This window comes from Henckelia pumila, chromosome 3, assembly GCF_033568475.1.
Source record: "Henckelia pumila isolate YLH828 chromosome 3, ASM3356847v2, whole genome shotgun sequence".
NCBI lineage: Eukaryota > Viridiplantae > Streptophyta > Magnoliopsida > Lamiales > Gesneriaceae > Henckelia > Henckelia pumila.
In genome coordinates, this window is record NC_133122.1 from 190,072,032 (window position 1) to 190,144,120 (window position 72,089).

A 72,089-nucleotide genomic window follows, 5' to 3' on the forward strand; every position below is an offset into this window, starting at 1 on the left:
TCCGGATAGTCGCCTCAGACAATCCATCGATCAGAGGATGGTATAGTGCAATCACCTCCAATCAAATACTTAGAATCTTTGAAAATCGATGCCACATTCTCTCAAATAACTCTAAAGTCTCTATCTCGACAATAGATTTCAATGATTCTTGTAATCTTGTAACATCAATACCTTCTTAACAACTATCTAATCATATCTGTATTCCATCTAATACAGTATATTCTTGAATCGGTCGGAACTTATCTTCATTCAATTCGCAAACTCTTGACAACTCGAGTAGTTTCAACTAAAATTATTTCGAAAATTCGATTTTACTTCAACTCAAAAATCATAAAACCGTTTCATAGTCCATTCAGTCTCCTCTTTTCTGCTTCTTTTACAGGAAATTTAGATATTGAGACTTCAATTCGGTCGTATCTGTTTCCATTTTCTTTCATCAATACTAAATTCCGAGTATTTCATACATTTTTCAAACAGCTGAATGGATATTTAATCTGTTGTAGTGTGCCTTTTCCAGGATGTGATATCTCATATCTAAATTACCTGACACACTCAAACGAATATTCATTTCAACATCCATTCTTGTTTCTAAATTCTAATTGCTTGATTTAAACTCAATGTTGCTTTAATCTCTCCAAACAAATCTAACGTAGTTTGGATTGCAACAATCCTGATTATTTGAGTATTTTGTCTAGAAACTCAAGTACAAACAAAGTCTTTAATCAGTCGATCAAGCCTTAATATCCAGTTCTGGCAAAATCATACAATCAATTCAAAATTCTTACTGGTACTCTGACTCCAAATTTCTATCAGTTACGAGCCAAAATCATCAAAATATACTGAATTTATATATCAAATGATTAACGACTCTTGAAATTCATAATCAAAGAAACTCACTCAAGTAGAGGTCATCCAAAGATCAAATATTCTGAACGACAAAATTTGCAAAGTGAAAACAACTCACTTGCATCTCGACTTTAAGCGAGTGAATCAAATCAGACTCTAACAAGGAATAAGAGTCAATCAAAATCAATCGAGGTCGAATACAAAACCTCATAATCGATATCAAGAAATTCAAGAGTCATAATTCCATGATATACTAGATTCAGCAAAATCAAAAAGAAGACTCAACTGTAACTGATTTTCGTACTTATCTTATCAAATTTCTAAATTGTTCCCAAATAATCATGATTGATTCAAAACTTATTCAATACCCAAAATAAGCGGAACCTGAATTTGATAATTCTCACAATATTTCAAGTAACACAATCAACTTCCTTTCACTCTGATTTCTATCAAACTCTAATTCAGCTTTTCTGATACAAGTACTGATATCTTCTTTCTTAGTCGTTCATCACGATTAGTTCATAATAACTATTTCAGATAAAGGTTCAACATACCGTTAATGTAACATAATAGATTATGCAACTATATCTGTATGCAATTCACCCAGTTTCATCAATATACATGCAAATTACTCAAAGCTCAATTATACCTGTAGTGTCATCATTTGGTGCATATTGAACCAAAGTATCTGTAGATGCTTGTTGTCGCAGAGTTGGATCTTCATTCAAGTTTCTCCTTGTTCCCCAAGGATTAGGACACACTCTCGAAAAATGTCCCACTTCATAGCAACGATGACATTTTCCTAAAGTTCCTCGACATTCATCGCTAGCATGTTTTCCTTCACAGTGAGTACAATATCCACCGGCATATTCTGCTTTCTGAGCTATACGAAGTTGCTTCAGTCTGCTAGAGCTAGAAGAGCTAGTTTCAAACTTCTTGAACTGTTGCCTCAAATACTTTATCCGCTCTTCACTTCCACTAACACTACCTCCTGCCTCATATCTGCTCTATGATGATAAATGTGACTAAGAGTGCGGTTGTTCGAAATGCTGAGGCACAATTGAAATTTTTTTCTGTCTCATAAAACCGTCTTCAGCTCTTTTAGCCCTGTCAATAGCATCAACCAATCTATTTGGTCGCCCAACATCTATCCAAGCATAAATTTCCGGATTCAGTCCATTGATAAACAAATTCGTTTGGACTTCTTCATCCTGAATTATGTGAGGAACAAATCGGAGCAAATTGGAGAATTTAGAAACATACCCTTCGATCGTCATATTTCCTTGTTGCAAGTTAACAAATTCTCCTGCTCTATCTTCTCTATAAGATCTCGGAAGAAATTGTTGACAAAATTCAGTCTTAAATACCTGCCAAGAAATTACTATACCTCTGTTTTCCAGACATTGCTTCGTCTCAAACCACCAGCTTCTTGCTAAATCTTGCAGTTGGTATACAACAAGCTTGATTCTTCGTTCAACAGAGTATTCTAAAGATTCAAACAATTGATCAAGCTCTTCTAACCAACCTTCACAAGCACTGGTATCTTCTGTACCTTTCAAAGTTGGCGGATTATACGTCTGAAATCGTTCATATAGCACCTCTATCCGTGTGAGTGTAGCATCCATCGATTCTGATAGGTTCCTACAATACTGATCTGTTCAATCGGAGGTAATTCCTTCACTTGCGGAGTACTATTCGGTTCAATCTGGGGAGCTTACATCACCCAAATAACCTGACTTAATTGAAAAGAAAATTCATAAGCAACACAGAGATTATACTATTCAAATCATTAAAAAAAATAATACATATAATCTCATGCTTTGTCATAATACACATGCTTACAATTCTTCATGCTATTCAAAGAAACATGCTTACAAGGAATTCAAAATTCATGTGAATTCACATAATCAGGTAAGCACATAAATATTAAAGCATGTACTCAAATAATTTCTCCAAGTAGTAAATCATACTCATATACATTTTATCAATTTCAGTAAAGAATCAATCAAGCCATACTAAAAAAAAAGCATGCGACTCGACCTACCCCGTTCAACTTCAATCTTATTCCAAGAACTTACGCTCTGATACCACCTGTTGTGAAGACCTCGGGTGCTAATCTCAATTATCGACTTTAAAACAGAATTACACTGATAATTAAACTAATAACTTACAAGCAATCAAATTAAAACTTGAAAGCAAAAGCAATAATTTTTTTTTTTTTAAAATCAAGGCCTCGCTCGATCGGTAAAAGTTCACCGATCGAGCGAGCACAAATTCAGAAACTTTCTGCCCGCAATTCACATGGCCTCGCTCGATCGGTTAAAGTCCACCGATCGAGCGAGAAGGTTTTGTGCAGAAATTCAGAATCTGCTGTTGCTGTCCTATGCAAGATATAAAGAGTTTGAAACATTCAAAGCATCTCAATTCCATACTAAAATGATCTAAAGGCAAGCTACAAAGTATAACATGCATACAAACTCAAACCTTAACTTGTACAAGTTTCTACAATGCAATACATCAAACTCATAAGTTGCATACAAGTATTGAAACTAAACTTCCAACAACTAACTTATACAAGGTTTAACAACATATATACAAACTTCAGGTAGCTCAAAATATCAATTTGACAGCAACTTCTATTCTTAACCCGAGTCTCCACCCTAATATCTCAATATCTCATTTCCATGACAAGTCCGACTCGTATATTCTTCAACCTGATGCAATGCACACATACAAGCAAAACAACAGCCGGATAAACTCCGGTGAGAATAATTCTCAGTATGAAAGACATCTATATAAATCAAATAGAAATAACTCAATCAAGTAATTTACTATTACAATCAACAATTTCCTTATACCTTACTTGCCGGATGTCTTTCAAATAAACTCATTCAATATCATAAAGACTCGAATACGGTTGACGGTTAAAGGATTCAAGTCTTACAGAATCGATAATTTAAAAATTCATATCGTTGGGATCCCGAAAATATAATCAGGCCATAAAAAAAAATCAAGCCTCCCACCTACGCTCCCGCTCGGGGTGGTAAAATCTGATATTCCCTGGACTGTGAACACTATATTGAGAACCGTGGCAAAAGAAATCAAGTCAGATCCCTAGCCTCTCGCATATAAGTTCACCACGTCCAATATTTTCTTTTCGATTCTGTTTTCAAGGTTTCAAAAAAATTGTGGCTCAAATGGTTTACTCTCAACTCTATAATCAATCTACCACAACTCAACACTTCAAAAATAATCTAACCAACAATCTCAAATAAATTATCCATCATATATCTCAACAATGAAATCATGTTGGAAGCAAACAACTCATATATCAATTAACTAAGTCAAGTAATTCATAGAATCATATAAGATTAAGTAGAACACCTAATCATGCATGTATGTGATTTAATAAACTCAAAAACCACCACGTTTTCGAGTTATTCTACCTGTCGAATTAATGTCGAATCATACCTTTAATCTGAACTCAAACCTCTGAAACTCTCGCACTACTTGATCAAACATAAGCTGTCCAGAATTCTGCTCACTCAACCATTGCTAGTCCAAGGTGTTAGTTGACCCAACTTTGAATCAACTTCAATCAATTCGGACTCGTCGACTCGACTTCGATGTCCTTCAAGCTTATTCTGAAATGTCATAAAACATAGCTCAATATTAATTCCTCAAATTCCTTTCTACTCATCAAAGTTCATCAACTTCAAATCTAGTTCCAATAACCGAAAATCCATTCGACGGCATATCAATAAACCAACTATACTAACAATTAAACATCATTCAAACAACATCCTAACTCACATATCATCACTAACTTAACAGCTAAATCTCGAAAATGGCAGCCCCTTATTTTCAAAATTTCATACCAATTCACAATCTTCAATTCGGCGGCGTAACGAATCGAAACTGATATTTCCAAATACAATAATATCATCATATCAATCATCTAAGTCCAACATCATACTTAAAATCATCCTTAAATTTTGAAATATGCAGCTCCCAAAAATCAGAATTATCAAAAATATTCAAAAATTGATAAACATGCCCAAACGACGATCTTTTCGCGATTCAACTTAATTATACTAACGTCGTATATATTAGAACACATTTATACAATCAAATCTTAATTCTAACAATATCTCAAAATTCAAACACGGTAGAATTTAGCCAAACTTATGTCAAAGTGTAGCACTCGAAGCCGTGATCGCAAATATACGATCAATTTGAAATTCTACCGGCCGGATTGATTTATAAGAATTTTGGAAATGAAAGAATCGGCCTTTCTTCTTCTTCCTTAGCTGAATCTCGACTTCCTTTTTGAAATCTGATGGAGTTACACGTTTATATTCATTTAACTTACATGTGTCATCCACTTGCAATAGGGAAATTGCACTTTGGTCCCTGAGAGCTTGGTTATTTGCAAATTGTCCTTAGAACTTTCATTCATCTCTCTCTCGGTCTTGCTACTGCTGAAGGGAAGATATACACATGCAAAGTGTAAAATAAATCTCTTGTTGACAAGTCAAATCCCATTTTTGCAGTTTAGCCCCTGAAACTTCGATATTTGCAGTTCAATCCCTGCTCGAGATTCTTCTTCCAATTAAATCCTTTAATTCTCGGAACATGGAATTTAAATCTTAAATCCCATAAATATTTAATTAGAATATTTATTCTTTTAACTTAAGAATCCCGGAATTTAATTCTCAAAACCCGTAAATTCTCAAATTAAATATTTTCGGCTCGGAAATTAAATCTCTAATTTCCATAAATTCCAAATTGAATATTTTCCAAATACGAAATTTAAATCTCTAATTCCGTAATTAATATTCATATTTTCAGGGCCCTACACCCACCCACCCGCCCTGCCTAATGGTGGGTTGCGATGAATTGAGGGTCGTCCCTCCTTGCTAGCTTGTTTTGACACCTCTAGACACGTGTTTGGTGGGCAGTGATCGGAAGCGTTGATTAAACGATTGGAAGCGACGAAGAGCGTTCGGAAGGTCCGAACTGGCGATCAGAAGATCGTGGTCTATAAATAGGGGCCTAATTTCTCATATTTAATGTGTTTTTGGAGGTATGGCTGAGAGTTCAGTGTATATTTATTAGGGATTTAGTCGTCTTCTCGAGGGTCGGACGATAGCGAGGTGCTACGGGACTTGTAGCAGAGCTAAGCTTGGGTCAGTGTCTTTTACATCACCGGGCTGACGATGGACGTAGGCTTGGATTGTAGACATTTGTTCTGCTACACCAGTAGTTGAGGTACGTAAGTACTGACTGAGATAGCCAGCTGAGTATGCATGTTTAAGTGTTGCATATTTCTGTGTTGCATTATTTATCTGATATTATATGTTTGATATTACTGTTCATGACTTATATGCGACATTGGCATATCATGTTGAGCCTTAATATTCTTTCGAGATAGCTTGTTATTTCTAAGGCCGCTCAGCCCTAGGGTTTCTTTGTACTATCGGGTACTGTGTGGTACCCACTGTATCGACGGAGAAGTGTGTGAGGTTTTACCCAGAACGATGATGGTCCAAGGTCGAAATTCAGTATGTGTGTCACCCATTGTATCTTCGGAGCAGCGTGCGCATACTAAGTGGTGTCTGTGTTCTGAGCATGATGTTCCAGATCTTGATCCTACTGTACCCAAGGATTTCATATTCATGTTTCATGCACCATATCGACTTGTATACTCGTACTTTTTCGTTCTGGGCGTTAGCGCTCACGTCTTTGATTTTATCTCGGACACCCCATTCGATGCGAAAGGTTTGAAGGGGGAGAAGGAGCAAGATCAGCGGTTGATCAGTGACCAGGGCATTGGTAGCAAGGGTCATTTGAGGTTTCTAGTTTAAAACTTTATTTAAGTATTTATTCTTCGATTGAGTTGTATTATTTTTGCTGTTGGGTTTTTCTAGTGTTTTACCGGTTGTATTTTCAGCCGGGTTTATTAGATTGGTTTAAGTTTTCTGCAATTTCTCTGATTACTGTTGTTTAAGTATAAATTGCATGCCTAAAGTATTATTAGTAGGTGATTCCGAAGTGGGTTGCTACAACTTAAATTATAATTCACCCAAGTGTAGGTTGTCTGTAAGTAATATACTCGTGAGTACGTGATCAAATTCACAAATTATAAAATTGTCAAGGCTTCAAAGGTTCATTGTTGGTTTATTTAAGATTGTTTAACAAAAATAAATAAAATAAACTAAAATAAATATAAACATAAAAGAACAATTAAATATTTAAACAAATATATCATACAATATAGTTCCCACTATATTAATATCAGATTAACCGATATTTAATGCATGGTACCCATAATATATATATATATATATATAAATGCATAAATATAAATTGACATAAAAGTATATGTTAGATCAAATCACAATATATTATTTAGAACAACCGGCAGAGCCACACTATTGTCTAAATAAAATATATGTTTTTTTTATGTTAGTTGCGGAAATTAAATTTTAGTTGCAGAAATATAAATGTTAGTTACAAAAAAGTAAATGTTAGTTTCGAAAAAGTAAATGTTAGTTGCGAGAAAGTAAATGTTAGTTCAAATCACAATATATTATTTAGAACAACCAGCAGAGCCACGCTATTGTCTAAATAATATATATGACTTTATTATAAATTGATACATATATTTATAGTATATAATTATTGTAGTATTTATTATATCATATTAGAAAACAAATCAAGGTAACCACATTTAAGGTACCAAGTATTTGATGTAAATAGATAGCAATAAATCATCCAAATTATACCTACAAATAAAGATCAATTAGTAAAACAAAATAAAAATAAAAAAGGGAAGAATATACAAAATATAAACAATCTTACTTGACCAACAATGAAACCTTTTCACTTTGACATAAAAGGATTTAGCTTGCCATGAACATAAGACTTAAGAGTAAGGATAAAAGAAATTTCATACTTAAACTTGGAGAAATATGCACACTCAAACTCTTATTCTTACACACACAATATTTATTTTACCAGTGAGGAATTTCTCTACACTTTTGCACACTTCAAAGCTTATACAACACATCTATTTATAGGTCAAATGAGATCAAGAGTCCAAGGCTCATTAAATATGGAATAGTAAAGTTGGTGGGTGCTTGTCTCCTTGAATGTCAATACCATGACCCAACTTTAATTGACATGTTTGATGTCTTATACCACCGATTCAGCCTTTCCATCCAACATAGAACACGTAGGAAATTTTGTGTAGATGTTTTTGGACATATAATTCACCTCTTTTGGGTAAAAGGTGAAATAATTATGAAATTTTTACTACAAGCTGGTCATAGTAAAAGTAAATCTGTCTCTTTTTTGATTTTTGATAATTTGATCATCTTAATGATGGAATTTCTTGTATTCTACAAAGTAGAAGATGCCTCTTTTGTGATTCTACAGGATTTGAGATTACTCCAATATGACCTCTGTAGCTTGAGTAATTTTATTTTTATCAAACCTGCGCAAACCGTAAAATACAACATTTTTAGTAAAACATTTAAATATAAACACATAACACTTAAAATAATACAACTTCATAATTTTAATGAAACTTTAATTTTAAAACACAACTTTTAACATATAAATAATTAAGAATTTTAAGTTTCATCACACCCCCAAACCGGTTTATTACTAGTCCCTTAGTAATAAAATATCATAAAATCACAAGTTAGATTTTTATTCCTTATTATATACATTCAAATTTGCAAACTTTGAAATTTTAAAACACACTTGTGAGGAGATCATATGTTTATTTATAAATCTTATTATCAATCAATATATTAATATATAATTGGATGACGTATACATATATATTTCACACAATATCAAAATATTAAATATATATATAATTTTTTATATAAATATTTTATAAAAACATTGAGAATAATATAATCAAAATGATAATAGAAATCATTTTCATAACATGTATAATATCAGAAATATTAATGTAAAAGTCTCAACTCCATATTCTCTCGGGTTAAAGTATTTCATATATAGTTGTTTTTCACTCATGAAGTTGAAAGAAAATTATACACTCATTGAAAATGGCTAATATGTAAAGCAGATAATCAAATAACCTGATATTGAAAATAAGATAGGATAATTTACAAAGAATAAACCCATTTTGTTTTTTTGTATTTTTTTCCTTTCTTTCTATTTTTTTTTTTTACTTGGCTGCAAAATTGTTTTTACATAACCAAATACCTCCAATAAACTTTGAAAATGTAACATTTCTTTTTTTCAAAGTTTATTTATTTTTTTATTTTTTATGAGGTAAATCTATTACATTGATAATTATAATAGATATATTAATACTCTACATCATTACAATCAAACTTCAAACAACTTTGCAGCCAATTTTTATTTGCACAATTTTTTTATATTTTTTTTTTCAAAATGGGTTTATTCGAGTAATTAACCATTTCTTAATAATCAATAAAAACTTATAAGTTGTTTTCTCAATTCTCACCTCTCACTCACAAAAATTATGTGAGTATATATTGCACTTTTACAAATTATACATGTTATTATTCATTCAATCAATATCATTTTAACTATATACTCATAAAATTTTTAAAAAATATGTAATTTGAAAACACACAATTATATATTATTTATAACTTATATCCCATCAATTATATATTTTCTATTAAATTGATAAAAAGAAGAATAAATAAACATTTATACAAAAGACTTCATTTTCTTAGTAGTTTGCAATTTAAATATATACGGAATATTAAAATATAATCTATTGTGATAATATGATAAATAAAAAACTAATGCGTGTCAGGAGTTTTTCGCTCCTTACTCTACCATTGAAAAAGAAAATTAAATATTATTATAGCAATATTTTTTTTATTTTTAAAATTTTAATAATTTTTTTAGAGATAAACCGTCCCCCAAACCCGAATATGAAATTGTTTTTAATTTTTTTAAATAAAAATAAAGAGTAAAAGATGAAAGAGATATCACCTGGGATTTATTGAAGACGAGGAACAAACACAAACCATTTTGTGACATGTTGAATCAATGATGACTTCAACATCTTCTTATGAGTTGAGGGTTGGCTTCCCATCCAATTTTCTTATAAATTGGCAAATAGGGTCTTTTTTAGTCAGATTCTCAAGACTATTATCATGACACTGCTTTTGAAATAGTTTTCATAAACGGAGAAGTTGACCTTGTACATCTCCACTAGAATGCGTCTCAAGAGTCAATGAGATGTCATCTAAAGACTCTTTACTAAGCCCATTCTTAATGAAATCAATTTTATCTTCTCTATTGTGGAAACATATCCCAAAGATCTGCACCGTCTGTCACAAGTCCATCTGGAACACTTATGACAAACATCTAACCTTTTTTCCCTCATTTTCTTCGCATAGGTGCTTTTTCCAGGGGCGGAACCAGGATTTGTTTTTAAGGGGGGCTAAATTTTACGTGCAGAAAATTTATAGAACAAAGATTGCAAAAATATCTACTATACATATATATTAAGAAATATTTTAGTCTCTAAATTTATATATCGTTAGTCTTTCCTAAATTTTTTAATGTATCAAATATCAATATCATAATAATGATATAAAAACTAAAATTTATTATGTTAGTGTGATGACCCGAGTTCTAATCTCTCATTAATCTCATTAATCATTATTAAACCATGTTAGACAATAATCAAAGTCTAAACAAGAGAATAATAAAAAAAAAAAAAATTTTTTAATAAGTTGCACTGCGCACGCGCGGGCATCACCCCTCGCGCGCGCGCCGGCCAATGGGACCGAGGTCCCCTGGCTTGGCTCGCGCGCGCGCGAGCAGGAGCTCGCCCGTGCGCCAGCCAAACCAACAGAAAAAAATAATGGCTCAGCTGCTGTCAAAAACGAGATCATGCCTATGATTGATTCAAGATCATGTCCTACCAAAATCTAGACATGATGAAATCAAGCATAACAACTACCATGCATTCTAACATGCTTTTAATGCTAGTAATAAACCATTCCAAGGCTTTACAACATAATCATCATTCTCATAACATGCAATAACATTGTCATATATCCAGATCAAGACACCTTATGTTGATTCAAGGATTTACAACATATTTCCAATCCTATAAACATCAACAAAACCACAACTCAATCATCTACAAGTCTTGGTACAAGTATCTTCTAACATGATCATGTTTAAAACTCAATAAACTTCATGACAGCACCCATAACTCCTAACTCGGATCCTCACGCTATATCGATTTCATCCCTTGTTCTTTAAGTCCGCCTTTGCCCGGTTCCACTTCCTCCTATTGCAATGACACATACAACAAAACAATAGCCGGATAACTCCGGTGAGAAATAGATTTCCCAGTAAAAGCAACTAAACATGCATAATCAATATCACAATCATGATATAGAAATAAATACAATGCATGCTTTCAAAACAAGGTTCTTTTCATCATTCATCAACTGGGATCCCGAGAAGAAGATATCATAGCTAATCCACCGACACACCCTATCGAGGTGGGGCTACTATCTTGCTCCTCTAGACTTTGAAGCCATTATATATGCAGCTCAGACGCTAGGCTCAAACAACCACCCAGGCCATACATATATAATCCCTCAAATCGTCTATTCGAACGTGTCCGTTCATTTCAAACTCAAGAGAATAAGTCATCAAGATGAATGCAACATGTAACATAATCAGGGCATTCATTATATCAAGAACTTATTCAAGTAATCAAAAGAAAGCACATAAGAGCACTTAAACAAACAAGTATGTGAATTGAGGGAACTCGATACAAACCATATCGAGTTGTAATCCCAATCAAATTGTAGTCCACTTTTACCTTTCAAATGTGATGTCTAGGATGTCTTTGAGCTTGTCCAATTCTGTCCAAGATCAATTACCAAACACAACTCAAATTCTGTTCAATATCAACTCAACCTTCCACAAGAACTTCAAAGGAAACTCAACCAACCTTGTGTGTTCTTCTATCGGTTTCGAATTCAACGTTCTCAAGTTCACTTGTCCTGTTTACACACTGAAACAACAACATAATAAGCAAAGAATCATCAGCTAAGAGCTCATCCACTTCTAAGCTGAAGAATGCTATCAAATCACTCCAATTCAAAAGTTCGACGGCATTTCGGTATAACTCGGCGATTCCCGCAAATCTCTATATCATTTCTAACATTCATATCAATTGTTCAACAACTCAACTCAACATATCAGCAAGTATATATCAATCGAAACATATCTGGAAATCATAAGGACATGATATACACATCACTCTTTAACCAAACTTCAAGAACATCAAAGCTAGAAGATCAAAACCATCAAATTCATTCCAACTTCTGATCCCTGTCCATTTCGAATTCTCAAACCAACATGAAAGACAGAAAAACTTACATCAAATCGAAGGTCTTGTCGAGAGGATTCCAAAACATCTTTCGGAATCGAATTCGGATAACCGTAGCTCAAGATATAGCAATTTGAAGAAGAAGAAATGAATTGGAGATTTCTTGGAAAGTTGCTCTCGGTTCTTTCTCCTTCAACTTTGAGAAATCTGATGGAATTTAGTGTTTCACACGTGAGCAAGGTTTAAACATAACAAGTGTCCCACTCAAATCCCCTAATTGCACTTTGACCCCTCAACTCTTCCAAAATAGCAATTCAGTCCTCAATTACTCAATTCATTCAATTTCAATCCTAATCAATTTAAGAATAGTAGAATTTAAATCCAAACTCCAAATATTCCCAAATTAATTATTCTCGCATTAAAATTAAATAATTTCGGGCGTTACAATTCCCCCCCACTAAGACTCGATTTCGTCCTCAAAATCTTAGTAATATCAACAAATCATATCACAGATATCAGATAACAGAAAACTAAAGGAGACTCACATCAAGAAAATAACTCTGGAAATCGTTGTCTCATATCTGATTCAGTCTCCCAAGTCGCTTCTGTAATACCATGACGACTCCACTGAACCTTCACAAGCGGAATAGTCTTCGTACGAAGTTGCTTCTCTTTACGATCAAGAATCTGAATCGGCTTTTCAAAATAACTCAAAGTCTCGTCAAGTTCAGCTTCATCAGATTGAAGTACATGAGATTCATCAGAAAGATACTTTCGAAGCATTGATACATGAAAAACATCATGTATTCCAGATAACGTCGGAGGAAGAGCTAATCGATAGGCGAGATTGCCTATTTTCTCCAAAATCTCATAAGGACCAATATATCGTGGAGACAAATTCCCTTGCTTGCCAAATCTGACTGTACCTCTAAAAGGAGAAATCTTCAGGAATACTCGATCCCCCTGTTCAAAAGACAAAGGTCGACGTCGAATGTTAGCATATTTCGCTTGTCTATCTTGAGCTGTCTTCATTCTTGTCTGAATAAGCTTCACTTGATCAGTCAGATCACGTATCATATCAGGGCCAGTGTCAGGTACTTCTGAAATATCATCCCAGTACAAAGGAGATCGACATTTTCTTCCGTATAAAGCTTCAAAAAGAGCCATTCCAATACTCGATTGATAGCTGTTGTTGTACGAGAATTCACAAAGAGGTAATGAATCTTGCCAACTCGTGCCAAAATCAAGCACTACAGCTCTCAACATGTCCTCCAATGTCTGAATGGTACGCTCAGACTGCCCGTCTGTTTGTGGATGATAAGCTGTGCTCAAACGAAGCTGAGTACCCAAAGCACTCTGTAAGCTATGCCAGAAGTGAGATGTAAATCGAGGATCACGATCTGATACAATAGACTTCGGCACACCATGTAATCTGACAACTTCACGGACATAAATCTCTGCCATCTGATCATGTCTGTACGTCATACGATAAGGTATAAAACTCGCAGACTTCGTCAATCTATCGATAATTACCCAGATAGCATCATAACCTCTAGAAGATCGAGGTAATCTCGTCACGAAATCCATGGAAATATGATCCCATTTCCATTCAGGCACGGATAAACTCTGTAACAAGCCAGGCGGTTTCTTCCTTTCAGCCTTTACTTGTTGGCAGTTCAGACACCGAGATACAAAATCAGTGATATCAGACTTCATTGGTTTCCACCAGTATCGAGTCTTCAGATCATTATACATCTTCCTACCTCCAGGATGAATACTATAACGACTACAATGCGCCTCTGTCAGTAGTTGTTGTCGCACATCAGAAATATCAGGCACTACAAGGCGATTGTGAACATAAAGAAGATCATCTCGAACCCGGTATTCAGATACATGCCCTGATCTGACCTTCTCAATCGAATTCTGTATATTCTGATCAAGTTTTTGAGCATCTCGAATTCTTACCAATAAAGCTGGTTCAGCTTTCATTTGATAGAGTCGAAGAGGTTGATAATTCGTATCAAATACTAACCCAGACAGACAACAGTCTTCAATCAAATTTGATACACCAATCGTCGATAAGGACAAAGAACATACCTTTCGGCTGAGTGCATCTGCTGCCGCATTCGATTTCCCTGGATAGTACTTAATCTCACAATCAAAGTCTTTAAGCAAATCAAGCCACTTCCGCTGTCTCATATTCAATTCTGACTGTGAAAATAGATACTTCAGACTCTTGTGATCAGAATAAATCTCAAACTGCTCCCCGTACAGATAATGTCGCCAAATCTTCAAAGCAAATACAATGGCGGCCAATTCAAGATCATGAATCGGATATCTGGTTTCATGAGGCTTCAACTGTCTTGAGGCATAAGCAATCACATGTCCTCGCTGCATCAAAACACACCCTAATCCTTGATGAGATGCATCACAGTAAACAGTGAAACCACCAGTACCTGAAGGAATTGTCAAGACTGGTGCACTGGTCAGTCGTGTCTTCAACTCAAGAAAACTAGACTCACAAGCTTCAGACCAGATAAAAGGAGCATTTTTCTGAGTTAACTGAGTAATTGGCTTCGCAATACTGGAAAAATCTTTGATAAATCGACGATAATACCCAGCCAATCCCATAAAACTCCGGATCTCAGGAACAGATGTCGGTCTTGACCAACTGATCACTGCTTCTACTTTACTTGGATCCACAGAAATACCATTTCCAGATATAATATGTCCAAGAAAGACAACCTGTTTCAGCCAAAACTCACATTTCGAAAGTTTAGCATACAATTTCTCGGCTCGTAAGGTTTTCAAAACTGTTCTCAGATGTTCAGCATGATCAATCAGATTCTTGGAATATATCAGAATATCATCAATAAAGATAATTACAAAATCATCGAGATACTTCTGAAACACACGGTTCATCAAAGCCATGAATACAGCTGGAGCATTCGTCAAACCAAACGGCATAACTATAAACTCATAATGGCCATACCTGGTTCTGAACGCAGTCTTAGGAATATCAGAATCCCTAACTCTCAGCTGATGGTATCCAGATCTCAGATCAATCTTGGAATACACAGAAGAACCCTGCAACTGATCAAACAAATCATCAATACGAGGCAAAGGGTATTTGTTCTTTACCGTAGCCTTGTTCAGTTGCCGGTAATCAATACACAATCTCATTGAACCGTCTTTCTTTCTAACAAACAGTACTGGAGCTCCCCAAGGAGAAACACTGGGTCGAATGTATCCCTTGGCCAGTAAATCTTCTAACTGTTCCTTCAATTCTTTCAGTTCAACTGGTGCCATTCGATAAGGTGCTTTCGAAATCGGTGCAGTTCCAGGCATCAGTTCAATGTTGAAGTCAATCTCACGATACGGAGGTAATCCTGGAATCTCATCCGGAAAGACGTCCGCAAATTCACTAACCACTGGCAAATCAGCCAGGTTCAGGCTAGGTTTCAACAAATCCACTGCATAAACAAGAAATCCCTCCGCTCCTTTCTGCAAAAGTCGGGTCATATATAATACAGAAATAAGAGGAATCTTAGCACGTGAACCCTTACCATAGAACTTCCATTCTCCAGCCATCTCAGGTCTGAATCTCACTACCTTCTGAAAGCAATCGATGGTAGCTCTGTACTTATTCAGCATATCAATCCCAATAATACAATCAAAATCAGACATACCAAGTACAAAACAATCGATTTCAATATCATTACCCTCATACTGTAGTACACAATTCTTTACTATCTGAATCGAGATAAGACCCCTCCCCAAAGGAGAAGAAACAGATACTACAACTGGTAATGACTCAACAGGCAAAGAATGCAATGCAACAAATTTGGCAGATAGAAACGTATGGGATGCACCGGTATCAAACAACACATAAGCAGAATAACCAGAAATAGAACAGTTACCTGCAATCACATCATCAGGTGCTCCCTGTGCCTGCTCCTCAATCAAAGCAAAGACATGAGCCTGCTGTCTCTGAGGCTGATTGCCTGCCTTACTTCCACCTGGTCGAGTCTGCTGCTGTGTATGTGCTGGCTGGAAAGAATGAACAGAAGAGGCCTGTCTCCCAGGTTGAGCCACTGATCGTGATGACTCTGCACCTCTTGCCTGTCCAGTATTTCTCTGAGGACACACCCTTGCAAAATGACCTGTCTGTTGGCATATATGGCACCTCCCAGATACACCTCGGCACTGATCGGTTGGATGATTTCCACCACAACTGTTGCAGACCACTCCTGACTTCTGCTTCGTACCACTGGAACTCGAAGAACTGCTCCCAGACTTCTTAAACTGTTTTCCTCTTGCTTGCAAAAACCTTTTCTTTCCACTGCTACTACCACCTTCAAATCGAAAAGGTTGTTGTTGCGGAGTTGGAGCTGCAGGTTGTGACTGTCTCAGAGGTTGTGCGGTATACGAAGCTCCTCGCTGCTGTATCAAACCAGCTTCCGCTCCCTTGGCACTGTTCAATGCATCAGCAAAGGTATTCGGTCGCCTTGTATTCACCAGTGTAAAAACATCCGGACTCAGGCCATTGATAAACTGATCAGCCATAGCCTCGTCACTGTCAGCAACATGTGGAGCAAAACGTAGTAATGTAGAGAATTTTGCAACGTAGTCTTCAATATTCAAATTCCCCTGTTTCAGATTTGCAAACTCAGCCCCTTTATCCTTGCGGTAAGACACAGGAAAGAAGCGTTGGTAGAACTCAGTTTTGAAGACATTCCAAGTCAGTGCAGTTCCTCTACGCTCCAAAGCTCTTTTTGTAGTGAACCACCAGCTCTTCGCAACTTCATGCAACTGGTGCCCAATCAATCTAACTCTCCGTTCATCCCCGTAGTCAAGTGAATCAAATAGCATCTCCATATCATCAAGCCATCCCTCGCATTCAACAACATTTTCTGTACCTTTCAAAGTAGGCGGCTTGTAGGATTGGAAACGTTTCAGAAGTGTTTCCATAGGAGTTGCTGTCATATCAATCATATCTCTTGACGTACTTCCCTGTTCATTACTCGGCACTGCAGTAGCTCGAGGCACTATCGGTGTAACAACTGTCGGTGGAGTATGAACTGTCTGTTCTGGCAGAGAAATAGGAACCTGTGGTCGAAGAGGAGGTCGGCCTGGTCTTCGAGACATATCTGATTATCAATATGGTTAGGATACCAAATCATCAAATTATCTCAGTCCTCCTCTGATCATCTTACCTCTGATCAAGACTCGGTTCTGATTCAATCTTAAATAAATAATTATACTCTTCAAATAAAACATGCTTCCAATTAATTCAGATAATCAGGTAGCATGTCATAATTCATTAGGATACATGCCTCTATCAGTTCAGATAGTCCAATAAGCATGCATCTTTAATCATCGTAATCATACTTTCAAATAAAATAAATACAACATCTTGTAATAAAATACTTGAAAGTAAATCATGCTATCATTTAAAACATGTAATTCAATCACGTAATTAACTCATAGCATAAATCATAAATAAGTAAAGCAGATGACTCGATCTACCCCACTCATTGTCTATCTAAGTCCAGAATTTTCTTGCTTTGATACCACCTGTTGTGATGACCCGAGTTTTAATCTCTCATTAATCTCATTAATCATTATTAAACCATGTTAGACAATAATCAAAGTCTAAACAAGAGAATAATAAAAAAAAAAAAAAAATTTTTTAATAAGTTGCACTGCGCACGCGCGGGCATCACCCCTCGCGCGCGCGCCGGCCAATGGGACCGAGGTCCCCTGGCTTGGCTCGCGCGCGCGCGAGCAGGAGCTCGCCCGTGCGCCAGCCAAACCAACAGAAAAAAATAATGGCTCAGCTGCTGTCAAAAACGAGATCATGCCTATGATTGATTCAAGATCATGTCCTACCAAAATCTAGACATGATGAAATCAAGCATAACAACTACCATGCATTCTAACATGCTTTTAATGCTAGTAATAAACCATTCCAAGGCTTTACAACATAATCATCATTCTCATAACATGCAATAACATTGTCATATATCCAGATCAAGACACCTTATGTTGATTCAAGGATTTACAACATATTTCCAATCCTATAAACATCAACAAAACCACAACTCAATCATCTACAAGTCTTGGTACAAGTATCTTCTAACATGATCATGTTTAAAACTCAATAAACTTCATGACAGCACCCATAACTCCTAACTCGGATCCTCACGCTATATCGATTTCATCCCTTGTTCTTTAAGTCCGCCTTTGCCCGGTTCCACTTCCTCCTATTGCAATGACACATACAACAAAACAATAGCCGGATAACTCCGGTGAGAAATAGATTTCCCAGTAAAAGCAACTAAACATGCATAATCAATATCACAATCATGATATAGAAATAAATACAATGCATGCTTTCAAAACAAGGTTCTTTTCATCATTCATCAACTGGGATCCCGAGAAGAAGATATCATAGCTAATCCACCGACACACCCTATCGAGGTGGGGCTACTATCTTGCTCTTCTAGACTTTGAAGCCATTATATATGCAGCTCAGACGCTAGGCTCAAACAACCACCCAGGCCATACATATATAATCCCTCAAATCGTCTATTCGAACGTGTCCGTTCATTTCAAACTCAAGAGAATAAGTCATCAAGATGAATGCAACATGTAACATAATCAGGGCATTCATTATATCAAGAACTTATTCAAGTAATCAAAAGAAAGCACATAAGAGCACTTAAACAAACAAGTATGTGAATTGAGGGAACTCGATACAAACCATATCGAGTTGTAATCCCAATCAAATTGTAGTCCACTTTTACCTTTCAAATGTGATGTCTAGGATGTCTTTGAGCTTGTCCAATTCTGTCCAAGATCAATTACCAAACACAACTCAAATTCTGTTCAATATCAACTCAACCTTCCACAAGAACTTCAAAGGAAACTCAACCAACCTTGTGTGTTCTTCTATCGGTTTCGAATTCAACGTTCTCAAGTTCACTTGTCCTGTTTACACACTGAAACAACAACATAATAAGCAAAGAATCATCAGCTAAGAGCTCATCCACTTCTAAGCTGAAGAATGCTATCAAATCACTCCAATTCAAAAGTTCGACGGCATTTCGGTATAACTCGGCGATTCCCGCAAATCTCTATATCATTTCTAACATTCATATCAATTGTTCAACAACTCAACTCAACATATCAGCAAGTATATATCAATCGAAACATATCTGGAAATCATAAGGACATGATATACACATCACTCTTTAACCAAACTTCAAGAACATCAAAGCTAGAAGATCAAAACCATCAAATTCATTCCAACTTCTGATCCCTGTCCATTTCGAATTCTCAAACCAACATGAAAGACAGAAAAACTTACATCAAATCGAAGGTCTTGTCGAGAGGATTCCAAAACATCTTTCGGAATCGAATTCGGATAACCGTAGCTCAAGATATAGCAATTTGAAGAAGAAGAAATGAATTGGAGATTTCTTGGAAAGTTGCTCTCGGTTCTTTCTCCTTCAACTTTGAGAAATCTGATGGAATTTAGTGTTTCACACGTGAGCAAGGTTTAAACATAACAAGTGTCCCACTCAAATCCCCTAATTGCACTTTGACCCCTCAACTCTTCCAAAATAGAAATTCAGTCCTCAATTACTCAATTCATTCAATTTCAATCCTAATCAATTTAAGAATAGTAGAATTTAAATCCAAACTCCAAATATTCCCAAATTAATTATTCTTGGATTAAAATTAAATAATTCCGGGCGTTACAGTTAGTTTCCTAAAATTAATAGAGAATATTATATTATATTACATTAATTTGTTTAAAAAAAAGATTAAGCACGTGAGGTTTACCAATGAATTTTTTTTGTTATTTTTTAATCAATTATATTGAAATTGTTATTCATTAGATAAGAAAATTACTACTTCACTATCTTGTTGTGCTATAATAATTAAAAATTATTAATTTATTTCTCGTAAAATTTACTATTATAAATTAAAGTTATATTATTATATAATTTACTATTTATCACAATATAATTGCTAGACTTTGAAATTTATAAAACTCAATTTGAAATTGTATTTGGCCCATATCAAACAATGGGAAAGCTTCAAGAAGAAGAAAAATAAAGCATTTCTATATATTTTATCAAATTGGACTCTAAGACACATAAATATATATGAATATATATAGGCTAAAGGTTGGAGCTAGACTGGGCTAAAGCCCAGCCTAGCCCCAACAGTAGGTCCGTCCCTGTTTTTCCTAGTCCAGACATATTTCGAATAGGTAAGAATTTTGGAACTTCGCCACCTAATCGAACCTTGACTTCAATTATAAGACAAATATCCTCCGGAATTCCTTTTTGCATAAGCATTCTCAATCTTTCACGTCTGCCTTCATCGATCATTCTCAGAACTTTTTTAGAAACAGAAGAAGATAAATATTTTTCCATGTTCTTTGATAGCTTCTTCCATTTTGAAAATAAAGCAAAATATTTTTTTTTTATTTTTGGATCAATTATTGTAGGAAACCAATTTAACCAACTGTAAGAGCCACAGAGTACCGTTATCCGCCACTTAACCGGGAAGTGAACTAATTTCTACAAAAATAAAATGAAAATAGTAATAATAATTAAGTTGGATCATATAAAGATATAAACTCTTCATAAAGAATTTCATTTTCTAAAAATGGTTTAAGTCTTTGACCATTAAATTTAAATACATTATTATTTTTAGAATTTTCAACATCAACAACACCATGAGGATAGATAGATTTAACAATAAATGGTCCAAACCATCGTGATCTAAGTTTTCTGGAAACAAATGCAAGTGAGAATTATAAAATAAAACTTTTTGTCCAATTTCAGTAGATTTCCTCATAATATTTTTATTATAAAAATCTTTTGTTTTATCTTTATAAATCTTTGCATTTTTAGCTGTCTTGACAACAATTGATCTCCATATACCTCAGAATGACAAAATTCAATGACACTACTTACCTCATTGTCGGGTATGCATCGTCGAAATTTGATCAGGACAATACTTAAACAAAAAAGGATCATCCCAATAAATTTTTTTTTACCTCTTTCAAGATTTTATTTTTGTCTTGTGAACTCCAATGAGAAGACATTTTATTTGTCACAAGAAAATTTACAATATTAGCAAACCAAGGCATAGTAGTAGCATAAAATAGTTGATCATCCAAAAAAATTTCATTTATTGGTATTTTGTTTTGAGATGATTTAGAAATTATTATTGATAGATGATCGACTACTACATTTTCTTTTCCTTCTTCAAGTTTATTGTTTTCTTCAAATAATTTTGATTCAAAAATATTTTTCGAATCAAAATTTTCCACCAAACAAACATCAGATTGTTGATTTAAGTTTTCTTCTTGTATACATTCTTTCACGATAGTTTCTATTGCATTATCATCTTCATCTTCATTAATACTTGGTGGTTTACCTAAATTGAACACATTAAGTTCTAAAGTCATATTTCCGAAAGACAATTTCATTATTCCATTTTGATAATTAATTAAAGCATTTGAAGTTGCTAGAAATGGACGTCCTAATATTACTGGAATTTCATTATGAACTTATATTGGTTGTGTATCCAAGACAATAAAATCCACATGATATATGAATTTATCGACGTGAACTAACACATCTTCTACAATATCTCTAGGTATTTTGATTGACCTATCGGCTAGTAAAAGAGTAACAGATTTAGGTTTTAAATCTCTCAACTTAAGTTTTTCATAAACTGAATAAGGAAGTAAATTCACACTTGCTCCCAAATCTAACAAAGCTTTTTTAATTTTATTTTTTCCAATAATACATGAAATTGTTGGACAACCTGGATCTTTATATTTCAAAGTAGAATTATTTTGAATTATAGAACATACTTGTTCAGTTAAGAATGCTTTCTTCTTTACATGCAATTTTCTTTTCACAGTACATAAATCTTTTAAAAACTTTGCATAAGAAGGTACTTGTTTAATAGCATCTAATAATGAAATATTTATTTTTACTTGTTTAAAAACTTCATAAATATCAGAATCATTTTTTTGTTTTTTATTATTTATTAATGCATGTGGAAAAGGAAGAGGTTTATTCAACTCGCGCATTATTTCAGATAATTTATCATTAACTTCCTTATTTTTAGGACTCAAAGTATCATTTTTCTCAAAAGTATCAGGATTTGAATCCTTACTCTTTGAGTTTAATTGATCTTTGTTTTCATCATTATATGGATCATTAACTATTTTCCCACTTCTAAGAGTAATAACAGATTTTAATTGTTCAAACTTATCTTGATTTTGATTTTTAGGATTAGGTTGTAGTTGAGATGAAAATTTTCCTTTTTCATGAATATTAAGTGCAGATGCAAATTTTGCAAGAGTTTCTTTCAAATCATTCATAGATTGAATGTTTTGAATATTGATAGACTTTTCGCTTTTGAATGTATGCATGAATTTCATCTTCAAAATGTTTTCTTGGAGGTGGGATATAAGGAGCATAACCTTGATGATTTTGATTATTTTAAAAAGGTTGTTATGAAGGTTGTGCATTATTATCGTTCCTCCAACTAAAATTAGGATGATTTCTCCAACTAGATTATATGTTTGTGAAAAAGGATCTAATGTTGGTTTTTTAAAATTGTTAACATAATTGGCTTGTTCATAGAGACATTCTTTAAATGAAGGCAAAGTAGGACATTTTTTTGTAAGATGATCATGTGTATCACATATATGACAAACAATTTTTTGAACACTTTTTAATTGATCACTCTTTTTCATTTCTAATGACTTGATTTTTCTTGCTAAAGATGCAAGTTTGTCTTGAATATCTACATCATATTTAAGATGATAAATACCAATCCAATTTGTTGAATTATTGGTTTTACTTGGTGGTTCAATTGAGTCTATATTATCCAAATTTTGAGCATTTTCTGCTAATGACTCCAAATATTTCATAGCTTCATTTGGGTTTTTATCTTCAAAATTTCTATTACACATGAATTCTATCATTTGCCTATCTTTAGGTATTAAACATTCATAAAAGTGAGAAACTATCCTCCATATTTCAAAACCATGATGTGGACATGTATTAAGTAACTCTTTATATCTATCTCAACATTGATAAAATGTTTCCCCTTGTTTTTGAGAAAAAAGTTATATTTTGTCTTTTAAAAGAGTTTGTTCTATGGGAAGGAAAAAACTTTTTAAGAAATTGTTGTTGCATTTCTTCCCATGATCTTATTGAACTTGATCTCAAATTTTTCAACCATGTTTTAGCTTTATCTTTTAAAGAAAAAGGGAAAAGCTTTAATCGAACACTATCCATGCTAAAATTTTGATCATTATAAGTGTTGCAAACCTCCTCAAATTCCCTTAAATGCAAATATGGATTTTCAGAATCTAAGCCATGAAAATTTGGTAAAAGTTGAATGATTTGAGGCTTAAGATTGAAATTAGATGCATCAGGAGGAAAAACTAAACAAGATGGTGTACTAGTTCTTATTGGATTCATATGGTGCCTAAGTGTTCTTGGTTATTCATGTTCTTGATTATTATTATTATTATTATTATTATTATTATTATTATTATTATTATTATTATTATTATTAGAATTATCCTCCATGTTTAAAATAATTTCAGATACTCGAACAAGTCTACCACTTTGTTTGCGACTCCAAACAATCATACAATTAAAAACAACATACTATTTACATAAATAACAAAAATTAAACTTAATTTATACCTCCCAGGCAACGGCGCCAAAAACTTGCTACAACTTAAATTGTAATTCACTCAAGTGTAGGTTGTCTGCAAGTAATATACTCGTGAGTACGAGATCGATCCACGGAGAGGATGATGCAAGTTTAATTTTAGCAATGATATATTATAGATGGAAATATTATTATAAACTTCAAATACACAAATTATAAAATTGTCAAGGCTTCAAAAGTTTATTGTTGGTTTATTTAAGATTGCTTAACAAAAATAAATAAAAGAAACTAAAATAAAAATAAACATAAGAGAATAATTAAATATTTATACAAATACATCATATAATATAGTTTTCACTATATTAATATCATATTAATCGATATTTAATACATGGTACCCATAATATATATATAAATGCATAAATATAAACATAAAAGAACAATTAAATATTTAAATAAATATATCATATAATATAGTTCCCACTATATTAATATCAGATTAACAGAAATTTAATACATGGTACACATAATATATATATATATATAAATGCATAAATATAAATTGACATAAAAGTAAATGTTAGATCAAATCACAATATATTATTTAGAACAACCGGCAGAGCCACGCTATTGTCTAAATAAAATATATGATTTTTTATGTTAGTTGCGGAAATTAAATGTTAGTTGCGGAAATATAAAGGTTAGTTACGGAAAAGTAAATGTTAGTTGCGAAAAAGTAAATGTTAGTTTCGAGAAAGTAAATGTTAGTTCAAATCACAATATATTATTTAGAACAACCGGCAGAGCCACGCTATTGTCTAAATAATATATATGACTTTATTAGAAATTGATACATATATTTATAGTATATAATTATTGTAGTATTTATTGTATCATATTAGACAACAAATCAAGGTAACCACATTTAAGGTACCAAGTATTTGATGTAAATAGATAGCAATAAATCATCCAAATTATACCTACAAATAAAGATCAATTAGTAAAACAAAATAAAAAAAAAAGGGAAGAATATACAAAATATAAACAATCTTACTTGACCAACAATGAAACATTTTCACCTTGACATAAAAGGATTTATCTTGCCATGAACATAAGACTCAAGAGTAAGGATAAAAGAAATTTCATACTTAAACTTGGAGAAATATGCACACTCAAACTCTTATTCTTACACACGCAATATTTATTTTACCAGTGAGGAATTTCTCTACACTTTTGCACACTTCAAAGCTTATACAACACATCTATTTATAGGTCAAATGAGATTAAGAATCCAAGGCTCATTAAATGTGGAATAGTAAAGTTGGTGGGTGCTTGTCTCCTTGAATGTCAATACCATGACCCAACTTTAATTGGAATGTTTGATTCCTTAGACCACCGATTCAGCCTTTCCATTCAACATAGAACACGTAGGAAATTTTGTATAGATGCGTTTGGACATATAATTCACCTCTTTTGGGTAAAAAGTGAAATAGTTATGATATTTTTACTACAAGCTGGTCATAATAAAATTAAATCTGTCTCTTTTTTATTTTTGATAATTTGATCATCTTAATGATGGAATTTCTTGTCTTCTACAAAGTTGAAGATGCCTCTTTTGTGATTCTAAAGGATTTGAGATTACTCAAATATGACCTCTGTAGATTGAGTAATTTTATTTTTATCAAACCTGCGCAAACCGTAAAATACAACATTTTTAGTAAAACATTTAAATATAAACACATAACACTTAAAATAATACAACTTCATAATTTTAATGAAACTTTAATTTTAAAACAAAACTTTTAACATATAAATAATTACGAATTTTAAGTTTCATCATGGGTCACTACAAATCAGATCTGGAAAGTTAAAACAAAGTTTGGAAGAGAACACAAATCAATCAAATAATTTAAACATGATTTTAAAAGATCTCGAATAAGATCGGGCATTTGAGGGAAAATGAATGTATCTCAAGAAATACCTAACATGTGTCAGTGAAGCAGACGTTGGGTAAAAGGTTCGAAGGAGAGAATGAAGTTCACGCTTAGTTCCACAAAAAAATCTCCATATACTTAGGTATTATGTTTTGCAATTTTGAGATACAAATAGGGTATTCTTGTAAGGTAAAAAAAATAAATGCTTACTTTTATCTATCAAATTAAAAACGTACCAAGCAGATTCAAGTTTTAAAATCAGATTATAATTATCTATACTTATTATGTTTAACCAGTAAAGTGTAGCGATGTATTAGATACTGTGAATGTCTGTTGGACCATTGTACGACAATAGGTGTTTGTGGAACATGATAGTTCTTGAATTTTGATGATTTCTTTGATGTGGCATATACTTTCTTGGGCGCACCTAATTTGTTTTTGGTTTTTAAGAAGGAAAATTAATTTTTGGAAACCAATTAACTCCATCCGGGTTGCGAGCGAGATGTTTGAAATTCTATTCATCTTGTTTGTGGCTAAGTATGCGGATTACATGGGGTTAATCTTTTGGAAAAAAAATAACACTTTAATTCCATCCGGGCTTGGAAAGTGATTGAAATTCTAGTCACTATTCCATGGCTAAGTTTGCGGACTTAATGGGATTGTAGTTCCATCCGAGCTATAGACGAGGGTATTGAAATTCGAATCCTATCTAGTTATAGCTAAGTATGCGGGTAATTATTGGGACTTTAAAAATTTCGGGTGCAAAATCCGAAGGTGCGTAATTATTCTCAAGGAAGTTTTGTTGTGTTGAAGGATTGTTGCGAGGAGGGTTCTGGATTGTGAGGCTTGCACTGAATTGTTCTAGATCGGCGAACAGTCTTAAAGCTTTGTCTTTTGAAGTTGTATGTAACTGGGATAACATGACACACAAACACGTTCGCATTCGACTGAAGGTGTATCATTGATGATTGAGAGTAGCTATGAATTTGTTTTAGATAAAAGTATTTTTCTCTGAGGCTGTGTTGTGTATGCTCATCTTTGTTTATGTATTTGTTTTGTTTCATTTTGTTTTGCATGACTTGCTCGAGGGCGAGCAAGGATTAAGTGTGAGGGTATTTGATAGTCGTGTTTTGTTTGCATTTGTTAATGTTATTTTGTTAGTAGTTTGCATGCATTTATTTGTTTTAGTTCATGTTTTATCTTAGTTTTGTTGTTTGCATGCATTTAGCTTCATAACATACTCCCGGGTTTAATGTGTAGGATATATCAAATTTGAAGAATAAAGGCAGAATATTGGCAAAAGTTCATGCGCTCGATCCCACGTACTCATAGGATCGAGCGCGGCATCTGGAGATTCAAGGCAGTGAGAGAGACATTTTGCACGCGCTCGATCGGATGTACTCATGCGATCGAGCGCGGCCGAGGAGATTGGAAACAGAAGATCGCACATTTTGAGCGCGCTCGATCGGATGTACTCACGCGATCGAGCGCGCTTGTCTGTTCGGAAATATTTATTTTAATTTTGGAAACTTTGTTATTTTAAATTCTAGGCTTTGTTAGGCTTTTAATTCCATTTTGGGGAGATTTATTATCAGACTTTTGGAGACTTCCTTGGAGGCTAGGTTTTATTTTACATCTCTCTCAAGTTTTCTTCTTTTCTTTTGAATTTTTCTTGAGTTTGTGATGAATCGTTGTAGCTAAACTTTATTTCTTGGTTGAGGGAGAAGAAACCTTGATATAATGTGTCCATGAGATTTGATTTTCAGTGTTTAATTCTTATTAAGTATCAATTTCTGATCTGTTTTATTTCATGTTTGTATGTGAATTTCTTAGACTGGCCATCTTAGGATTTTGCTACATAACTATAGCTAAATTAGAATTCAAATCCGTAATTGTTTGAATCAACTAATTTGCGAAGCAACTACGTTTAATATTTTCTTCTGTTGAATTTCTTAAATCGTAGGGTCAATTATTGACTAGGCTAAATACAACCGCTGGTGTTTGTGTTGTCTAGATTCGTCAGTTTTACTTGTTTGAATGCTACCTTAGATTTAAATCTAGATCGCTGGAATCCGGATTAATTTATTGGTAAGGGTTAATCTAGAACGCTGGTGTCTAATTAACTAAAATTAAGGTGAAACAGGAATTGATTTCAATGACGAATATTTGATAGGATTAATTATTTTTAGGGAATCGATGATTGAATGAATAAATATCAAGGGTGTAGTCGACCGATACCAAGACTCGTCTCTTATTGATTTCTTCAATTTAATTTCCATTCTTGCATGCTAATGATTTTATCAATTTTTAATTGCTTTAATTTTCAATAGTTAATCTCAAACATCAAAACCGCCTTTAGTTTATTTAGGACACATTAAATTTACCTTTCCTCATGGGAACGATCCCTACTCACGCTACTAAATTTTTGTGGTTATCTGATTGAGTTGGGTAATTTGGGCGCGATACGACTTAGCGCTACCAGGTTGTTTCATTCTAAACAGGATCGTTAAGAGTAAACAGATGACTTTGGTTATCTAAATGATAGTGTTAATGATTCGATTAGAAATTGGAGCATGTTCGAGAGTGAATATTCCAGCAGATAATCGATAATTTGATTGATCAGTCGCAAGGCAATGAATTAGAGTTGTCCCTAGAGGATTTTGGGTACTTTATATTAGCATTCTAAGATTTTGTGATTGTCGATCGGTAAGATTAATGCACCAACTGTGGGTACAAAAGGATGAATAGAATATTTAGGAAGTTTTCTGGATAAGATGAAGATTTATCTACCGGTGAAATGCTATGGTACTGAAGGAACAATGAGGAAGCATTTTCGATCGGGTTACAAAATCTTCGAGGTGTCTAATTGTATAATAAGTTCTTGAAATATGAATTCAGGTTGTACCATATAATAATTTGGGAATTTTTGGATTTTTTTTTTCAGACTTGCTGTTAAGTTGAACTAGGGATTTGAGATATATCTTCAGACGATATGTAGGAATTATTTGGTACTTAGAGACGATCTAATCCAATAAGTGGATAATAGCTCGTAGTATATTTTTACTTGAAGTATAATTATGGATTTCTTAGTCGTTGCGTAAGGGATTGAACATAAGCCCAGGATCATTAAGTGTAGCACTGCTAATAAGTGGAGTGAACCTTTAGAATTTTAAATTGGATGTTAGGTTGTTCTTGAAGATATCATTATTTCGTAATACTATTGATTTGGGTATATAGATAAATTAACTCGTTTTGTCGGTCCTTATGCGAATTTGAGGAGATTGGTAACTTGTTTTATCGTTTGGGTATGCCGCAGAGTTGTTAGTAATACATGATGGGTATCATGTGTCGATGTTGTGGAAGTATGGGTCAGATCCATCTTGTATCTTGAGGGCAGTTGAGGTAGAATTGTACAGTTTCCTTTAGCCTTCTTATTTAGAAAAGTTCAGTATTTAGTTGCTAAATATTTTGGGAACTTGTGGATTTCTTAAGAGCTCAAGTTCTAGATTATATGAGTTAAGTTTTACTGGTGAATAGACATTAAGCATAGTTTCGTTGTTAGGAAGCCTTTAAGTTATGAGAAAGGTCGACATAAATTATTTATTGGTTTTAAGGATATTTATTGATTGAAGTTGCGATCTAGAATTTAAGGTTATCGAACTAAGGCAGGTATCAGATATTTTAGGAGTTTAGGTGGCGAATTAAAATTCTTACAGACACATGGGAACAGTGATTAAAAATTTCTCTTAGGCTACAATCATTTGGGGATAAATAGAAATTTGCAAATTTATTTTGTAGTGGGAGTTAGTTAACTCCTTGCTTTGTAGGTGTTGGTAAGCATCAGAGTGCACAACGAAATCTTATTAGCGTCGACTCGTGTAGGTACTAGGTAAGAGTAGTTAGTGCCGATCTGGTCTAAGGTATCTGGACCTAGTTAGTAAGTATAAATTTCGAGGTCGAAATTCCATTTAAGGGGGAAATGAATTTTAGCACCTAAAATCTAATCTACTAAATCGCATGCATTAAATTTAATAAATATTAGGATTATTATTTTTAGGTTTAATTGATTTAAATTCTTTATTTTAATTATGTGCTAATAAAATATTTTTATTATTTATTCAATGATTTTATTGTACTAACTATTTAATTAATGTTTTTAATTGTTTAAGTTTATTTGTCAAAATGATTTTTATTATGCAATTTAATTGTTTTAATATTTTAAAGGTTTAAGCTTGCATATTTAAATGATTTTAATTAATTGTTTAGTTTATTCTTTTAAATGACTTTAATTGTTTAGTTTATTCTTTTAAATGATTTTAACTGTGTAACTTATTTGTTTAAATATTTTCGAGTGTCCAACTTATTTATTTTAAATAGCCTTAGTTTAGCGGTTAGTTATTTTAAATTATTTTAAATGTCTAGCTTATTTATTTAAATCTTTTTTAATTGTACAAATCATTTTAAAGATTTTTATTTTCGCTTGTGTATTTATTTAAATTGCTTTTAAACGTTAGTCTAGTTTGCTTAAATTATTTTAAATCGCTCTGCTTGTTATTCAAATATTTTACCCGTTGTCATGACATCGAAATATTTAAAGTGTTTAATACTTGGATTTTCAAGCTTGTGCTTTATTTAGTGAAATTTAATTTATGATCTTAGTTGCTATTTTGAGAGTAATACTTTTAATTAGTGGGTAGCACTTTTCTATACCAGCACACTCAAACATTTCCTTAACTTAAAAGCCTCCAACATTTTACACACACAATTCATGCTTAAACACACACACACACACACACCTCACGACACATTTCCCCTTCTTCCCTAAGCAGTTTCCGTCGGCTTCATCATCTCCAACCCGCCACAGCTACTTCCATTTCCGGCGAGACACCTTCAAGAAAGCTAGGCGAGCTCTTTCCTTCTCTATTGAGCTCGATTCCAGCTTCATTCCAGCTCCCCTTCGATCGGCCATAGCTAGCTCCAAGCTTTTATTCTCTTTCGATTTTTCCTTAGCTTAGGCAAGAATGTGGCTTTTTTGCTTCACCTTGTAGATTATTATATGTTGTGTGTTGCATTTCTGGAAGTTTTCGAAAGTCATATGTATGTTTTTGCCAATATGTATGTTTTTGCCCTGTTCGAAAGTCTCATCTGTGGGGACCTCGGGTTGCTAATCTTATCTCAAGGGGAAATTAATGAATAATCAACAACAAAGTATGATAATTCAATCAAGACTCAAGAACAATCAACAGGCACAATTTTTATTTTTTTTTTAAACCAAGGTGGCTCGCTCGAGCGAGCCTCACCTCTCGCTCGAGCGAGCAATTCTCGAGTTGACACACCCAACCATGACTCGCTCGAGCGAGCCTAGGTTGCCGCTCGAACAAGCCCTGCTCTGCCCGGCTTGCTGAAATTCTGCTCTTGAGTAGTTCTAGTTTGGTTTACGCAAGTCTATCCATCTACAAATACCAAATATGATGTATAATGAAGACTTACACGAAACATTGCTGATATATAGATCTAAATCTCAATTGTTTACAACAACTCATAAATACAAAAGAGACGTCATCTTATCTAAGTTCACCATATCATACGACAGCTGCTAAGACCCGAAGTCACCACGTGCTATTACTCTTCTCTCGAACTATCCAAGCCAACTCTAGCTTGATCATGCCCCAACCTGATGCAATGCACACATACAAACAAAGCAACAGCCGGATAACTCCGGTGAGAATAAATCTCAGTATGAACAACATGCATATACATCATTTAAGCATGTAACTTATTCAATCATGAATGTCATATAATAACATAACATGCTAGCATTTATAAACGCATATTCTAAACCATAGAAATCTCTAGGTTAATGCATAAATGCAATGCATGTGCCAAGGAATAGGCTATGAAATCTGATATCAATAAATCGTAGTTCTGGGATTTCGAGGAAATAAAATCTTCAACAAACACCAACTCACCCAATCGAGGTGAAGTTGAATACTTCATTTCCTCTGACTTTGGTACAACTATAGTGAGTCTTCTGGCTCTGGAAGTAAGTCTACATTCCGTGCCACTCAACTACAGCCCTCCAAACGTCATATGCACTCTAGGCCTTTCAACCCTCTGTGCTTTACTGGCTGGAGTTCAAGATGAATGCAACATGTTTTGTATGCATTAAATGTTATAAAACACCTTGAACACTTACTCAATTAAACCAACAAAACAATCAAAGCATCTAATCACATAAGGATATTGACAAATCTGTAAGCATCACATAATATATGTAAAACATGTTCAATACAGAAAATACTATAAATCAAATTAAACAAGTAAACATTTACATAAATATTCTGAGAATTCAAGAAGATAGCTATCTTGAATAATCTATCCCATCTATGTAAACGTAAACAATAACATATATTAAAACATGCATGTATGTGATTTTAGGCAACTCGATAATCAGAAACAATCTCGAGTTATTCTGCCCATCTTATTAATGTCTATTCATACCTTTCAATATTAAATCTGAAGTACTTGAACCTCGCAAGGCTTTGCTCAAACTTGGCTCAATCTGTTCATTCCAACTCTTGCTCATTCACCTTGCTAGTCAAAGATCTTGTTTGAAAGGAAGTATTATACAATTCAAAATCATCTTCCAATCCCATTCAATGCTTAATAACTTAAAAACTTTATCAAAGAACCGAAATTCAACCGACGGCATACCGATTTCGAAACCGTAAATCTTAACAACTCTAAACTTGATTCACAAATATGAAATCAACATTCTATGAATCATATCATCTTCATTCTCTCATAAAGATTTCGAAATCAGCCTTTACAATTTCATAATTTCATCAACTATAACCCGACGGCGTAACGATGCGAATTCGATAATTTCAAAACCATTAACATCAATCATACTATGATCTAACCATGATATCATCACCAATTTAATAGCATAATCTCGAAATAGACAGCCCCATATTTTCAGAATTGCAACAATTCTTTTAAAAATCGAAAACATGTCCAAACGACGATCTTTTCTCGATCCGTCTTAGATATGCTATCGTCGTATAGGCTAGAACATGTATATACAATCAAATCTTAATTCTAGAAACATCATAAAATTCAAACATGGTAGAACTTCATAAAACTTATGTCAAAACGTAGCACTCGGAGCTGTGATCGCAAATATACGATCAATTGAAAATTCTACCAGGCAGATCGAAAGATATCGGGGCTTAAAGAATCGAAAATGGCTTGGAACCCTTTCTCCTATCTCTCTCGGCCACTTTCTGACTTTTTGCTGAAAATAATCTGATTCCCACGTTTAAAAGTAGATATATATCTACTTATTTGCATTTTGGCCCCTGAACTTTGGCCTAATTGCAATTCAGTCCCCGGACAAGCGATTTAATTCAATTTCAATCCTAAATAATTTAAGAATATTAGAATTTAATTATAAACTCTATATATTCTCAAATTAAATATTTTTGAATTAAAATTAAATCATTTCGGACCTTATCGCATTTTAGTCCTTGAACTACTCAATATTTGCAAATTGTCCCTTGCTTGGATTTCATCCTCAAATTCAATCCATGATATTTATAATCTTGGAATTCACATCTTAAATTTCATAAATATCAATTCAATTATTTTTAATCTTTTAATTTAAGAATTACGGATATTAAAATCTTAAAATCCGAAAATCCTCAAATTAAATATTTCTGACCCGAAATTGAAATCTATAATTTCCATACATTCTTAAATTCATCTTTTCTTTCTTAATCAGAATTTAAATCTTAAATCCCGTAATTAAGAACTTAATATTTTCGGGCCTTACATCATCTTTGCCCTGCTCGATTTTTCTTGGTTCAAAGTTGTTGCTTTTTTGCTTGAGAAATTAAGATATCATGAATGTTTGATGAAGTTTGAAGTGTACAAAGAATTGGAATGTTGATTTCATTGATGCTAGGCATTCGAACTTTCCAGATTTTTTCTTCATGCTTGTTGTGTTCGAATTGTCCAGAATTTTCCTTAGCTTGTGTGTTTGAATAACCTCCAGAAATTTCCTTAGCATGATGTTCGAGCATTTTCCAGCTTTTCTTGATGCCTTGATGTTCGAATTTTCCAGTTTTCTTCATGCTTGTTGGTTCGAAATTTCCAGTTTATTTCCTTAGCATTGTGGTTCGAACAAGTTTCCGTTTTGTTCATCATTTTAGTTCGAATATTGGTGTTGTATTGTGTTGATTGGATGGTGGATTTAGGGGCTACTATGGGTGAAATGTAGTCACATGGTAGTGCTTAGGATGGCTTGAAGTTAGTTTGTGGATTGCAGTTGAGGCATTTTCGAATTTGAGGATGGTAAGGCTCGGTTTTGGGTATGGTTAGGGGCTATCTTTATTAGTTGTGTTGAGCTGATTTGGGGTGAGTTCTTAGGGCTTAGGATGATTCTAAGGGTTGGACTTGGTCCTAGTCTAGTAGCTTGGAACTTGGGAGTTTCATAGCAAAGTTTTTGGTTAAGTACAAGAAGTGGACTTGTGCAGAATTTTGCTAAGTGTTGGGGCTGTCCGAAATTGTATAACTAAGGCAGGGTTTAAAGTGGAATTTTGTTATGGGCTCGGGTCTGAAACTTTTCTTAGATGTCGGAAATATGTCGGTTCAAGAGGGAAACAATTCGGTTAAGTTTGAGTCGAGTTCTATATTTTAGAACGAATAGGTGCAGAATTTTGAAGTTATTGGCTTGCTGCCCGGAAATAGAATTTTTATAAAATGATTTCTTAGGATTAAAACTCTGAGGATGATTTCCTTACTTAGTTCTAAGTGTCATGAAGTCGTGTTTTCAAGCGAAATCCTTTTTGAATAAGAATCGAGCAAGTTACAAATTTTACGGGTGAACCACTCGAATTGTCCTAAGCGCAAATTATGGGTTAAATTTCCATCTTTTGGTTTGTCTCCTAAATCACCATCCCGGTCATCCATGTGTGTGTCATTTGCATGATTATCGATCAAATATTTAAATGTACGTCATATTTAAATATGCATGCTAAGTTTCATATTCAAGAACGAAGGAAAAATATTTTTAGGAACAAAGTGAGATGATTGTGACTATAGAAAGTATGGCTTTGGACGAGTTGGGAGACATTCTGACTTCCCTTATCAAATTTATGGGTTTGGACGAGTTGGAAGAAATCCTGGCTTCCCTTACCAAGTATGGGTTTGGACGAGTTGGGAGAAATTCTGGCTTCCCTTACCAAGTATGGGCAAGACGAGTTGGGTGTTATCCTAACTTCCTTGCGGCATAGTGCACTGCAGCCATGATCATGATCGAAATTACAGAGTCACAATCCAAGGATCTAAGTTCAATATTTATGACTATGTTTCAGTACAGTTCATTCAGTTATTTATGCTCGAATTAGCCATGCATATGTTTCATTCACGTTCACTTCATTCTTTTAGAAATCAATTGTTTAAGTTAAGGGCACAAAGTATTTTACTACAAGATATTTTTAATCTGTCTGTGCTTGTATTTATGTAGTACTCATTATCCCCCCATATTCTTGCTGAGTCTTTTAAACTCACTACACTTATTGTTTTCAGGTGAGGAGTATTTCATTGAGATCGAGGGGCAAGACTATCTAGTGAACTGCGATGCGAGCACGACACATCCCTCCGACCTATGCTAGTCTTCCGCATAAGTTTTATTTTTAACACTTTAAAGTTTTTTATTTTGTTGATTGGATAAATGTTATTGTAAGTATTTATATAATTATTTGTGGGCATGTAAATATGTAATTGCTTAATCTTTTGATGATCGAAATGTCAAATCTTTTCTCCGGTTCTCGTTCCTTTCTCGGTCTAGTTTATTTAGTGATGTTGTTTGCATTATAAATTTGTTTTCTGTGACAGGTGGTTTGTTATATAAATAGATGGGTCATGCCAAAACGTTTTGAAAAAAAATCCTTATTTTATTTAGTTTAATTTAAAGTAGAGTTAGGGTCGTTTCGTAAGTAATGCATGAAAGTTTTTGCATGCTCCTAATTTTAATTTGAATGATGGAATGGTGTGGTGGAAAAGAATTGAAAAAGATGAAGATAGTAGTGAAAAGAAACAAAGAAAAAAAGTGATGAAAAAGGGATTGAAAAAGTTGAGAAAAGAAAGGAACAAATTTGTGAAAAAAAGAAACGAATGAAAAGTCAATGTGGTGAAGAAAAAATATGAAATTTGAATGAAAAGGAGTGGAAATTAGAGATTGAACATCATTTACTCCATCTTTTGAATTCTTATTCTTTCGTTTGTATCCATGAGCCAGACCTTACGTTACAAGTCAATTAAGTCATATTGACCGAGTCATAGTCGCCCAATATACTAGTGGAGAAGGGTTGCGAGAATCTAGCCTATGGATGATTGATTGACACTTTTGATGACTATGATTTTTTTTTATCAAAACACCCACACACTATTCTTTTGTGAAATAACCTGATTGTAAGTGTTTTCGATTGGATTTTATCCTGATCAATATCCTGTTAATTGATCATTTATACCCTATAAATTTCTCATGATCTATGAATGTGTGAATTGATTTGGATAAGAGTATTTTGAACATGATTTGCGGGATTTGTAAGTTTTTGAGGTTCACTAGCGTGCGTTTTTGTTTTAAGAAAATGGTTGGTAGGTTTGATATGATTGGATGAAAAAATGTTTTTCTAAATGCATTGTTGAGGCCATTGATTCGTACTATTTCTTGGTTGGTCTTGATTGGGTTGAGTGAGTATTATGTGATTTGATTTTGAGGTTTATTTGGTTTTTGCTCGGGACTAGCAAACATTTAAGTTTGGGGAAATTTGATAAGTACATTTTGTGCACTTAATTTGTTTTGATATTATAGGATAATTGTGTGGTTTCGAGCGGAATTATGCGGGATTTGTTGTTGTTTGTGTTGAATGTTAGGAAATGAAGGAAATAATGAAATGATGATTGTTGGAGTCAAAAGAGTCAAGAAAGAGGCCAAAGGAGCAAAGGTGGTTCAAGATTTTGAAGAAACAAGGAAGAGAAGGTCGAGCCTTATGCGCGCCCGCGCAACCCATCCCACGCGCCTGCGCTGCCTGAAGAAAATTAGTGTGAAGAGGCCGAGGCTTATGCGCGCCCGCGCGTGTTTGGGATTTTTTAATATGTGGAGTCAGCGAGATGTGCGCGACTTAGTAGGCGCGCCCGCGCGTCGTGAATTTTCTGCCGAGGAATTATGTAATTTTTGGAAACTTTGAGAAATCTTTGGGCTTGTTTTGGACGATTCTTATGGAGTATAAAAGGGAGTTTTTCATACCTGATATAGGTTATCAGCCGTCACATACATAAAAGACTTTGGAGAGAAAACTTTGTGAGATTTTTGAAAGCTCAAGAATTGAAGATTGCTTGGAACGAAGACGAAGCTTTTCAACTGGACACAAAAGAAAGCTTACGGATTTGTTATCTCTTCTTTATTGATTTAGTTTGATTGTTGAATTATGTTTTACATCTTAAACATGATTTGGTTGTGTTTGAATTTTTTTATGAACTAAACTTTTTAAGTCTAGAGGTTGATGTAGTCTGGTCAAGACACGTTTATGAATATTTGATTTTATTGAATTGAGTTTTTCTAAATTAATTGTGATTCTAGTTTTGAAAGTCTTTTCAATTTACTGGCCATAAATTAATTTGTCATATTTATTTAGAATCCGGCACTCGGGAGAGGGGATTTAAAATATGGTCAATAGAATTCACGCTATTAATTTTTTATATGTCTCGGGAGAGTTTATAACTTTAATAGAGTCTTGAAAAAATATCGTTTTACATATATCACTACAAGTATATTCTTAATAGAGATATTAGAATTAATCTGTAGTTGATACATTCTATTTGACACTCGGGAGAGGGAAATAGTATAATCTATGTGTTCTTGGTTATTAATTGAAAGAAATTCATGAAAATAGATTAACTAGGAATGAATATTGTCGAGACCAGATGAAATCAAAACCTCTAGACCATTTTTCTCTGCTTGATAATCTCCTAAGGGTTGTGTGTGCGTGTGCTTTACAAACTTCGTTAATTACTTAAATTGTCAGCAAATCTCTAAAGTTTAATTTTTTAAATAAAATTAGGACTATTATAATTACAAGTACTGAATATTTTCAATTTACTCATTGTGGGAACGATACTTGATTCATCACTTTATTAAAACTTGACACTCGTACGCTTGCGAGCATTTTTCACAACAGGAACGTGAGGTAGGTAAGCAAATGAGGCCAAAATCTTGCTATTTTATTTGTTACTTCATGGGACGGACTATTAATAATTAAAATATCAAGTTAAACTGTAAAAGCCCACATAAAAATATGATAATTAATGTATAAATCTCAAAATATAAGTTTAAGGGCTTTTAAGGCCTATTAAAAGTCCTTAAAATAGCTTATTCTAGTGAAAAACAGGTTTCTATATATATATATAATAAAACTTCTATTTTTTGAAAATAAAATCTTAAAATAATAATTTATGGCCCATGAAACCTCAATAAAATATTTTGGGTGTAAACTCTTCATCTCGTTCGTCCACGGTCTCATCTACGTGATCGAAAAATGACATTTCTAAAAAATTCATAAATTTCATAATTGCGGGTTAAATGCTAAAATAAAATTTAAAACATGCAAATAATTCGCATAATTCACATAATAGCACATAAAATCATTTAACCCCCCCCCCTTTTTAACTTATTTTTAAATCATTAAATTTTTTAATTATGCATGCGGGTTTACGTAAACGAATTTTCGGGCGTTACAAAAATCGAGTACTAATTTTTAATTTCGACGGAAATCAACTTTTGGAAATGAAATCTATTCCATACGAAAGGAACTTAGTCAAAATAATCATGACAACAAAGTTTGTTTCTTCTTCCTTGCTGCTTACTCTTCAAATCATTTCTTTTGTTTCTTCTTCCTCGCTTCATCTCTTTTGAAATCTGAAATCTTTATTTTAAGTTCAGACTTTTTTTGTAGAAATTGAACACTTCACTCAGCACCTGAATTTATTTAATTTGCTAAGAACAATTGTAGCACAAATTTCAGCTCTAATTACTCTTCTTACAGCAGCCTAGAGTCCACAAAACAAAAAAACGATTAATTATAACTTATTATTTATAAAAGGGAAATTTATAGTATACTCTCATTCAAAATTCCATACTTTTGTCAAATCTGGAGATGAATATACTATATGTACCCTCAAAATACTTCATATGAGGTATTAAGTACACACCACTATCAACATCTCTCTTTCTTGATTGTCAACTCAAGATAACATTTTCAAACTCATACAACAAAACTTCATCAGCTTTCACATGATTTTTTTCTTTAAAAAACTTGAACATTTGATTTTGCTACAAATTGGAAACATGTAAGACAATGAAAATGTAAAAGACATATTTTAGATTTATGAAAATTATGTTATATACTTTACCACTATTTGGGCAATATGAAAGAAAGAATTTTCATCATCATTATACCTCTTGTTATCCAAATATTGAATTTTTCTTTGGTCCAAGTTGATAACAACAACAACAAAGCGATAATTTAAATGGAGTGGCACAAAAATCTATGTTGCAAAAAATAAGATAACTTTCAATTATTGACACATTATTATTTAAATTAAATATAATAAATTTCAAATAAAATCTAATTCCTTTTACCATGTCGACAAAGCTCAAATCCCCACCATGTTCACTCAACCATGAACTCCAAATATTTCTCATATTAGCTTCATTGGTTTGGAAATGAGAATCATCATGAAGAAGCTTTTGTAAATAAGTCTATTGGATAGAAAAAAAAGTCATCAAAATCAAGAATCAAATTACAAACATTAAAAACTTACAGAATGTGCGATGTTGAAACAAAAACGCATATGCTTGCTTGTTTTTTCCTTTTATTCTTCATTGATTGAGAAACACCATGCATCAATGACAAGAACATGTACATTATTTGAAGAACTCAATGAAATGATGTCCTTTCTTGAAACAATACACATAAGACGATGCTGAAACAAAATCTCCCTAATTGTAATAGAAAATAAAATCATAAAAATAAAAAATTAAATTAAAAGGTGCACATATAAAAAATAATATTAATTATAGTTCATGAACACTTACTCTTGACTCAAATTTTCATCAACAAAGAAACAGTAATCGATGATCTCTTTGTGTTGTCGATCCATATCAAAGAATATGTTCTTGTTTGTATTCATGAAGTCCGACACATATCTCATTTCTTCGTTACCAAGCCAATACTCATTTGATTCTATTTCTTTGTATTTGACTCCACCTCCAACAGATAAAATACTTTACTTAATTCTTGTTCAAACAACACATCATTAGACTTCTCTTCATTAGTTGCTACAAAGACTTTTCTTTGTTCTGGTGTCAAAAGATCAAAAGAAGGCAACTCTTAAAGACAACTTTTTCATAACCAAGAAGTTATCAACAATATCATCTATATACTTTAGAACTTTAGGCTCACAAAAGAACTTCTGACTCTCCGATAAATCAGGTAATTGAGAAGAAGTTGCAGCACGTACATTTCTCTTCCATTTTCTTCTTCATTTTTAACAAACTTTTCATGTGATGATTAGACACTACTGAGATGTCCCTCTTAAACAACAACAAAGTTTCATGTATATCCTAAAATTATGAGATAAATTAAAAAAGATGACAACAAATTTTCATGTAAAGTTAAATATTGTTGAAGAATAACAAAAAAACAGTAACTTACATCTTCTGTTGTCTTGTGGATATCCGAATCAGTAGGTTCAGTATCAAGTAGTTTATATCTGATAAATTTTGAAGATTCATGCACTTCATCAAAACCTTATTCATTCTTTTCCAAACTTAGATTTTTCTTCTTCTATAGCCTTTGTCTTATCATGCAAACCAACTGGGTAGATCCCGATAACCCATTCCCCCTGCCCATAATCCCCAGCTGTTGTCTCTTCTCTAATTCTGGTGTGGATCCTCTCAGATGTCCAATGTTGAATCAAAGGTGGCATACACGGTTCAGCAATGTCATTCCATTTCAGTCTATGAAAATATAGAATTTGCAACAATAACACACAACCACTAATATAATTTCAATTTGAAGGTAAAGAATGTTAGTGGTTGTAAGTTGTTGCAAATTCTATATTTCCATAGACTGAAATAGCATGGCATTGCTGAACCGTGTATGCCACCTTTGATTCAACATTGGACATCTGAGAGGATCCGCACCAGAATTAGAGAAGAGACAGCAGTTGGGGATTATGGGCAAGGGGAATGGGTTATCGGGATCTACCCAGTTGGTTTGCATGATAGGACAAAGGTTATAGAAGAAGAAAATCAAAGTGTGAAAAAGAATGAAGAAGGTTTTGATGAAGTGCATGAATCTTCAAGATTTATCAGATATAAACTACTTGATACTGAACCTACTGTTTCGGATATCCACAAGACAGCAGAAGATGTAAATTACTGTCTTTTTGTTATTCTTCAACAGTATTTATTTTTACATGAAACTTTGTTGTCATATTTTTTAATTTATCTCATAATTTTAGGATATACATGAAACTTTGTTTTTGTTTAAGAGGGACATCTCAGTAGTGTCCAATCATCACATGAAATGTTTGTTGAAAATGAAGAAGAAAGTGGAAGAGAAATGTGCTGCAACTTCTTCTCAATAACCTGATTTATCGGAGAGTCAGAAGTTCTTTTGTGAGCCTAAAGTTCAGAAGTATATAGATGATATTGTTTATAACTTCTTGGTTATGAAAAAATTGGCTGAAGAGTTTCCTTCTTTTAATCTTTTGATACCAGAACAAAGAAAAGTTTTTGTAGCAACTAATGAAGAGAAGTCTAATGATGTGTTGTTTGAACAAGAATTAAGTGAAGCTATTTTATCTGTTGGAGGTGGAGTCAAATACAAAAAAATAGAATCAAATGAGTATTGACTTGGTAATGAAGAAATGAGATATGTGTCGGACTTCATGAATACAAACAAAAACATATTCTTTGATATGGATCGACAACACAAAATCATCGATTACTGTTTCTTTGTTGATGAAACTTTGAGTCAAGAGTAAGTGTTCATGAACTATAATTAATATTATTTTTTATATGTTCACCTTTTAATTCAGTTTTTCATTTTTATGATTTGATTTTCTATTACAATTAGGGAGATTTTGTTTCAGCATCGTCTTATATGTATTGTTCCAAGGAAGGACATCATTTCATTGAGTCTTTCAAACAATGTACATGTTCTTATCATTGATGCATGGTGTCTCTCAATCAATGAAGAAGAAAAGGGAAAAAAAACAAGCAGCATATGTGTTTTGTTTCAACCTCGCACATTATGTAATTTTTTAATGTTTGTAATTTGATTCTTGATTTTGATGACTTTTTTTTCTATCCAATAGAATTATTTACAAAAGCTTCTTCATGATGATTCTAATTTGCAAACCAATGAAGCTACTATGAGAAATATTTGGAGTTCATGGTTGAGTGAACATGGTGGAGATTTGAGCATTGTCGACATGGTAAAAGGAATTAGATTTTATTTGAAATTTATTATATATATAATTTAAATAATAATGTTTCACTAATTGGAAGTTATTTTATTTTTTTGAAACATAAATTTTTGTGTCACTCCATTTAGATGATCACTTTGCTGATTTTGCTATCAAATTGGACCAAGAAAAAATTCAATATTTGAATAACAGGAAGTATAATGATGATGAAAATTATTTCTTTCATGTTGCCCAAATAATGGTAAAGTATCTAACATAATTTTCATAAATCTAAAATATATCTTTTACATTTTCATTGTCTTATATGTTTCCAATTTGTAGCAAAATCAAATGTCCAAGTTTTTGAAAGAAAAAAATCATGTGAAAGCCGATGAAGTTTTGTTGTATGAGTTTGAAAATGTTGCCTTGAGTTGGCAATCAAGAAAGAGAGATGTTGATAGTGGTGTGTACTTAATGCATCATATGAAGTATTTTGAGGTATAATATATTCATCTCCAGATTTGTCAAAGGTATGGAATTTTGAATGAGAGTATACTATAAATTTCTCTTTTATAAATCCTAAGTTATAATTAATCTTTTTTTTTTGTTGACTCTAGGCTGCTGTAAGAAGAGTAATTAGAGCTGAAATTTGTGCTACAATTGTTCTTAGCAAATTAAATAGCTTAAGGCTTCAGGTGCTGAGTGAATTGTTCAATTTCTAAAAAAAAAGCCTGAACTTAAAGTAAAGATTTCATATTTCAAAAGAGGTTAAGCGAGGAAGAAGAAACAAAAGAAATGATTTGAAGACAGAAGCAGCAAGGAGAAGAAACAAACTTTGTTGTCAAGATTTTTTGATTAAGTTCCTTCCGTATGGAATACATTTCATTTCCAAAAGTTTAGAATTCCGTCGAAATTAATAACTAATTAATATGAAATGATGTTCTGGTAATACATTTTCAATATAAACAAAAACATTTGTACTTTAAAAAATTAAAGACTGTATTAAAATGAAAAATATTACCTTTCTTAATATGAGTTTCAGCTTCATTCTCCATATCTGGTTTTAATTATCCAACAGAAAAACAAGAAAAAGTATGACAGCCACTGAGAAGATCTAGCCATTTCTAATGCCAAAGAAACAATCAATCAGTTCAAATACTACATACTTGGTCGTTTGCTTGTTAACTTTTTTAACAATCAATCGGTTCAAATACTCAAGAAAAAGAAAATGTAGCACACAAACTGTGGTCACGAGTACACATTCAGGAATGCATTTTTCACATGTGAGACAACACAAGGATTTACATCGATTGAAATTCATAAACTGCAAGGATCTTAATATCAATCAATCGAGCACTAATATTTTGGGAATTTAGATGAACTGATAAACAACTAATTACACACAGATCACACAAACCATTATTGTCGAAAAAAGAATCGCATATAATCTCAAATATATTGGTTCTGCCCTTGTTTTAGAGTAAATGAACAAATTCAATATCTATCACGAGCAAGTGCAACTGAACCCAAAAAAAAACGTTTGAAAATTACAATGTAATTAGTGTCACGTGAATCAAAAGTGTATCAACCTGCAACGGGGATTTCGACGGAGAACCTGTGTAGCAGAAGACGTAAGACAACAAGCAAGGCGGAGAGGCCGAGATGACGTAAGACAGCATGACGGCGGGGCCGGCATGTAGGCTCGCCTCCTGGCCGGTGAGGACGAATAATTCGGAGCCAAATTAAGTGTAAATCAGAGAAACTGGTGTACAATTGGGAGATATATCAAAATTAGGGCATACAAAATTTTGTTTAAATAGAAGGGAACAGCCGAGAATCCTAACATTCCAAAGATCCCATTAGAATCATGGATTATTTGAAGGGTGAATTGGTGTTTAGTTCCTAAATCCAAAAGCAAATTAAGAATCAGTCCCTTGTCAGAAAAAATTTGTTTGCACTTCCTGGGCCCATATTATTTTACTCGGATAAAATTAAGTACAAAACATTGAAAATATGGTACAAATACAAGATATTTGAACACTAATTGTTCAAGATCGAGTACAAAAATACAATTTTAAGTATAAAATCTAAACATCTTTATTAATGTGAACTTGCAACATGTGTTTGAGTACTCAAAAATCATATATTTGTATCAGATCTAACACATTGGGTACTCAAAAATCACATATGGGTATCATATTTTCAATGTTTTGTACCGATTTTCCTTCAAATAAGATAAATGTGTTATTAATATCAATATTTTTTAGTTCTAGAAAATCATATATTTATACTAGATCTAACACATTTGATACTCAAATATCATGTATTTGTACCATATTTTTCATGTTTTGTACTGAATTTTATCCGAAACAAAACATGTGGGACCAGAGAGTTTAAACAAAGTTTTTTTCTGACAGAGACTGATCATTAATTTTTGTTTAGATTTGTTGGTTGAATTATAATTAACCATTATTTAAATTATAAATGGATTGACCCATCTCCCGTAAAAATGTCTCACAATAGCATTACTTTATTATTTTCTTCTGGAAATATCTACCATCAACTCTTTCTTGAATATTTGTCCAATACATACAAAGTGACGACACCTCCCCCACTGCGACAGGCAACAGCTCGGCACTTTCTTGAATGTATATTATATATATATTATATAATAAATATGATAGCAACAAGTATATCGGCTCCAAAGTTGACCCTCGAGAGACATCCAACCCGAATCCGAAAGCCTGTTTTCAACCCGTTTGAGCCCGCAATCCGCTGCTCTTCACCTATGGACGCTCAAATTACCCCCAAGAAGGTTGTGGTTTGCGGCGGAGGTGTCATTGGTGTTTGCACTGCATATTTCCTCTCAAAGAGGGGCGCCGCCGTCACGCTGGTCGAAAAATCCTCTATCGCCTGCGCTGCTTCCGGGAAGGCCGGCGGATTCCTTGCCCTCGACTGGTGCGACGGTGGCTCCGTCGGTTCTCTCGCACGCGCCAGCTTCAATCTCCACCGTTCACTCGCCGAAGAGCTCAATGGCGCTGAATTGTACGGTTATCGCCCCGTTACAACTCTCAGCCTCTCGGTTACCGAATCTACATCAACATCGGAGAGATTGAACAGAAAACCTAGCCGCGATGTTCCGGCTTGGGTTGATGGGCCGGCTAAAGGCCCGAGAACAATTGGGACGCGGGAGACGACGGCCCAAGTGCACCCACAGCTGTTTACGAAGACGCTGTTGTCCAAAGCCGTGGAGGAGTATGGAGTGAAGGTGGTCATAAAAAAATTGGAGGCGGTGAATACGTCGGAGGGGGGAGTCACGGCGGTGGTTTTGGAGGACGGCGGGCAGATCGAGGCGGATGCGGTGGTGTTGGCACTTGGTCCTTGGACCGGAAAGCTTTCAATCTTGAGCTCTTTATTTAGGGTGTATGGGCTTAAAGCCCATAGCATCATTTTGGAGCCCAAGAATCCTGATGAGATAACTCCCCATGCCTTGTTTTTGAGCTACTATCCGGCCCAAGGAGGGAAGCCCATGGATCCTGAGGTGTATCCACGTCCTACAGGTACTACACTAATCTCCACTCCAAGTTCCGACCAATCAATCGTCCGTCCCCTCCTCCTGTAATATTTTTATATACACATGATATGATAAATGATGTGATATATTTTAGTTAATATGTCTTCAGTGATATTATAATACATCAATTAAACATTTGATTTGATTTTGATTTGATTTGTTTGTGGTAACATTGGAATCAAGAAACAATATTTGACATAGCACATTACAGGAGAGGTGTACATATGTGGGATGTCATCGGAAGCAGAGGTACCAGATGATCCGGAGCATGTTACCCCTGTGCCAGAATCAATACAAGTCCTGAAAAGGGTCGCAAGCAGCGTGTCGAGCCACTTGGTTGAGGGGAAAGCTGTGGTGAAAGCCGAGCAAGCTTGCTTTCTGCCTTGTACGGACGACAGTGTTCCAGTCATTGGTGAAGTTCCGGGCATAAAGGGGTGTTATGTGGCAACGGGGCATAGTTGTTGGGGGATTTTGAACGGTCCCGCCACCGGTGCAGCCGTGGCGGAGCTCGTGCTTGATGGTTGCACTTGCTCCGGCATTAATGTTGATATCCAACAGTTTAGCCCATCCAGGTTCCTTCCTTCGGGGAAGGAAAGGAAATGGTGAATGAGTAGTTTTTACAGTTGTTGTTTATATGTTTGTGTATGCCATATAATGCATGCGTCTTTCTTTCTTTCTTTTTTAATTTTCTCTCTGTTTTTTTTTTCTTTTTTAAACATTAAAGTTGAAACAAGGATAAAAGCTTTGTTTCGACTACTTAATTAGATAAATTGGACAAATTATGTGTACTTTTTATACACATCCACGCGTTTGTTTGGCCCCTGATGGCATTTTCGACATGGCGAACTGCAGTAACTCTATTTTTATTTTTAATTTTTTTTAAACTGCAGTAACTTGATGTTTATGATTTATCAGGTGCAACTCAATTATACGATGTAAGCTATATAGTATGCAAAATGTGTTATTAGCTGAGTCGGTTTTTTTGCACACGATAATGGGGCTTTATATAGGCCAGCCAGAGGAGACATTTATACTTAAATTTTGGTTCTCGCGACTAAATTTCAAGAATTCAATGAGTGGGGGACTTATGGATGACAACTCTCTGTCAGATAAAACACGTACACATTAGACAAAAATATTTTCTTTCAAAATGTATAAATAAGAAGCACTAAATTAATATATTGGATAATAGTATGACCTATAATTTTAATAGTTTGTAAAAGTTGAGTTAAGCGTTACGTGAAACAAATAATCATTTGTAGAATCTTTAGATGAAACAAGATGAATAATATCAAAATATTGGCAGAGGGATTTAAGTTTTATCCTTAGTCCTTCACATTTATCAAAAGTTATAACCTATTTTTTGTAGTAGGGCCAAATTTTCTGATATGCTTATTCCTTAAAATAACAGAACTTAATGACATGTCAAACATTAAGTAATTTCATTTATTTTAAAAAATTATTAATTTATTTCACAAGTGGTTGACAGTATGTCACGCTTTCAGAAGAGTTAATGGTAGGGCTTAATTTAGAGGGCCACTTTGCTTGTAAGGTCACAAGATATTAGTTTACGTGACGCATGTCAATTCATGCAATTTCCTAAAAATGAGTCGATAATATATATTGACATTTATTTCCAATTTAATTTGTGACAACATACCAACTCTTACTATAATTTAGAGGGCTACTACTTCGATCCAAACATCTAACCTAACCTAACCTTTTGCAGTTCTAAATAATAAATTACCAATATTTATAAATAATTGTCCAAAATTTAAAATTTCTCTTGAAACCAATTTTGTTTTGCAACAGCGATTTATAAACTATTTTTCTTAATGGTGTACGTAACTGATGACCTGTTAGGCTGTTACTCTTTTTTTTGTTTTTTAATTTCTTTGTCACATGCAAGAGATCCTACGGTGACGGGTTTGTTAGCAATAAAAAGTGAGATTCTGCAATAATGATCCACTAATATTATTTATTTATTCATACACTGTCTCGCTTTAATTATTTCGAAAATTAACTAATTTAAATCCTAAAAAAGATATATAATATTCAAAATTTATAAGTTTCACAACACCAATCTCTGATTATCCCTCATAATAAGAATTTTGAGTGTTTTCCGATACATGTTAAGTTTTGAGTCAATAAAACCGAGTGTGCATGAGATTTCAGCACACTACACTCACTTTACTCATAAGATGGGTGCTGTTATAAATAATAAAAAAGGAAAAGGAAAAGAGAAAGAGAAAGAAAATGGGAAGATTATGGAAATATAATAATTGCTTACAAAAAGGCAATCCGACATTAAAAAAATCTCTTTTGCTTTCTTTTTTCTTTTTTTTCCTTTTCCTTTAGTCAACTCAAGCAAAGAAGATTAATTTAGTGCTTTATTTTATTGCAATCCGAACTGGGACCTCTTTGTTAATATTAAGGATGAACCACATTCAGCCATGCATTTCCGACCAAGGAAAATCGTCTTTGGTTTTGTATCAAATTCATTTGCACCTTTTCTAATAAGTTATAATGTTTCTTTTTAAAAAATAAGTTTTACTGTTTTTTTTTCTTTTTTTTTTTAGGATGGTTAATTATAATTTGATCTCGAATTTCAAACTTTGTAGTTTGTTCCAAACTTAAAGCTTTAATATGAAATAAGCTACAAGCAGTTGGCGTTTTGCTCTTTCAATATAAGTTATATAACAACATCATTCAAAATTTTTGGATATGCATTTCCAAACAATCAATAAAATTCCAATATTTTGACATGAACTGGTAGTATGGAATTTGTCAAGTATACCAGTAATACGTCAAAATCATGCTAGCATTAAAAACTGAAAATGGGAAACTGAAAGTAACACGACGGCAGTGTAAACTCTTCCTCACTTGAAAATAAGACTATTTTTTTATAAAAAAAAATTAATTTGTGTTTTATTTGAATATTTTTGAAATTGAGCAAGTTTCAAAGCTCAAGAACATAGAAAATGGGCTTCCTTTTAATAGTTAGATATTCTAAAGTACAATCTCGTCAATTGAAGAACATTATATTTCTAAAAAAATAAAATTTATTTTATCTCATAATCATTATTTTTCAACGCATGATGTGAAAAACTCCCATGATATCAAATGAATTAGATATTGGTAATCCTACAATGTAGCTCGTCAATAACTGAAATTTTTTTAATACATTTTAAAATAATTTTTTTTTTCTTTCATAATCATTATTTTAAAATTGTATTGATTAATTACTGTTAATTAATTTGAAAATAGATATTGATTTAACAAGGATATCATACTAAATATTCACACAACTTTTTATGATCAAAGAAAATTCACCGTTGATATGAAATATGATGCTGCATGTATATAATTGTAGTAAAAGAAAAAATAAAAATAAAGAGTACATATATAATTATTTATTCATTATCGAAGTACCATCTTTTCTTTCTTTAAATAGCGATACCATCAAAGGTGTTTTAATTTGGTGAAGAAATTTGGAGTTTTTATTAAATGAGCTGTGACTCTTCCTTCAATGCATGCATTCTTCTTTCTCTTTCACACGAAGCTCCCTTCACATGGCCGCCCCTTTCTGCGTCATAAATCCACTCTCTGTGCCTCAATTCCCCTCTCAATTTTTCAAGATGAATTGAATGGTGATGAATAATGGGCACAAAGAGCTTTGGTGTACTCCATTTATGGAATCTGGCTTTCTTTTTCATGCTTCAAGCTCAATCTTTGGGGCTGAACACTGACGGGATACTCTTGATGTCTTTTAAAAAAAGTATCTTGAGTGATCCGTTGGGAGTTTTGAAGAACTGGGATGAAAAAGATGAGATGCCATGTTCGTGGAATGGAGTCTACTGTGGAACTTCTGGCTCTGCTGAAGCTTATTTCCGTGTTACGGGCTTGATACTCCCGCGTCTCGGGCTTCTGGGTTCAATCCCTTCCGATCTTGGAATGATCGAACATCTCAGATATCTTAATCTCTCAGGAAATTTCATTACCGGCCCCCTTCCTTCCTCTCTGTTAATCGCTTCAGAGCTTCGAGTTCTTGATTTCTCCAACAATAACTTCTCGGGCCAACTGCCTCAAAATCTGTCAGCTCTCCACAATTTAACTGTGGTTTATTTGAAGAACAACTTGATTTCTGGCTCTCTGCCGGGTGGGTTTAATTCAGTTGAGAGTTTAGACGTGTCTTCCAATTTGATCGACGGCTCTTTGCCTCCAGATTTCGGTGGCACTAAAGTTTCTTATTTCAACGTTTCGTCCAACAGACTCTCCGGTGAAATCTCGCCTGAATTTGCGGCCAAAATCCCTGCAAATGCGACCATAGATCTGTCGTTCAATGATCTTTCAGGTCCGTTTCCTAATTCTGAGATTTTCTTTCGCCAAGACATCAAATCCTATTCCGGCAACCCGAGATTATGCGGGAAGCCACTAAACAATCTCTGCCCGAATATTCCTTCATCCGCTGCAACTCTGCCCGATTCTCCACCTGCAGCAATCGCAGCCTTACCCACCGACCCCGAAACCGCCACAGGAAAACGAACTGGGCTCAAGACAGGAAAAATCCTGGGAATTACCCTCGGTGACATCGCCGGAATGGGAATCCTCATTTTAATTTTCATCTACATTTATCATTTGAAGAAAAAGAAAAACAAAGATGGCGCAACCAAAAAGGAGACAGAACTCGCGAAAGATCACTTCGACTGGGCATCTTCTGAAACACCCTCGCGCCAATATCACTGTCTAAGACCATGGTCTTGCTCAAAGGCAAAAAGTGACGGCGCCGCCAAAGATGGAGAGGAAACATCGTCAGAAACCACGAGTACTCCCTGCACCACAGACACCGAGAATTCTTCTCTCAAGAACCAAGTCCCCCAAAAGCAGAAAAAAGGGTCCCTTGTAACAGTGGACGGAGAAAAGGAGCTGGAATTGGAGACATTGCTCAAGGCGTCGGCTTACATTTTAGGCGCGTCGGGTTCCAGCATAGTGTACAAAGCGGTGCTTGAAGATGGTACAACGTTGGCCGTGAGAAGAATTGGGGAGAGTGGCGTGGATCGATTCAGGGATTTCGAGAATCAGATTAGAGTGATCGCCAAATTGGTGCACCCCAACTTGATTCGGATTCGAGGGTTCTACTGGGGTCAAGACGAGAAGCTCATTATCTATGATTTCGTCCCCAATGGTAGCCTCGCTAATGCGCGTTACAGTAAGTTTTCATTCATTCTTCTTGCTTTTCACTACATTTTTCTTGTATAATATAATATCATATCATTAAATAAATCATCTATTTTGATCCAAAGAAAAAGATTATTGGTTGAGTTCAATCTAACACATGAGTATTTGCTCAATGATAGATCTAATGTCTCATAATTTGTCACGTCAACAATATATAATTAATTACGCTTATGTGTAAAAATACGAGTCATTGGATACATGATTTAGGTATTATTCATGTGCTAAGATCTCATTAACCTAGATTATATATGATATATCCCGCATTCTTCGTACAATGATTTCAAATAAATCTTGAATTGGATTTTATTTACAAGAAAATTTATTTGATGGCAAGTGTAGAATTAATGAAAGAAGCCATTTCTTCTTGAAACGATTAAAATGTATCGAGAATGATAATAATTTATGAGTTTAGTTCAATCTACTTTTAAGGTATTATCTTAATTGGAGATCTAACGACCTATAATTTGTCATGTCAACTCTATAATATTAATTATGCATATGTGTTGAGATGTGGACAATCGAATAAATTACGACTATTAATAAAATTTGTTTGAATGGGACTGTTGTAACCGAAACATTGAAAATTTGCAAGTCAACCTTGCCCTTGAAATGATTTTATATCGTTTGCTCACTGCGCATGATAACTAAGTCAACGTCATTGCTTTTGCATGCACAAGGCCTAGCCCTAGACGAGTAGGATATTCATGGAGTCTAACATGCGCTTTAATTTGCTGGTGGGTGCAGGAAAAGCTGGCTCCTCCCCTTGTCCTTTACCGTGGGAAATTCGGATCAAGATAGCAAAAGGTGTGGCCCGTGGGCTTTGTTACATCCACGACAAGAAGCACGTCCATGGAAACTTGAAGCCCAGCAATATTCTGTTGGGCCCTGAAATGGAGCCCAAGATAGGAGACTTCGGCCTCGAAAGGCTCGTCGCCGGTGATACCAGTTCCAAGGCCGGTGGATCCGCCAGAAACTTCGGGAGCAAACGATCCACAGCCTCGAGGGATAGTATCAACGATTACACAACCATTGGGCCTACTCCAAGCCCAAGCCCGAGTATGATCGGGATTTCACCCTATTACGCACCCGAATCTCTTCGAACCCTCAAGCCCAATTCGAAATGGGACGTTTTTGCATTTGGTGTTGTGTTGCTTGAATTGTTGACCGGAAAAGCCATCGTATCCGACGAAACAGTTCCCGGCTTAGCAATCGGAACTCTCACGTCAGCAGAGGAAGACAAGTGCAAGATTTTGAGGATGGCTGATGTGGCGATCCGTGCTGATGTGGAGGGGAAAGAGGAAGCCTTGTTGGCACTACTTAAATTAGGGTGTAATTGCATATGTAGTGCGCCACAAAAAAGACCTTCCATGAAAGAGGTCCTCCAATCACTTGAAAAGATTGAACCCTTTTCATTTTCTTCACCTTACCATTATGGCCAATTGTGATAATAAATTGACCCAGACATGTAAGTATAATTTGACCGTATTTTAATTTTTTGGGTATAGTATATTACATTACCTCAAGAAAATTCATGTGATTACTTTACATATATTCGCGGGATTCAAATATTTACAATATGAGATCTCGAATTCGAAAAATCATCCTTTTATTGGGATATTGTCATATTAAGGCCATTAATTTATGCCAGAAGCCCACGATATATTATTATGTGATTAACAATCTTATCAAGGTTTATCAAACCAACTAAACCAAGCCTTGTAAAATTGTCCCATTTTAAGATATTTTTGTAACTAACAATTTCCTGATTATTTCTCATGCGCGATAAATTCCCTAATATAAAACAATGTGGGTTCCTGGGTGGGGGTTTTCATGAGATGATGAATTTGTTTTAATGGCAGGAATCCTATTATTGTAATTTAGATATTGTTAGGGTGCAACAATCAAATAATTGCAACCATTGTATATTTCTGTTAATGTATCATAGTCTGATTAATGTCTTGGCCTAAGGTTTCTTGGAACATGAATCGGGGACCATACTTGTATTGTTTAAATTCTAATTTGATGTTTGACCTTATATATTAATTAATCTTAATTTAGATGCCAATTGACTCTTGATTATGACGATTTACGCCCGCGATAACTGAAAAATATCATCTTAAAAATTTAATTATTTTAATCATTTGTCGAATATGGCATATGATCTAATTTTTGCTGTTCATGATAAGCACATCAAATGTTTTGGAATTATTAGTAGCACATACTCCAACGTTAGGATACAGTATTATCAATTTTTAAAACTCAAGTTGACGAGCATTTTGGGGTAAACTTCATAGGGTGACAAAAATTTAAGAATTGGATTTCAAGATTAGGAGGGTCTTCCAATGAAAATTATAAGTGAAACCCATGTAGGATGTAATGATCAAAGATGTATAATATAAGAACTAGTAACTGCTACGCCAATGTTAGAATACGATATTATTATTATTTTAAAAAATAAAAATAAAAACTACAGGTGACAAACTCTTTAGATTAAGACTCTCATTGAACAAGCACTTTAAAAACTTTTTTAATATTTTATTAGTGAAAAAAAATAATTTATTTTTTTGATATAATTTCGGGAAATTTGTGATAAATTCCTAATAGCAAACATGTATCTCTCCTCAATCCTTATTTCAGAAATACTTTGTTCACAATCCCTGACAAAAGTCTGCTATTTGTTTCAACTTCCTATTTTGGCCAATTTACCAAGATGCCTCTTACTCTTAATTTTCAAATAAAAAAACCAGAAAATAGGGACAATCGGTGGTTTACCTCCCTCACCCAACCGATTCTTCTCGCAAGGAAAGCAGTGATCTTTGGCGACAAGATTTTCATCCCTGAAAATGGCACCGATGACGAGACGAAGCAGACATTCAAAATATAAGTCAGTTGAAGGATCTCGTGGAGTGAGGAAGGAAAAGAAATCGGGCAATGTGAAGAAGTCGAAGAAATCGAAAATAGGTGAACCCTGTTTTCCATTTTTGAAATCGACCACTATATATGATTTATCTTGAGTATCTGATAAAATTTATCGTTTAGGGGAGTGATTTGGGTTCTCATTGTATGAATCTTTAATATTTATGTGTTTCCATTATTTTTAGGATTTTGTAGGTCAAATGTGTTACTACCATTCTTGTTGCATATTTTTTTTTGAAATATTTGCATCATTATTCTTAAGTTTCGTATTTGTTTTTGACAGTCTTCAGTTTAAATATTTTATCCCCAATTTGTAGGGTTTTGTTCTTGAATTTGTTTTTGAAGTATATCTTGGTGAAAAGGGATCAATTTTGGTAAATGAATGTTATAGGTATATTGTTATGAAAGATGATGGTTTTGTTTTTCTTTTTTTTTTTTTTGAATATATATCGTGTTATATTGTTGAAGACAAATGACAAATTTTTGTACATAAGTACCCAATTGTTCTCAAATTTCACGTTTTTGTTCTTTTTCATGCAATATTCCATTTTGTTATTTTTATAATGAAAATATTTTGTAATGATTTTGAAATATTAGAAATGACTGATGAGGAGGAAATATGTGATGATGTTGTGTCGATGAAAAGTGGCAAGGTAATATTTACACGATGTTCCTCTGCTTATTGTAAAAAAATTATGGAGGAGTTGAAGCTCGTAATAGGGAATGAACAACTGAGTAGAATAAAAGATACTCAAGTTGGTAAATGGATAGACATGTCAGTTCTACATGTGAGTAGTGATAGAGTAGATTATCTTTTTAAAAATTCGATAGCCCTTCATGCTCGTTAATTGTTGGTGGTGATATTTCCATACGTTTCACTTCAAGAGACTTCTCCATCGTGCTTGGTTTGTGTTATAGACTGCAACAAGTTGATTTGGACCTGAAGTTGGAATCGAGCTTCCTGTCTCGATACTTTGGAGGAAAAATTAGCAATACTCAAAGGATTGTTATCAAAGAGAAGCGTGTTTCACTTGCGAGCAGTAATGTCGAAGCTGACATTGATGATTTTGTTCGAATGTTTATTGTGTTCATATTTAATTCTGTAATATTTTCGACTGTACATTACTCCTGGTTTTATCTTTCCTTATATTGATGAGCTGAGCACATTTTTTGAGTTTGGTTGGGCATATGCTGCGTTTTGGTTTTTATATCGAGAATTAGATAATCAAGCAAGTAAACTTTATCATGATGGTTGCACAGTTGGATTGATGGTGAGTATATAGTTATATGAGTTATTGTTATTAATTTGTTGAATTTCTTTACTTATATGACTTTTGGCTTAGGCTTGGTTGTATGAGAGAGTGTCGTCATTAGATGTACCACGTGGTGTCCATATCTTTCCCCGTCTGTTTCGTTTCGGAAAAAGCAAGATCCATTTGGATGCTGTGAAAGCTGAAGCGATTTTTGATGTCATATCTTCAACCAAGGTATCTTCTATATTACTTATCCTATGTCGAATGCTGGAGCATTATATATATATATATATATATATATATATATATATATATTTATTTTTTTTTGGATCAGGTTTTGTTGATATATCCCTTTTTGGTGGAGGAAATATTGTTAGACAACAAGGTAATTTAGGTAGCATCCTATAATTCATGTTTTAGAAAAAAAAAACATTGTTAATTAATTTCTTTATTGTTGTAGTTGCTGCCGATTTTGAAGGAACAAGGAAGCAGGAGAAATAATTGTGAACTTAAAAAAACTGTGAATAAACAAATGACTGAGATTAAAATGTTGAAATGAATGTGTGCACAATTTAAATATGAGAGAGTTAGTGTGAAGAGAAAGCTGGTTGACGCGAAAGAAAATCTGGTGTTGGAGAAAGAAGTTTCTCGAAATCTCAAAGGTAAGTATTTTGTAGTTGATAATGATCCGAGTGTTGATGACGTTGCTGATGAAATCAATAAGACCGATGAGGAAGAAGAGTTGAGTCTGAGACATGACCTAGGTGGTAATTTATTTGATTTTGTTGATGTGTCTGTCAAGAATTGTGTTGATTACTCGTGCAAGGAAAAAAATACAGAAAGTGGTATGGCTGGTGCTGATTTAGAGATTAAAAAAGTTATAGGTGTTGATGACTTGGGATATGGAAAAGGTGGTGTTGGTGCTGAGTCTGAGGGGGGAAAAATGCAGAAAGTGGTCACATGAGAACGAAAAGTACCCAAGCCGATGGACAAAATTCTTGTACTGAGGATCTGTATGAGATTGATCAATTGTTGGATAATCTTGTAACGAAAGTGGTTGGAAGGACCTTGGTTCTAATCATCTAATCAAGAATATATCATACAATCAACGACAGAGAGTCAAGGGATTCATCAAGAAATTTTTTTTATTTTTTTTAAAAGCATGCACGGACCCCGTGCACCCTCCTTGCCCGGGTCCGTGCATTAAGTTGTAGCCAAAACTCGAAGACTACAAATACACGGACCTCGTGCATACCTCCGTGCATGGGTCCGTGCACAAAATGCACAAAAACTCAACTCTCTGCCTCGAAAAAAGTTCACACTGACCCATGAACGGACCAATGCACGTGGTTCGTGCATGAACCAATCTTGAACAAAACATAATGCAAAGATACACGGACCCCTACACGGATGTAGGCAAGGGGTCTGTGCCCTGTACATTTTCTGAAAAATAAAAGAACAGACAGCAGATCATGCAGTCCAAATCCAACCTCAAAATCCTCAAATTTCAATATACAACATGCATAAATCCAATACATGATAGTTCTAAGTTGTACAAATATTCGAACGGGTAGAACATGCATCAATTCTAAGTTCTTCAATTCAAAATACAACAAGTACAAATGAGTTCGAATACAAATTTCGACTTATAAAAGCAAGTCCTCACTTCTATCATCAAAATCCCAGTCTATTCATGTTGCCTCTGACTCGAACCTGCCCCACCTGTTGCCAAGCACACATAAAAAGACAAGACAACAGCCGTATAATTTCGGTGAGAATAACATTCCCAGTAAAAGAGACAAAACAGGCAATAACAAATAATATATCAAAAACGATATATCAACAACCTGACATGTATTTTTACGTAGTGTATCAACAACATGAATAACAATAACTCATTTCGAAATGCAATAAAATGCAATGCATGTCTTTAGGGTTCAAGATTATCTAATCAGATAATCAAAGGAATTTTGTTTCTTAGGTTGGGATCTCGAGGTTGAGATATATCACCGCGATCTCACCGACTCTCCCGATCGAGGTAAATGCGGCATATCTCGCTCCTCTAGACTTTGGATCAATATAGAGAGTTAGTCGGGTCATTGGAGTGCGTCTCAACTACTAATGCCCCTCAACTATAATCCCCAAATCGTCTAATTCAAACTGAACAAATCATTGGCTCAATATGTATGCATATGATAATCGTAATACATTTAAGAAATGCAACTCAATGCATTAAATCAACCTAAACAGGTAATCATGCATGTATGTGATTTAGAGACTCGCGAATCAATCGAAACACGAGTATTCACCCCTTTTCCAATAGATATCATCTTTTACCTTTTTATTCGGTTCGACGTAGCTGCAATCTGGACAAGCTACAAGAACAAGAATTTCCAATCAAAATTCTATTCAATTGAAACTAAAACTATTAAGGTAAACTCTTTACCAATACTCGATCAAATCTTCAACGATTCGAATTCTGGCAAATCTGAACTCCACGATCTTCAACCAAATCTGTACGGAGATATAAAAGAATCCAATATCAATCCATCCAATTCAAATCGATTCAAAGACTTAATTCCAACTCCTAAAATCCAAAAATCTCAAACCGGCGGCATAACGGCTACATATTCGAATAATCGGAAATACAAACATCAATATATCAATTCCAACAACTCATAACAACAATAATTCATCCAAATCAATCCAATTCCAACAAATCTCAAAACCCATAATCTCGAATTTAGCCTATAAAATCATAACAAATCCGAACGACGTTTTTTTTTCGATCTATACAAGCTAAAGAACAACATATCCAAAATTCATTCGATTCTAATAACATCCCAAAATTGAAATATGACTGATCGGAGAAATACTTACGGTACAACGGAGCTCTCGCAGCCGTGATCGCAAATATACCTTCAGATTGAATTTCTAACGAACGGATCGTATGAAAATCGGGACTCAAAAGATTGAAGATGGCGTTTTCTATTCTTGAATGGAGGAATCGGTCTAGAGGATAAAGAAATGAAGAATAAAGAGCCTAGTCATGCTAAATAATAATTGACCAAGTCAAATTTCCCAAATTGCACTTTAGTCCCCGAATTCCTCAAAATTTTTAATTCAGTCCCTAATCAAATATCAATTAAATCCTAAAATTTCATAATCATTGATTATCAATCTTAATCTCCTTAAATCTTGATTAGGCTAATTTTGGGGCGTTACAATTCTCCCCTTCTAAGAATTGATTTCGTCCTCGAAATCGAATACGGTTCAATCTCATAAGATAAGAGATAATATCAAAGACTGCAATAAGAATTCACCTCTCAGAAATAACTCCAGAAATCACTGCCTCAAATCGGACTCTGTCTCCCAATTCTCTTCTTCAAATCCGTATTGACTCAAGTGCACTGTCACAACTGAATCGGTTTGTTTCGGAGCTGCTTCTCTGTTCAGCCGAAAATCAAAATTGGTGGAAGCAACTCGACATATCATTACGTTCAGTCACATCGGTCGAAGAACATAAGAAGGATCTGGTGATATTCCGCAACAAAAGACGGAAAACACATCGAAAAACCAGAAATAGACGGAACAAAAACAAGTCTGTAAGCAAGATCGTCTATCATTTCCAGACTCTAGTGAGAATCGATCAATCTCATAGACGACTTCTCTCTCTTCTCATGTCTGACAAATCCTCTGAAAGGCGAAATCTTCATAAATATTCTGCCTCCCAGATCAAAATACAGAGGTCTGCGTCGGAAATTCGTATACTTCGTCTATCTGTAATGTGATATCTTCATTCTTGTCTGAACAATCCTCATCTGTCCATCCAAACCTCGAATCATATCTGGTCCCAATTCAGGTGACTCAGAAAAATCATCCCAATTCAAATGAGATATTAAAATCTGCTCGTACAACTCATCGAAAGATGTCATCAAGATAATCATCTGATAGTTGTGATGTACAATAACTTCATAAGAGTTAGAGAAACTCATCAACTAGTGCCAGAATCAAGCACTGCAGCTCGAAAATATCCTCTAAAATTTGAATTGCTTGATCTGGTTGTCCGTCGTTCTAAGGATATTAAATTTTACTCAGATGAAATCGAATAACAAAATCCTCAAAAGACTATGCCCAAAAGAAGGGTGAATCGAGGATCTCTGTCTGAAATGACCAAATTCAGCAAATCATACAATCTGACAAAATTTTCTAACAGAAATCTCCACCATCTGATTGTCTCTGCAAGTCAGCCTGTACGGAATACATAAGCAGATTCCCTCAATCATTCAATCATACTCAGATAGAATCTCCAACTCAGACTAATCGGTAGCTTCGTGACAAAATATGTCGAAACGCGATCCCTAATCCATTTTGAATCAGAATAAACTGTACATCAAACCATCGGGTCGTCCTCTTTCTGCTTTCAGCTGGTGATAGTTCAAAATATTGGAATACATATTTCATGACTCCATTCTTTGTCAGCTCCTATAAGAATCGATTCTTCAAATCGTTAAATATCTTTCGATCATCTGAAAGAATACTGAATAGACTGCAATGTGTCAATCTCAAGATGCACTGTCTCCAACAGAAACATCTGGCACAACAATACGATTTCTCACAAATAAGGCATCAACACTAACCTGAAACTCAGACCGTGTCTAGATCTGACTTTTCCTAATGAATTCTGAAAACTCGAATCGGATTCCCGTACTCCTAGATCTTCTCAATCAATTCGGATTCGGTTCGAAAGAAAAATTCTGATAGACCTCCTATCTGCTTCAAATTCTAAATCGGAAGTGCAGTAATTATTGCTCAAAAGAAAGAGAGATATCGATAAGAGATAAAATAAAGAACAAATCTTTCAAACAATAAGATCACTGCGAACTCAAAATCAAGAATCAGACATTTGAGTCTCGTGCGGCTTCAGCTGTCTCGATGCCTAAGCTATCATGTACTCTTTCTGAGTAAAAAATATATCCCAAACCTCAATAAGAAAAGCAATGCACTGTAAGATCATCAGTACAGAAAAGAATAGGAATACTAAAGCACTGATCAATCTTTTCTTCAAATCAATAAGAACTGGTCTCATAAGATTCAGTTCAGACATAAAACACATTCTTCGAAGTTAGCCGAGTAATTGCTTTCGCAAACGATAAGAATCCCTTGGTGAAACTGCGATAGAAACTCGCTAAATCCAAAATCTTCAAATTCAGGTGCAGATGACGATCTAGATCAATTCAAATCAGCTCAGGTCTTGAGGTGATCAACAGAAATTCCAGCTTCAGAGATAATATGATCGAGGAAAAGACAAATCGATCCCATCAGAATTCAGACGTCGATAGAATATTATACAACTGATCGGCACGCAAATCTATAAGATGATTCTCAAATTCTCTGCATTATTAGTAAAAACTCTTCGAATGGAATAAGAGAATAATCGATAAGAAATCCTTAGTTCAAGTAATACTTCTGAAAGATTTGGTTCCTCATTATGAAAGAGATTTGTAGAATATTTTCTTCACGAATCCTCAGTTGATGATATTCTGATCTCAATTCAATGCTGAATTCAATCCGACGAATCGGAATAAAAACTGGAAGCTCATCCGGATATATCATCGTCTGCAAATTCTATAACCACTGGTATATCAACCAAATTAGGTTACAATTCAGGACATCAATTGTAAACATCTAGAATTCCTCTGCACATTTATGTAACAAACGGTCATTCGACAGAAAAAAAATATCAAAGAAATCCTTGAATCAAGAATTCTTACCGGAGGATTCCCACTTGTCTATCATCTCAGATCTGATTCTGACAACTTTTTGAAAACTATTCACGATTGCCCTGTACTAATTAAAGCAGCTAAACAGACAATAAAATCAAGATCTGATACTTCAATACCATACTGCCCAATTCAATCACATTCTCATTCAATAAAAGTTCAAAATTTAGGACTAACCTTGCAGCAACTCTATTCCTCCTCTCAAACGAATAATTGCAACTACAATAATCAAGAGCTCAACAAGCAGAGATGCATCATAATAAATTCCTCAGATAAGAAGGTAGGTAAAGCACCAATATCTATCATTCAAAAGGCAAAAAAACCAAAATAAACGGTTACTTGCTATATCATCATCAGGTGTAGCCCGAGTCTGCGGATCCTCATTAAGAGCAAAGACTAGTGTCTGTTGCATCGGAGGTTGATTCACGTACTGATAAACTCCTAGTCAATTCTGTTGCGGCGGCTAAAAGGAGTGAACCACAGAAGTTTGCCTCTCCTGTTGAACTATCGGTCTAAAAAAACTCCCAGTTTGAGATCCAACGGTAAAATGCTGAGGACATCTCCTAGCATAGTGTCCGGTCTGATGGCAGATATTGCAACTTCCATAAATTCCAAGATAGTGCTCGCTGGGGTGTCGACCTCCACAATTGTTTCAAGATATACCAGAAGATCCTGAGCTCTTTCCTGAACCAAGCTGCTTCGAGTCACTGGAGCTAGAAGAACTGCTCCCAGACTTCTTGAATTGTTTACCCTTCGGTTGAAGGTGTTCTCTAAAGTTACTCCCTCTATATCCAGTCGAATATTGAAACGGAATCTGTAACACCCGGTATTTTAAATACATAAATCCGCATGCATAATTAGGATATTTAATTATTTAAATTTTAGATTTATGGGTTAAATAATTATGTGAATTATTTGTGCATGATTTAATTTATTTTTTTAAGCATTTAACCCATAATTAGTGATTTTTATGATTTCTAGTATTTTAATTATTTTATCGCGTAGACGGGACCGTGGACGGACGAGATGACAACTTTCTAGCCAATTAATTTCATGAGCCTTTTTAGAGCCCTAAAATATTATTTTGAGTTTTATTATCTCAAAATTTTTAGTATTTAATTTTATATAATTTTAGGAGTCCATTTTTATTCAAAATAAGCCAAAATATTGACTTTTTAGTATTTTTGAAATTCCCTTAATTATGTATTTCGGGATTGTTAAATTTATTATCAGATTTTAATTGTTAGTTAGAGTTTTAAGTTATATATTTTGAATTTAAAAACCCTTATTTATATATTTTAATTATCCTAAAAACCTATTTTTATTAAAATAAAAACTCTAACCTAATCTACCCCAAACCCTTAACCGATTACCCCTCTTAGCCGCCTCCCTCCCCTCCATTCATCATCTTCATCGGCTTCCCACAAGAAAGAACACCATAGCCTCGGTTTTTGAAGGTCCAAGTCGGTTGTCATCGCCCCCGTCGTCCCGAAATCGTCTCACGCTCGTTTCTCTTCATTTTTACGGTGAAAGGCATGATCCCTTCTTTATTTCTTTGTATTATATCAGTGTATAACGGTGTGTGTGTGTGTATGAATTGAATTCTTTCAAGAATTTTCAGAAAAACAAGTGTGTTATGGTTTGAGGAGTTCGAATTTTCCCATTCTTATTTCATGTTCACGTTCTTTTGGGCATGGATCGGTCAAGGGCTGTTGGCTGATGGTTCTTAGGTCTGGTAGGGTCCTTAGGGTCGAGCCATGGCTGGGCTAGGGGCTGGATTGGGCTCGGCCGAACAGGTGAGGGCTGGAAGGGCAGATGGAGGCGCAGTTAGGGTTTAGAGGAAGAGGGCCACGGCTCGGTGCGTGGGGCTGCATGGGGGCTGGGGCTGGGTCAGGTCAGGACCGCCCAGATGTGGGCTACGTCTGGGCGGCGGCGCTTCGGCCAGGGGCGGCCGGAGCAGGCCGGCCGCAGCCAAGAAGAGGCAAGGGGGATCGGGTTTAGGGTTTTAGGTGTGGTCCGGGTCGGGTCAGTAGGGTAGTGGGTCGGGTTAAGTGGGTTCGGGTTCGGGTTTGGTGGGCCGGGCTCGAGTCTTTTTATTTTTAAAATATTTTATGAATTAATGGGTTTTTGGGCCAATTAATTTGAAATAAAATTATTTGGACTCCCAAATAATTTTATTTGGGCTTTTAAAATTTTAATTAAGTTAGTCCATAAATTTTATGGGCTTTTGAGCCCATAAAAGTATTGGGCCAGTCTTTGGGTTTTTGGGCCCATTGGGCCAATTTAAGTTGTTATTGGGCCTAGAATGCTTTAATGGGCTTTAATTATTTAATGGGGCTTAGAATAATTTTTATTGGGCTTAAGTATGTTATTGGGCCAGTCTCAGTGTTTATGGGCCAGATTTAAGTAAACGGGCTTGAGTGTTAGGGCCAGCAATCCAGGACCATCCATGAGAAAATTGCATGTGTCCTGGTTATATATTTAATTATTTTTATGCATTGAAGTTATTTTAATATTTATATGTTAGTAAGAAATTTAAATTAAATATATATGAAGGACACACATTTTAATTAAGTACATGCATTCATGAAATAATTTTATGCATAATTAAATGTTTAAGGTTGAGCAATAATAAAATATTTTATGTTGGAAGTTGAAGTAGTGTGACAATTTAAGGGGGATTCGTCCCCATATGTGAACTATTGAAGGGCAGTTTACTGCCAATTTAAGAGGTGATTCGTCACCGTCACGTACGTTGGTTTCCACGCTGATCAGTATTTAATGTATGATTTAAGGTTACACTACGGATACAACCATGCGATGTTAGAAAATAAATTGCTCAACAATGTTTATGTATTATGTTATTTAAGTTAAGTTATGTTATGTTATGAAATTTTCAAGCATGCTCATTCATGTATATGTATGTATTAGTATTTAATTGTTTTAAATTATTTTAAACCCTTGTTATGTTAGCATGTTGGGCCTCTAGGCTCACTACACTGGTATGGTGCAGGTGAGTACGTTGAGGATGAGGTTGTACCCACCGGAGGTGAGGATGTATGAGCGGGCATGCAGTGACCCCGTGACCGTAATAGATGTCTGAGTCACATGCATGTTTTTGATTATGTCAGCACGTTACACATTTCATATTATTTTTTTCAGTGGTTGTGAGTTTTGAATATTTTATTGAATATTGTCAATGCATGCAAACTTTAATCATTTTTCTTATGCAGTATTTTTAATTAAATGTTTGACTCAGATATTTATTTTATTTAAAGAATGCAATTTTTATTTAAGTTATTTATTTATTTATTTTAAATCTTTTTATTCTGTGCATATATGTATGGACATATATGTACATATTTTAATTAGTAAGTATATAAAAAAAAAAAAAAATTTCCGCATATTTATTTATTTAATAATTATAGAGTTAGGGTCGTTTCAGTTGGTATCAGAGCACGGTCCTCGGAGGGGTCATTACTGCTATGCGAGCTCAGAAGTCCACGCTACCGGTCTGTAAGTTTTAAATGTTTATAGTATGATTTAATTCTTTGGATTTAAGTTAGTATTACTTTTAAACAACTTAGTTATGCATGGCGATTTACGTAAAGAAATATGTGGTGGTGCAGCATTGGAGCAGGCCAATGCGAATATGATGGCAGGGATTACTGCTCTGTTAGAGCAGCAGGCTACTCGTCCTAGGTTGTCCCATGAGGAGGACGTTGCTGAGAGGTTCCAGAAGAAGGGACCCAAGGAGTTTGTTGGTACCACCGATCCTTTGGTGGCGGAGGGATGGATTCGCTCTCTGGAGTCCATCTTTGCTTACATGGGGATCACAGACACCGACAGGGTGAACTGTGCGACGTACATGCTGAGGGGTGATGCAGCGCTCTGGTGGGAGGGTGCAGCCAGGGGAGTTCACCTTCCTACACTGACATGGGCAGAGTTTAGGCGTATCTTCTACGCCAAGTACTTCACTGAGGATGTGCGCAGTCGCATGATCCGTGAGTTTATGAGTCTCCGTCAGGGGGACAAGACAGTGGTTGAGTATGTGAGACAGTTCGAGAGGGGCTGTCACTTTGTGCCTCTGATTTCAGATAGTCCACCAGAGAAGTTGAGGCAGTTTGTGGAGGGTTTGAAGGCGGATATCAAGAATGATGTTCGCATGGCAGGCGTCCTTACTTATGAGTCTGCAGTCAGTAGAGCCTTGCGTTCCGAGGAGGGTCGGAGAGAGATTCAGAGAGAGCAGCAAGGGAAGAGGCAGTTTCAGGCTGGGTATCATCGATCATCTTCGCAGCCTCCTGCGAAGAAGCAGTTTACAGGGCCGGCTAAGGGCCCGAATCCACAGCAGAGGCCACAGCAGCAGAGGCCGCAGTAGCAGAGGGGCGGGGCCTCTAATGCCATAGCTTATCCCACTTGCCCGAAGTGCCAGAAGATGCATTCGGGACCTTGTCTGTTGGGAGCAGGAGTTTGCTACCACTGTAGGGAGCCAGGGCATCAGATAGCTAACTGCCCGAGGAAGAAGAACACCGCTGGTAGGGTGTTTGTGATGCAGGCCAAGGAGGTAGATCCAGACACCTCCTTGATCACCGGTATATCTTACCCCTAACTTTTAATAATTTTCCTTTGGTTAAAATTTCGTCTTTAATTTGGAATTTGTTGTTATTTGGGTTATTTAACTGCATGTTAGAATAGGAAGCATGTTTTACTTGTGATTAGAATTAAGAATTTGTAGTGACTCGTTGGGGAAAATTTAGTAGTGGTATGAAACTATTGGGAATGTTCTGCGTGCAGGGAGAATTCTAGTTGGAGGCAACTCCACGTTTGCGTTGCTAGATTCAGGGGCTACGCATTCGTTTATCTCCCTGGAGTTTATCAGGCGGGTAGGCATCACACCTGAGAGTAGTGACAGTGGGTATGATGTTACTACGCCGTCAGGACAGATTATTTCTACCTCGAAGGTTATTCGAGGACTGGAGTTAGAGCTGCAGGGACACTCCATTCAAGCAGATGTGGTGGTTTTGCCTTTGAGTGGATTCGATTTGATTTTGGGCATGGACTGGTTGACAGTCAATGGAGCTTCGATTGATTTTCGTCGAAGATCAGTGTCAGTGAGACCTACAGTAGGCGACCCGTTCACTTTCCATGCATCTCAAAGCAGTGATATGCCTCAGGTGATATCTCATATTCAGGCGAGGAAGTTGTTGAGACGGGGTTGCCAGGGGTTTCTAGCGAGTATCGTCACGACTTCAGAGCCATCTAGCAGATCATTGTCAGAGATAGAGGTGGTTCGTGACTTTCCGGATGTCTTTCCGGAGGATGTTGTAGGAATTCCACCAGTGAGAGATGTGGAGTTCAGCATTGACTTAGTGCCAGACACCATGCCTATCTCTAAGGCACCGTACAGACTTGCTCCTACCGAGATGAAAGAGTTGAAGGAGCAGATTCAGGAGTTGTTAGAGAAAGGCTTTGTTCGTCCTAGCTTTTCTCCATGGGGAGCTCCGGTGTTATTTGTGAAGAAGAAGGATGGCAGTATGAGACTGTGTATCGATTACCGAGAGCTCAACAGGGTCACAGTGAAGAACAAGTATCCACTGCCGAGGATAGAGGATTTATTTGACCAGTTGCAGGGAGCTTCAGTGTTCTCCAAGATCGATCTGCGATCTGGTTATCATCAGCTGCGTGTTAGAGATACAGATGTGTCCAAGACTGCTTTCAGGACACGATATGGGCATTACGAGTTCTTAGTGATGCCATTTGGGATGACCAATGCTCCATCGGTTTTCATGGATCTCATGAATCGAGTCTTTCAGCCGTATTAAGATCAGTTCATCATAGTCTTTATTGATGATATTTTGATCTATTCTAGGAGCATCGAGGAGCATAGACAGCATCTTCAGACAGCCTTGCAGACTTTGAGGGAGCATCGGTTGTATGCCAAGTTCAGCAAGTGCGAGTTTTAGCTTGAGCAGGTGGCATTTCTTGGCCACATTATTTCGAGAGATGGGATTGCAGTTGATCAGTCTAAGGTTGAGGCAGTGCAGAATTGGGGTATTCCGAAGAATGCTTCAGAGATTCGCAGTTTCTTGGGTTTGGCAGGATATTATAGGAAGTTCATCAAGGGTTTTTCCTCTATTGCAGTACCCTTGACTTCCTTTACCAAGAAGAATGCGAAGTTTATCTGGAGTTCAGACTGTCAGAGGAGCTTCGATCAGCTGAAGGAAGCACTCACTACAGCACCAGTGTTAGCGATGACAGTACCACACGAGGAGTTAGTGGTGTACACCGACGCGTCTAAACTAGGTTTAGGCGCAGTACTTATGCAGTGTGGTAAGGTTATTGCGTACGCGTCGAGGCAGCTGAAGATTCATGAGCAGAACTACCCGACGCATGACTTGGAGTTGGCAGCAGTGGTCTTCGCTTTGAAAATCTGGAGGCACTATCTGTATGGCGAGAAGTGCAAGATTTTCACAGACCACAAGAGTCTCAAGTACTTCTTCACACAGAAGGAGTTGAACATGAGACAGCGCAGATGGTTGGAGTTGGTGAAGGACTATGACTGTGACATTAGCTACCATCCGGGTAAAGCTAATGTAGTGGCCGATGCTTTGAGTCGGAAGTCGTCAGTGGTATCATGTTTGACCGTACAGTTACCACTACAGAGCGAGATTCAGAATTTGGCTTGGAGTGTTATCCGAGTGGCCATGCACCGAGCTTGTCAGTGTTGACGGTGCAGCCAGTTCTGCGAGATCGGATTAGGGAGGGACAGTCTACTGATGAGGAGTTGCAGCGATGGAGACAGAGAGATGAGGCTAGAGGTAACCTCTTGTATACAATGGAGGATGGTATCGTTCAGTACCGTGGTAGGATGTGGGTACCGAACGTCGATCAGTTGAGAGCTGAGATTTTAGCAGAGGCTCACACATCTCCGTACTCCATTCACCCCGGAAGTACGAAGATGTACAAAGATTTGCAGCTATTGTATTGGTGGCCCGGGATGAAGAGTGACATCGGGAGAGTGGTGTCAGAGTGCTTGACTTGTCAGCAAGTCAAGGCAGAGCATCAGCGTCCAGCAGGACTTCTTAGATCTCTTCCTATTCCAGAATGGAAATGGGAGAATATTACGATGGACTTTGTGGTTGGCTTACCGAGGAGTGCCAGAGGTTGCACAGCGATTTGGGTGATTGTGGATAGACTCACCAAGTCAGCTCATTTCTTGCCGGTGAGGACTACTTATACTTTGACACAGTATGCAGAGCTTTACATCAGAGAGATTGTTAGACTGCATGGAATACCAGTGTCTATTGTGTCAGACAGAGATCCGAGATTCACATCTGCGTTTTGGAAGAGTCTGCACACAGCTTTGGGGACGAGGCTTTTGTTCAGTACAGCATTTCATCCCCAGACAGATGGTCAGTCTGAGAGAGTGATCCAGGTTCTCGAGGATCTTCTGAGAGCTTGTGTCATTGATTTTCGGGGCTCTTGGGAGACTAGACTGCCATTAGTGGAGTTTACCTATAACAACAGTTTTCAGTCGTCTATAGGTATGGCTCCTTATGCAGCATTGTATGAGAGGAGATGTAGATCTCCTGTGTATTGGGATGAGGTTGGTGAGCAGATTTTGCTGGGTCCTGAGATTGTGCAGCAGACAGCTGACATAGTGACTCAGATTCGAGATCGGATGAGGACTACTCGGAGTCGGCAGAAGAGTTATGCAGATGCCAGACGACGAGATTTGGAGTTCGCTGTAGGTGATCACGTATTCCTGAAGGTGTCACCGATGAAGGGAGTAGTGCGTTTTGGCCGGAGAGGCAAGCTTAATCCGAGGTATATAGGGTCATTCGAGATCTTGGAGAGAGTTGGCACATTGGCCTACCGTTTAGCTCTACCTCCAGGGCTAGCGGCAGTGCACAACATTTTCCATGTATCCATGCTTCGGAGATATGTCTCCAACCCGTCGCATGTGTTGGATTTCGAGCTCTTACAGTTGCCACCAGATCTAGTGTATGAGGAGAGGCCAGTGCGGATCTTGGCAAGGGAGGAGCGGAGGCTTAGGACGCGGGTCATCCGATGGTCAGAGTCTAGTGGCTGAATCACTCAGAGGAGGAAGCTACTTGGGAGACCGAGGCAGACATGAGGACTCGCTACCCGGAGCTGTTCGGGTAAGTACTTTAATTTCGAGGACGAAATTCAATTTAAGGGGGGGAGAATTGTAACACCCGGTATTTTAAATACGTAAATCCGCATGCATAATTAGGATATTTAATTATTTAAATTTTAGATTTATGGGTTAAATAATTATGTGAATTATTTGTGCATGATTTAATTTATTTTTTTAAAGCATTTAACCCATAATTAGTGATTTTTATGATTTTTAGTATTTTAATTATTTTATCGCGTAGACGGGACCGTGGACGGACGAGATGACAACTTTCTAGCCAATTAATTTCATGAGCCTTTTTAGAGCCCTAAAATATTATTTTGAGTTTTATTATCTCAAAATTTTTAGTATTTAATTTTATATAATTTTAGGAGTCCATTTTTATTCAAAATAAGCCAAAATATTGACTTTTTAGTATTTTTAAAATTCCCTTAATTATGTATTTCGGGATTGTTAAATTTATTATCAGATTTTAATTGTTAGTTAGAGTTTTAAGTTATATATTTTGAATTTAAAAACCCTTATTTATATATTTTAATTATCCTAAAAACCTATTTTTATTAAAATAAAAACTCTAACCTAATCTACCCCAAACCCTTAACCGATTACCCCTCTTAGCCGTCTCCCTCCCCTCCATTCATCATCTTCATCGGCTTCCCACAAGAAAGAACACCATAGCCTCGGTTTTTGAAGGTCCAAGTCGGTTGTCATCGCCCCCGTTGTCCCGGAATCGTCTCACGCTCGTTTCTCTTCGTTTTTACGGTGAAAGGCATGATCCCTTCTTTATTTCTTTGTATTATATCAGTGTATAATGGTGTGTGTGTGTGTATGCATTGAATTCTTTCAAGAATTTTCAGAAAAACAAGTGTGTTATGGTTTGAGGAGTTCGAATTTTCCCATTCTTATTTCATGTTCACGTTCTTTTGGGCATGGATCGGTCAAGGGCTGTTGGCTGATGGTTCTTAGGTCTGGTAGGGTCCTTAGGGTCGATCCATGGCTGGGCTAGGGGCTGGATTGGGCTCGGCCGAACAGGTGAGGGCTGGAAGGGCAGATGGAGGCGCAGTTAGGGTTTAGAGGAAGAGGGCCACGGCTCGGTGCGTGGGGCTGCATGGGGGCTGGGGCTGGGTCAGGTCAGGACCGCCCAGACGTGGGCTACGTCTGGGCGGCGGCGCTCCGGCCAGGGGTGGCCGGAGCAGGCCGGCAGCAGCCACGGAGTGGCTGCTGCTCACGGCCGCAGCCGAGAAGAGGCAAGGGGGATCGGGTTTAGGGTTTTAGGTGTGGTCCGGGTCGGGTAAGTGGTCCGGGTCGGGTCAGTAGGGTAGTGGGTCGGGTTAAGTGGGTTCGGGTCCGGGTTTGGTGGGCCGGGCTCGAGTCTTTTTATTTTTAAAATATTTTATGAATTAATGGGTTTTTGGGCCAATTAATTTGAAATAAAATTATTTGGACTCCCAAATAATTTTATTTGGGCTTTTAAAATTTTAATTAAGTTAGTCCATAAATTTTATGGGCTTTTGAGCCCATAAAATTATTGGGCCAGTCTTTGGGTTTTTGGGCCCATTGGGCCAGTTTAAGTTGTTATTGGGCCTAGAATGCTTTAATGAGCTTTAATTATTTAATTGGGCTTAGAATAATTTTTATTGGGCTTAAGTATGTTATTGGGCCAGTCTCAGTGTTTATGGGCCAGATTTAAGTAAACGGGCTTGAGTGTTAGGGCCAGCAATCCAGGACCATCCATGAGAAAATTGCATGTGTCCTGATTATATATTTAATTATTTTTACGCATTGAAGTTATTTTAATATTTATATGTTAGTAAGAAATTTAAATTAAATATATATGAAGGACACACATTTTAATTAAGTACATGCATTCATGAAATAATTTTATGCATAATTAAATGTTTAAGGTTGAGCAATAATAAAATATTTTATGTTGGAAGTTGAAGTAGTGTGACAATTTAAAGGGGATTCGTCCCCATATGTGAACTATTGAAGGGCAGTTTACTGCCAATTTAAGAGGTGATTCGTCACCGCCATGTACGTTGGTTTCCACGCTGATCAGTATTTAATGTATGATTTAAGGTTACACTACGGATACAACCATGCGATGTTAGAAAATAAATTGCTCAACAATGTTTATGTATTATGTTATTTAAGTTAAGTTATGTTATGTTATAAAACTTTCAAGCATGCTCATTTATGTATATGTATGTATTAGTATTTAATTGTTTTAAATTATTTTAAACCCTTGTTATGTTAGCATGTTAGGCCTCTAGGCTCATTATACTGGTATGGTGCAGGTGAGTACATTGAGGATGAGGTTGTACCCACCGGAGACGAGGATGTATGAGCGGGCATGCAGTGACCCCGTGACCGTGATAGATGTCTGAGTCACATGGATGTTTTTGATTATGTCAGCACGTTACACATTTCATATTATTTTTTTCAGTGGTTGTGAGTTTTGAATATTTTATTGAATATTGTCAGTACATGCAAACTTTAATCATTTTTCTTATGCAGTATTTTTAATTAAATTTTTGACTCAGATATTTATTTTATTTAAAGAATGCAATTTTTATTTAAGTTATTTATTTATTTATTTATTTTAAATCTTTTTATTCTGTGCATATATGTATGGGCATATATGTACATATTTTAATTAGTAAGTATATAAAAAAAAAAAAAATTTCCGCATATTTATTTATTTAATAATTATAGAGTTAGGGTCGTTTCAG

General features: G+C 35.2%; 2 protein-coding genes and 2 long non-coding RNA genes across 4 annotated transcripts; 2 read left to right on the top strand and 2 right to left on the bottom strand.

Moving 5' to 3' along the window:
• Positions 1-10,939: 10,939 nt before the first annotated feature.
• On the bottom strand, positions 10,940-12,425 carry LOC140886179 (uncharacterized). Its single transcript, XR_012151457.1, has 4 exons — positions 12,280-12,425; positions 11,849-11,911; positions 11,717-11,759; positions 10,940-11,173 (listed from the first exon to the last, which is right to left on the bottom strand). It is a non-coding gene; the product is annotated as an uncharacterized lncRNA (long non-coding RNA).
• A 5,836-nt stretch (positions 12,426-18,261) lies between these two features.
• On the bottom strand, positions 18,262-19,742 carry LOC140886128 (uncharacterized). The gene is made up of 4 exons (XR_012151436.1): positions 19,602-19,742; positions 19,171-19,233; positions 19,039-19,081; positions 18,262-18,495 (listed from the first exon to the last, which is right to left on the bottom strand). It is a non-coding gene; the product is annotated as an uncharacterized lncRNA (long non-coding RNA).
• Positions 19,743-44,992: 25,250 nt separating this feature from the next.
• On the top strand, positions 44,993-46,843 carry LOC140891988 (D-amino-acid oxidase). Its single transcript, XM_073300708.1, has 2 exons — positions 44,993-45,992; positions 46,218-46,843. The coding sequence occupies exons 1-2, from the start codon at positions 45,110-45,112 to the stop codon at positions 46,610-46,612; spliced, it is 1,278 nt and encodes a 425-aa protein (XP_073156809.1). The 5' UTR covers positions 44,993-45,109; the 3' UTR covers positions 46,613-46,843.
• A 2,639-nt stretch (positions 46,844-49,482) lies between these two features.
• LOC140890880 (probable LRR receptor-like serine/threonine-protein kinase At4g37250) lies at positions 49,483-52,756 on the top strand. The gene is made up of 2 exons (XM_073299017.1): positions 49,483-51,215; positions 51,989-52,756. Exons 1-2 carry the CDS (start codon positions 49,667-49,669, stop codon positions 52,687-52,689), a joined length of 2,250 nt encoding a protein of 749 aa, XP_073155118.1. The 5' UTR covers positions 49,483-49,666; the 3' UTR covers positions 52,690-52,756.
• Positions 52,757-72,089: the final 19,333 nt, after the last annotated feature.

What these genes read in the sequence shown, in the direction of transcription:
- LOC140891988 (XM_073300708.1), top strand. Translation starts at nt 45,110, where the DNA reads ATGATAGCAACAAGTATATCGGCTCCAAAGTTGACCCTCGAGAGACAT. An exon ending in GGTGTATCCACGTCCTACAG is followed by an intron (nt 45,993 to 46,217) that starts GTACTACACTAA and finishes AGCACATTACAG; the next exon opens with GAGAGGTGTACATATGTGGG.
- LOC140890880 (XM_073299017.1), top strand. Translation starts at nt 49,667, where the DNA reads ATGGGCACAAAGAGCTTTGGTGTACTCCATTTATGGAATCTGGCTTTC. An exon ending in CCTCGCTAATGCGCGTTACA is followed by an intron (nt 51,216 to 51,988) that starts GTAAGTTTTCAT and finishes TGGTGGGTGCAG; the next exon opens with GAAAAGCTGGCTCCTCCCCT.